At 31.1% G+C, this 72,089-nt stretch overlaps 6 protein-coding genes across 6 annotated transcripts; 4 read left to right on the top strand and 2 right to left on the bottom strand.

Annotated features, from left to right (window-relative positions):
• The first annotated feature begins 22,910 nt into the window (after positions 1-22,910).
• On the top strand, positions 22,911-28,089 carry LOC149499252 (Cyclophilin-like peptidyl-prolyl cis-trans isomerase family protein). Its single transcript, XM_089723824.1, has 7 exons — positions 22,911-23,253; positions 24,976-25,054; positions 25,251-25,298; positions 25,994-26,017; positions 26,136-26,318; positions 26,445-26,520; positions 27,783-28,089. Exons 1-7 carry the CDS (start codon positions 23,155-23,157, stop codon positions 27,943-27,945), a joined length of 672 nt encoding a protein of 223 aa, XP_089579950.1. The 5' UTR covers positions 22,911-23,154; the 3' UTR covers positions 27,946-28,089.
• Positions 28,090-29,104: 1,015 nt separating this feature from the next.
• LOC149499251 (Rhodanese/Cell cycle control phosphatase superfamily protein) lies at positions 29,105-31,169 on the bottom strand. Its single transcript, XM_089726620.1, has 6 exons — positions 31,045-31,169; positions 30,658-30,735; positions 30,321-30,394; positions 30,007-30,077; positions 29,567-29,620; positions 29,105-29,355 (listed from the first exon to the last, which is right to left on the bottom strand). The coding sequence occupies exons 1-6, from the start codon at positions 31,059-31,061 to the stop codon at positions 29,239-29,241; spliced, it is 411 nt and encodes a 136-aa protein (XP_089582746.1). The 5' UTR covers positions 31,062-31,169; the 3' UTR covers positions 29,105-29,238.
• A 3,543-nt stretch (positions 31,170-34,712) lies between these two features.
• Positions 34,713-39,462, top strand: LOC105641763 (Plasma-membrane choline transporter family protein). Its single transcript, XM_012226360.4, has 3 exons — positions 34,713-35,983; positions 37,522-37,867; positions 38,893-39,462. Exons 1-3 carry the CDS (start codon positions 34,896-34,898, stop codon positions 39,151-39,153), a joined length of 1,695 nt encoding a protein of 564 aa, XP_012081750.1. The 5' UTR covers positions 34,713-34,895; the 3' UTR covers positions 39,154-39,462.
• A 2,924-nt stretch (positions 39,463-42,386) lies between these two features.
• On the top strand, positions 42,387-47,925 carry LOC105641765 (26S proteasome non-ATPase regulatory subunit 4 homolog). Its single transcript, XM_012226361.4, has 10 exons — positions 42,387-42,519; positions 42,626-42,739; positions 42,849-42,954; positions 43,975-44,089; positions 44,176-44,385; positions 45,318-45,624; positions 45,791-45,917; positions 47,148-47,251; positions 47,345-47,413; positions 47,529-47,925. Exons 1-10 carry the CDS (start codon positions 42,508-42,510, stop codon positions 47,574-47,576), a joined length of 1,212 nt encoding a protein of 403 aa, XP_012081751.1. The 5' UTR covers positions 42,387-42,507; the 3' UTR covers positions 47,577-47,925.
• Positions 47,926-55,363: 7,438 nt separating this feature from the next.
• LOC105641766 (actin-depolymerizing factor 5) lies at positions 55,364-56,983 on the top strand. The gene is made up of 3 exons (XM_012226362.4): positions 55,364-55,519; positions 55,595-55,854; positions 56,748-56,983. The coding sequence occupies exons 1-3, from the start codon at positions 55,499-55,501 to the stop codon at positions 56,896-56,898; spliced, it is 432 nt and encodes a 143-aa protein (XP_012081752.1). The 5' UTR covers positions 55,364-55,498; the 3' UTR covers positions 56,899-56,983.
• Positions 56,984-61,316: 4,333 nt separating this feature from the next.
• On the bottom strand, positions 61,317-64,218 carry LOC149499250 (uncharacterized). The gene is made up of 3 exons (XM_089722448.1): positions 64,099-64,218; positions 62,339-62,999; positions 61,317-62,233 (listed from the first exon to the last, which is right to left on the bottom strand). The coding sequence occupies exons 1-3, from the start codon at positions 64,216-64,218 to the stop codon at positions 61,317-61,319; spliced, it is 1,698 nt and encodes a 565-aa protein (XP_089578574.1).
• Positions 64,219-72,089: the final 7,871 nt, after the last annotated feature.

The following is a 72,089-nucleotide window of genomic DNA, read 5'->3' as shown; positions in this document are numbered from 1 at the left end:
AAAACAAATATAGTAATACCTAAAATCATTCAATGGAAAGATATAACACTCCCAGACGAATGGATTTTGGAAGGAGTAGTGCCTCCTCCTGTCACAGATAAAGTAAAACCAAACATAAATTTACAAAAAATTGAACAATTTGAAGATGATAAAGTTATTTTAAAATTTAATAGAAGTCAAAGTATGAGGTATGCAGGATCATCTTCCTCTGTTACTACAGATGAAAATGATAAACCTACTTCATCTATACCTTCTGTTATTTATGCTAAGTATAAAGAAACTGAGCCTAAACCAATTATCCAAACATTAGTAAAACCGATGTATTCTACCTCAGATATTCCAAATTTAAATCAATCTCCTAAAATGAAAGGTGTTGATTATAGTAATTCTATTCCACAGGCAGTTTATAATCCTGTTGATAATTACTTAAACCAACAGTCAAATTTAGTAAATTCATCTCCAGAATCACCCACAGCTTCAGCTATAACTGAAAATGTTAGTGATATAAATAGAGAATTAAATGTTCTTAGTAAAGATGATATTGAAAAAAGTTTAATAAAAGAAATATCTAAAACAAAAATTTAATCAAAATGAAAAAGATATTAAAAACTTATACTTTTGAAGAATTAAAATATGAGTATTTAGATTATAAATTATGTAACCAAACTAAAATTAAATTCTTTGATTGGTATAAAGAAAATAAATCTAATAAAAGTGTAAATCCAATAACTATTCGAGATAAAAGACCAGAATGGATAGTAAATGAACAAACAATAAAAAGTGAATTTCCTCCTAAAACTATTAGTAAATTAAAATACCAAGACAATGAGATTGTATGTGCACCATATAAAATTGCTCAAGAAAATGATACAAATAAAAAAGTCATTGAACAAAATAATTTTAGTAATGCTAGTTTAATTTGCTTAAATACACAATTAAAAAGAATTGAAAATTTATTAGAAGATAAACCGATTGTAAATGAAAATGTAAAAGGTAAAGATAAGATTAAAACTCATATTTTTAAACCTTTTCAAATTTCTCAGACTAATCAAAAAGAATTTGTAAACAAATTAAAAGATCAGTTAAGTAAACTTGAGGTTCGTTCTGAGACTACTCAACAAGTAGCTCCTGATACTCCTCAAGCATCAAGAAATATAAACATTTTGGACGAAAACACTAATTCTGAGGCTAGTGAACCTGACTCAGAAGATGTTAAAAAACTTCGAAGTAAATCCCATAACACATAGAGAACTAGTAAATAGGGCACCAGACCTAGGAATAATTGATAAACCTAACACTATATCTCAATTTAAATATAATGCAACAACAATATATGAATGGAATATAGATGGACTTTCTGAATATAATATATTGAGTATTCTGCAACAAATGACAATGGCTGCTAATGCATATAAAACTCAATCCATTATTTCAGATCGAGCTATCGCAGAAATCATTATAGCAGGTTTTACAGGACAATTAAAAGGTTGGTGGGATTATCACTTAACTGACCAACAACATTTAGAAATATTAAATTCAATTCAGGTAAATGATGAAGGTGAACCTATATATGATGAGAATGGTGAAGTAATTCAGGATGCTGTGTCATCTTTAATTCTCACTATTTCCCTACATTTTATAGGTGATCCATCTCACTTAAAAGACAAAAATGCAGAGTTATTAAGTAATCTTAAATGTAAAAAATTAAGTGATTTTCAAAATTATAAAACAACTTTCCTCACTTGATTAATGTTAAGGGAAGATTCCAATCAAGGCTTTTGGAAAGAGAAGTTCTTAGCAGGACTTCCTTTTTTCTTGGGTGAAAAGGTTAGGAATTATATAAAACAACAATTTGGTAACCCAATACCTTATAGTAAATTAACATACGGGCAGTTAAATAGTATAATTCAAAAAGAAGGATTACAAATTTGTCATGACTTAAAACTTCAAAGAACTTTAAAATATGAGATGCATAAAACTAAACAAGAATTAGGATCATTTTGTAAATAGTTTGATTATGGCATGACATCTACTCAGCGATGTACAGGCCAGTGTTCTCTAAACCAACTCCACCTAAAAAACATTATAAAAATAAGTATTATAAAACACATTATAAATCTAAACCCAGCCAAGAGAAATACTATCAAAAAGACAGGTCAAAACCCTATAAAAAATATAAAAGAAAGCAACCATATAAATCTCCAAATAAAGCTTCTTATAAAGATTTAACTTGTTATAATTGTGGTAAAAAAAGGACATACGTCAAAATTTTGTAAATTCAATAAAAAATTAAATGAATTAAAGTTAGAAGAAGAAGTGTTAAATAAAATTCATGAACTATATCTCGATTCAGACACCACAGAATCAGAGATAATAGAAAGTGAAAATCAAGTTGATGAATTAGGTACAACAACTAGTTCTTCAGAAAAATCTCTCAATATCTTACTAAAGATCAAAGTACACTTTTAGAAGTAGTAAACAATATAACTGATAATGAAACTAAAGCTCAACTTCTTAAAAAATTAATAAAAAGTTTTGAAGAAGAAAAGGAAGTAAAAGAGATAACTCCTAAACTCCAGCCTAATACTTATGATTTAACCACTATATTAAATAAACATAAACATAAAAATATAGACGTAGAAATCTCCAATAAAGAATTACAAAAAGAAATTAAAACTCTGAAGCATGAAGTAAATGAATTAAAAACACAATCTCAATAACATGCTAAGAAAATAAAATTATTAGAATCTCAGTTCATATCTAGTTCTTCTTCTGAAGACCCAGATAATGATATAAACGATGAAATAAATCAATTAGAAGAAGATGAAGAAGTAAATAGTAATTTTCTAAATTTATTACAAGAAATCACTTCAAGAAAATATTTAGTAAAAATAAACATTAAGATAAATGATTTTCGTATAGATGCAATTGCACTGTTTGATACAGGTGCAGATTTAAACTGTATAAAATCCGATATAATACCTAAAAGATATTGGTTAAAAACTAATGAAAAGCTAAGTACAGCAAATAAATCTAAATTAGAAATTATATGTAAAACAGATGCATTAATAGTAAATCAAGGTTTAGAAATAAACACAGTATTCTTACTGTCTCCTCAGATAAATTATATGGTAATATTAGGAACTCCTTTCATAAACCTAATAACACCATATTCAGTTAAAGAAGATTGTATTAAATTCCAAATAAGAAATAGTAAAGCTAGGTTAGAATTCACAGAAACACCTAAAAAGAAGCAATTAAATTTATTAAAAGCTCATTGAATTAAAATATTAGAAATTAATTCTTTGATAAAATCTAAAGAAGAAGATTTAAAAGATATAAAAAATAATGTGTGTCTAAATAGAATTAAAAAGCAATTAGAAACTGAATTTATACAAAATAAAATCAAAAATTTAAGAAAATATATGGAAAATAAACTTTGTGCTGTCAGATGAATCCTGAATTGATTGAATATTGTAAAAAAGAGATTAAAGACTTAGAAGATAAAAAATTAATTTGTAAATCTAGAAGCCCATGGTCTTGTGCTGCTTTTTATGTGAATAAAAATGCAGAAATAGAACGTGGCGTACCCAGATTAGTAATAAATTATAAACCATTAAATACAGCTTTAAAATGGATTAGGTATCTTATTCCAAATAAAAAAGACCTTTTAAAGAAACTGTATAATGCAAATATTTTTAGTAAATTTGATATGAAATCTAGCTATTGGCAAATTCAAATTGCCCCTAAAGACAGATATAAAACAGCATTCACAGTTCCATTTGGTCAATACGAATGGAATGTAATGCCATTTGGATTAAAAAATGCTCCTTCAGAATTCCAAAGAATAATGAATGACATTTTTAATCCATATTCAACATTTTGTATAGTTTATATTGATGATGTATTAATTTTTAGTCAAACGCTTGAAAACCATTTTAAACACTTAAAAACCTTTTGCATGGTTATTGAGAAAAATGGTTTAGCACTTAGTAAAACCAAAATGGATTTATTTAAAACTAAAATTAGATTTTTAGGTCATTATATTAAACAAGGTATAATTCAACCTATAGAAAGAACACTTGTTTTTGGAGAAAAATTTCCAGATGAAATTACTAATAAACTCCAATTACAGAGATTTCTTGGTTGTTTAAATTATGTAATTGATTTTTATCCAAATTTAAATTGCATGCTAAAACCATTACCTGATAGACTGCGTAAAAATGCTGGTCCTTGGACACATCAGCATACACAACTAGTAAAAAAGATTAAATCCTTAGTAAAAGAGATTCCCTATTTGTATATCCCTAATCCTAAAGCTTTTAAAATCGTTGAAACTGATGCTTCTAACATTGGTTATGGTGGTATTTTAAAACAGAAAATTAATGGTAAAGAACGTATAATCCAATACACTTCAGGACATTGGACTCCAACTCAATTAAATTATTCTACTATTAAAAAAGAAATTTTAAGTATAGTAATTTGTATCAATAAATTTCAAAGTGATTTATTAAATCAAAAGTTTTTGTTGAGAATTGATTGTAAATCTGCAAAAGACATTTTGCAGAAAGATGTTCAAAACCTTGCCTCTAAACAAATTTTTGCTAGATGACAAGCCTTTTAAGCATTTTTGAATTTGATATTTTATTCATAAAAGGAAACGATAATAATATTTCGGATTTTCTAACCCGAGAATTCTTACAGAACGATGGGAAGAAAGAAGGATAAAGGAAAGAACCCTATGCCCGATTCACCTAGTAAAAGCTCACCCACTAAAGCTCTTTCAGAGCATTCAGAAGACCTACCTAAAACCCTAAATACTAGTAAAGACCTTAAAAAATGGATTGAAGAACTTTCTCAATCCCCAGAAGTTCTTAAAGCATTGCAGAATATGGCCTCTTCTTCCACAGAAGAGTCAGGTATGGCTTCTAAATCTAAAGCGATCGTACCCGCTCATGGTACGACTACTCTGTCTCAAACGGTAGACAGTAAAGAGATATCAAATCCGTTGATGGCTGTGGATTTGCCAAAAATCCAATATACTAATACTAGTAATATACATAAATGGTTTGTAAAAAGTTTATATGATTTTGAAATTGAAGTTGAGGATGGGTATAACAATATCAATCCTTGGCAAATTATAAAACATTATTACCCTGAGAATTGGTATTTTGTTCCTTTTGATTTGTCAAAATCTCAGGAATATTATCATAATATATTAGTAGAAACAGGATCTGTAAAAATTAAACATACTTTTGATAAAAATAAAACTATTTCTTATTCTTCTTTACAAATAAAACGCGTCATCCACCCTAAGGATTGGCCCGTATCTTCTTTATTTACTCCAGTAAAATTTAAAACTTTGTATAAACACTATATGGTTTATAATTATTTTGATTATAAAGACGCGTGGGATAAAGTTTTTGGTATTCAAAATGTGACATCCTACTGAGTCGAGTCTTTTCATAGAGTCGAGTTGAGTCGGGCCGAACCAAACCCGGTTGGGGTAGAATGGGTTTATAAGTGGACTTACTTGAATGAGAGAAAAAGATCAAAGTATAAGGGTTAGGATTTACTTGCACTAAAAGATCAAGCTTGGGTATTAAGTTGTAACTTGTTGACAATTGAGGTACCATTTAGTAAGTTTTACATAAAATCCCTTGATATTTTGATGGCCTACCCGTGATAATCATTTCACTTTCCCATTTTCATCTTTATCTTCATCTTCTTCATCCCCTTCCTTTCCCTTTCTTTCTCCATCCATTTTCATGGTAGTTAAGCATTAAGGCAACCTCAATTTTTTTCCAAGTAAGTCAAATTTCTTGAAGCTTTATGTTATTCAACCTCTAATTGAGTTATATTGTAGATAATTTATAAGAATTCCGATGTGTATAGGAGAAGTGAGTTCAAAGATTGTAGAAAGAGGAAGCTAAAGAAGAGCTCAAGCTTTTTGGAGTGAAGGTTTGATATCTCTTGTCATTTACCATTTTCTTTGCATGAGAACTTGTGTGGTGTGTTGATAATGAGACAATATATTGCTTAATGTTGAGTGAGAGGACTGGAAATGGTGAGAAAGCATGGGATGAACTAAATAAATGAAGTAGATATTGAGTTATGCTGAAACAGGTTTTGCTGGAAAAAGAACCAGTGACTTCACCTTGATTTTGACCCTATTTAATGATGGAATTAGGAAGTGTCATAGAAGAGTTATTTGTTCCTCTATGTGTTAGCTTTACATGGGTTTTTGAATCACCCAAATCGGAGTTATATATTGAGAGATATGACCAAAAGAGTACAGACTGCGCAGGCTGGAAAACACGTCGCGCGCTCGCGAATTTCATTTACGTGCTCGCGACTTTCACCTGAAAACTCTCTGACTCTCATTTGGTGCTTTACGCGCTCGCGACTTTCATTGCGCGCTCGCGAATTTGGCCTGGGAACTCACTGACTCTCATTTTTGCATCTCGCGCTCGCGACTTTGCAAAGCGCGCTCGCGACTTGTGTTTTCATGCACTTTTGGACTTCATTTTCTATGCAATTGCATTCCTTTGCTCAACTTGTATGCCTCCAATCATTTTAAAACAAAAAGACAACATTAGAACATGTATCAAAACAACATGCAAGCATGCAAATGATATGAAATCAAATAAACATTATGATTTATGAAGTTATGAAACCATTAATATGATGTTGTGTTATACTATTGACATACCAATATTATGCTCCATTGAGGTTAGGTAGAAACCATGTAGATAAGGCTATGTCGCGACATAGGATAGCAGATCTGCACTCCATACAGTTTGGTACTCCGGCTACAGGCCGTTGAGTGGATATGATTATATATGGGCCATAGCAGCCAAGCATACAGTTTCATCCAGTTTCATACAGTTTTTCTTATCACTTCGGTTTCACTATAACCTTATGGAGCCATACAGATATCTTGACTTAACATTGCATGAATCATACAGTATTATAAACAGTAAGAAAGATAATCAAGGTATCATGAAAGTATCATGATGTGTGTGCTTATATGTGCCATATGTGTTTACATGGTTCTTTCTATACATGTATGTGCTTAATTGTTTCTTTCTATGTTGAGATATCCACTGAGCTTTATTTGCTCAGCGAGTTACCTATTTAACTTGCAGGTTTTGAGACTGGACCGTAGAGAGTCGGCTTACAACTGCTGCAGTTCATCTGTAGAAGACTCAGTCTTCAGGGTAGCTACTCATTTGGATGTGTATCTTTTGTTTATCCTTTTCATGGCATGTACAGGGCACACAGTGGGCCCATTCCATTTTGAAACTAGTACCATGTCTTTTAAATATTAAGTACATTATTAATGTAAACAACATCAGCATGATATTATATTCAATATACATTATGATTTCAGCATGACAGGCCATAAAGTCAACCAGTTTGTAGCGTCTCGGTTCGGTTCATTCGGGTTTACGGGTGGACCGGGAAGGGATGTTACACAAAATCCAACTACCACGCACTCATGGTTAATATATTTTGATCAAAGTATACGTATTGATTTAAAAATATCTAATTGGTTTAAAAGATGGTGGCAATTTAAAGGTATTTCTGAGGAAATCATTCCTCCAAATATCATTTCTCTATACCAATACTTTAAAGCCCATTATAAACCTAAACCTGAAGAAGTTCATATTCCTTCTCTTATGTACTATTGTATGTCCTTCTTCACTCCATGGGTATATCAATGGTATTTTGACTATCAGTATATTCCAGGAACCCAGATTCCTATGTTAGTAAAGAGACATAAAATCAAATGGTGGGGATCCTTTAAAAACTCCACTACTGAATTAAAAATCCGTCAATGGATTCTAAATAAATTGTCCAGCCCATCTAAACCAGCTTTAACGTATGCAAACACATTAGCCATTCAGGATAATCCTCAATTTGGAATCCAGAAGGCCCAATGTCAAGCCCGTTTAGCTGCTGCTAAAATGCCTGAAGAATATAAATTGATCTGTCAAGAGATGTTTGAACAACTCTCTACCAGTTCAAACCAGCCCATAAACCCATCTAGTAAAGCCCACAGTGCATCCTCTAGTAAATCTTCCACAACTACACGCCACAAAGGTAAAAGTAAAATGGTATTATCATCATCATCATCCCAATCTTCATCCTTCTCAGAAGATAGTGATAGTAATGATGATATTCCTTCTCCCATTAAAATCAAAAGTAAAGCAAGTCAAAAAGCTAAAGTAAAGAAAGAAAAAATAAAGAGAGAAAAAAGAAAAGAGAAGATAAAAAGAAAAGAAAAGAAAAAGAAGGACACTTCATCGTCCTCATCTTATTCTGAGTCCTTGTAAATAGGCAGAAGGAACCTTATTCCTTTAACTTTTCAGTAAAACGCCAAGATATTATCTCCAACTACTATTCAGCTACAGTAAAGGCCAAGCTACTATTCCAATAGTAAAAGCAGGGTTACTATGCTCAACAGTAAAAGTCAAGATTCGGTGGCCGACATGTCACTGTTCATGAATAGTAAAAGCAAATAGTAAAGATTCCAAGAAATTATTATTTAAAGGGAGCCTTTCCTCTTGTGAAGGCATAAGCTTAGATTAGAGATAAAACATAGACATCTCCCCTTTCCTTTCAACGTCTCTTGTAAGGATTCAAGGTTAGAGATTCTTGGTAAGTATAAACTAGTTTGAGCTTATCATTTAAATTTTAAATTTTGTATATGTATTTAAATCTTGTAAATTAAATTTAAAGTTTGAATTTTATAAATCTTATATCCTGCTACTATTCTAAGCCCGTGTTAACGGCATCTTTCTTCTTCTCCCTCCACACTCTGACTTAATTCTGGGGATCCCAGGTTAAGGTTGCAGGAACCCTAAACCTTTGTGATAAATATATTCATAAAATTGGTTGAGTTAATTGATAAATATTAAATTAGTAAATTGATTATAAGTATGCTCTGTGGATGCAGCTTAGTCTGATCTTCCACATCAGAAATTTTGTGCCATATTTAAAATAAACTTGCATATTAAATGAGTTATATTTATATATTTATAGATCCCATTGATCATAGCATATGGATGCCCTACTTTTTAAAAATTATCGTATCCGTACGTTTCCATATCTCATGTCCTGTGTCTGTGCAACCTAGCTCCTACTATATGAGACTACTCCTTACACTAAAATAATCAACCAAGGTTTTTTTTTTTTTGTATTACCAATAAAAATATAGTATTTTTTTTTAAATTTGCTTTTGCGTCATTAAAATAAGAAATTAAGTATTTTTTATTTTATGTTTATGATTTATTATAAATGATTGTTTATTTATTTGAAATATTAACATATTACTTATTTAATGTACTATGTCTTAAACGTGTGGATGTCTTACCTTTTTTAAAAATTACCGTATCCCGTTTGCATGCAACATAGCTCCTGATATATGAGATTACTCTATACACCAAGTTAATCAACCAAGATTTTTTTATTATCAATAAAAAATGAAGTATTTTTTGACTTGTTTTTGTGTCATTGAAATAAAAAATTATTTTTTTATTTTGTGTTTATAATTTATTATAATTTATTATTTATTTATTTGAACATTAATGTATTACTTATTTAGTGTGTTGTGTCCTAAACGTGTGGATGTTCTACCTTTTTTAAAAATTATCGTATCTCGTGTCCTGTGTTTATGCAACTTAACTCTTGGTATATGAGATTACTCCATACACCAAGCTAATCAACTAAGATTTTTTTTTTATTACCAATAAAAATGATTTTTTCTTTTTTAATTTGCTTTTGTGTGTGTGTGTGTGTGTTTTTTTTTTTTTTTTTTTTTATGTTTACTATAAATGATTGTTTATTTATTTGAAATATTAATATATTATTTATTTAGTGTAGTGTGATTTAAACGAGTGAATGTTCTACCTTTTTTAAAAATTACCGTATCTCGTACGTTCTGTAACTCGTGTCCCGTTTCTGTACAACTCAACTCCTAGTATATGAGACTACTCTATACATCAAGTTAATCAACAATGGTTTTTTTTATTTACTACCAATAAAAATGAAGTGTTTTTAAATTTTTTTTTAAATGTTTTTGTATCATTGAATAAAAAATTAAGTTTTTTTTTTATATTTATAATTTATTATAAATTGTTGTTTATTTATTTAAAATATTAATATATTACTTATTTAGTTTAGTGTGTCCTAAACGTGTGGATATCCTACTTTTTTAAAAATTGTCATATCCCTTATGTTCCAATTTATATTTTTTAAATGTATTGTTTATTCACACTCTTTTTAAACATGTAGATTACTCATTAATTGTTTTGTAAGAAAAAATAAAGTTCTATTAATATATAAAATGTTAGAGATAATCTTTTTTATAGATATCTTGATCGAGGGATTATCTGAAAATATAAAACAACTGATCTTTTTACAATTCTTACAATTGTGCTAAATTGTGTGAATTCTAACATTCGTCATTCTATAATCCAAAATAATGTCAAGTGGCAAACTGTGCCACTTACATTTAGCTTCCATATAAAGCAAATTACCTTGCTTTTATATATTATATAAATACATATGCTTTTATATATATATATATATATATATATATATATATATATATATATATATATATATATATATATATATATATATATATATATATATTTCAATACTGATAATAATTTTAAGAATTTAACTAATTATATAGAAATAAAAAATAAGTATTTTTATTTTATGTTTATTATTTATTTATTATCATATCTTCTATGTTCCCGTATCTCTTGTCTCATATTTATGCAATCTAACTTCTGGTATATAAAACTACGTCAATGTAATTATTAAAATAAAAAATTAAATATTTTTGTATTTTTATAGTTTGTATTATATGTATTTTAATTTAATTTTAATTTAAACTAATTATATTAAAATAAAACATTAAGTATTTTTTATTTTTTATTTTTTATAAATGATTGTTTAATTATTATCATATATCTCGTTACGTTCTGTATCTCATATCCCGTGTTCGTACAACCTAGCTCTTGATATATAAGACTACCTCATACACCAAGGTAATCATTAATATAATAAATTAAGTATTTCTTATTTTATGGCTTAAGTTATTTATATTTTAATTTAATTTAATATATTATCTTGATGAGATATAATTAATAGATATTATCATAATAAAGATATTATCTAAAAATATAAAACAACCGCTGAATAATTATTCTACTTTTCATTTTTTGCAATTTCAAAAATTTACCCTTAAATTCCATATAATAAGAGAATTATATCACTTTTTCAGATAATTCTAAAAAGACACAATTGCTTTTTCATTAAGTAAATGCAAGTTAATATATAATAAAAATGTCAACTCATTTTAATTTGAAAGGACGTTATGCGAGAAATATCACTGGTAGGGTAATAGTTGGATATCTTTTCTATTTATATTTAAATTTTTATTTTTTTATTGTCAATATTTAAAATTATTTTTTTGGATAGATAATTAAAAATAGAAATAATAATTTGACCAAAATAAAAACACTAAATCCCTATATAAATTGTAATTTAATGATTAAACATATTTAACGTATATGATTGTTCTTATGAGACTGTTATAACATGAGAATGGATGAGATGGCTATACATAATATAATCCTCAACTTTGACACTTACATATAGAAGTGTTGCAATGGTTTAAATAGATGCAAAGGCTTTTTTTTTTTTTTTTTTTTTTTTTTTTTTTTTTTTAAATTTTTTAAGGAATATAGTTATTACATTTATTTAAATGTTTCTAAGGACCAGTTTGATTCAACTTTTCATATAAGTTAATAGCCAATAGCGATTACTGATAGTTAGTAGCTGATGGCTAATAGCGGTTAAGTGATGATTATTCGTCTTTAATAAAATATTGATATAATTGCCGTTGAAATATAAAATGATCATTTAAGTTATATTATATATATATATATAATATTATTTTTTATTTCAATGGATTATATAAATAAAAATATTAATAAGTAAATTTTAGATAACATTTAATAAAAAATTTATTTTTAAATAATTATAAATAAAATGATTATAAAAATATTAATTAAAAAAATAATTTTATTAGCAATTATTTCTATGAGATTAATAAAGTCTAAATATAATATAAATATAAATTAACTATCAGTTGATATGAAAAAGCTATATGAAAAAGCTCCAAAACATAATCTATAGAAACAATAGCTGATTGCAACTACCTTCTAAATATATATCGGTAATTTAGATTATAAATTTACACCTGACACTAGTACTTAGATGAATTTAAGGTCCATGTATATAGAATGCCTTGGGCCCAAATCCCATACCATTGTAGGTAATACGTATATAAACTTGCATGTAGATTTCTATTTGCTTTACAATTACAATTCACATTAAATACAATTGCAGAACTCTACTAAATTACTCACTCCATCCCCACTTGAGAAACATATTTTCTTTTTTCATTCATCCCAGATTATAGCTCACTTATCATTTTAATAAATTAGTTAACATGTTAAATCTCTATTATACCCATACTTAATATTAGTTGTTAAAAATAATTTTCTTATTTTTATCCATTACTCTTCATTATTTATTGATAGTCACTCTCAAAATTGAAAATGTAAGTTTTACTATTTTAGCCATTTCCATTGTATATTAACCAATTTTACATAATTAATTAATCTTGATAGACGCAAAAGTCAATAATAGATAATATTAAAGTAAAATTATAATAGAAAAATAAATGCAAATTTACATTTCTAACTAAATTAACTAATTTTTCTTAATTCTTGTGAAATACAAAGTATGCATATCAATTGAAGATGGAGGGAGTGCATTCTTACTTTATTACATATATATCACTAAACAATAATTACACATATATATAATACAGTATCAACCCATTGTCCATTTAGTAGTCTTCTACAAGATTTCTAAATTCACTGTAATTTGGAAAGATGTTTCTCTATAGCCTTCTCTAACTTAAGCATAAGAATATTTGTATGTATCTACTTCCACCAGGACGCCCCAGTTTATCGTTTTGCTTTCATTCGTTGTCGCAATCCATTGCACATATCTAGCTACAAATTTGTACCTCACTAAGTATAAAAAATGACTTTTTTTTTTTTTTTTTTTTTTTTTGAAAAACTGAAAAATATATGACGAATATCTATAAAATGAATTTAAAGATCCCAAATATTATCAATATGGAAAATGTTCAACTTATCATGAGAAGGAAAATAAAACTTATACTTAGATAATTTACTAAAAAGTAAAAATCATAACCAAACAAACCAAAAGAGAAAAAAAAAATAGAAGAAGACTACTTATCATCTTATCTTCTTATTTCTAAACTGCATGAGACCAAACTTGAAAATTGATTGGCCGAGAGATGGAAGTTTTACCATTTCATTGGAGGAAATTCTCTCGTGGGTTTCTTTGGTATATGACAAAAGTGACAATCTAAAAAATGAACTACAATCAACTCATCCCCTAATGAAAAGGGATTTTTCATATTTTAATATCAATTTCATATTGTAGTGACGACCATTAAATTTAGAAAATTAAGTTTCAAACATTTAAGGAAGGTGAAAATTTATAATAATGATTAAATTTAAATTTGAAATTTTAAAGGAAAATAGAAAGGTCAACAACAAGTTATTAGAAGGGAATAATTAAATTACAAGTAAAAATATTAAAAGGAAAATAATTAAATTCAAAGGTTTAAAAGTAAAACGTTGTCAAGTAAGAAAAAAATGAAATGCTGAAATTTCAAAGAGTTTCTCTTCAAATAATGCTCCAAGTTAACAGCCAAGAAAAAAAAAATCCATGACTCTATTTTATAATATATGTATAACAAGTAATTAGAAGGGAATAATTAAATTGCAAGTAAAAATATTAAAAGAAAATAATTAAATTCACAGGTTTAAAAGGAAAAACTTTCTCAATTAAGAAAAAATGAAATGCTGAAATTTAAGAGAGTTTCTCTTCAAATAATGCTCCACGTTAGCAACCAAGAAAAAAATCCATGACTCTATTTTATAATATATGTATATAATATAATGATTTATAATTGACTTTCGCATGGGAAAGGAGTAATAAGATAAAATGTTTAATTTATGGAAAAATTTATCCCTCTATTTGACAAAAATAACTAGCTTACTTTCGTATTTTCAAAAATACAATATTTTCTCTCATTGTTTTATTTCCGTCAAATTTTTATACCCTTCAGTCTAAATTTTATATTTTTTCGTTAAATATCTTATAAAAGATGGAAATATATCCTTATTGTAAGAGGGGTCATCCATCTCCCTCTCTCTTGGTTCTGCCAAAGCCCTAATTTCCGTCTTCTTTTTCTTTCCTCACCGCCTCATTACTATGCCCAGGACTATGTTCTCCATGAATGATATCGTTTTTGAGCCTCATGACATTGAGTTTGGAAATTTGGTGATTAGTCTATCTTGGTGTGTCTTCCTAGCTTGTACTCTTCGCCAGAATTATATCCGGTCTTCCTAGCTTCTCTAGGCCTCGTTGAGCTCGAAATTCCGCAGAGAAGCGGCTCCTTCACTGAGAAGAAGCAAGTTGGTCCCTATAAATCAATCCTTTTTACACTGTTTCTCATTGGCTCTCCCTGCTGTTGGTCAATTTTGATTTTTCTTTCTTTTTTTTTTTTTTTGAATTGTATTTGGTTAACGAAAATCTTTTATTGATGGAATGTTTGAAGTTAATTAATTTGTTGAGCTATATTTTGGTTCTTCTGCATGCAGCTGTTATAATACGGCTTAATTATAGATTTAGTATCTGAACTTTCAAAAAATTTCTATTTCAGTGTCTTAAAGGAAAACGTTTGTAATCAAGTATTAGAATCGATTATAGAGAAATATATGAGGCAAGAAGAGAAGTTGCATATATCATTAGCTGTACAGCCGAATATATAGTGAAGAATTTGTATCTAACCTAACTATATTTAGGTACATCAATTCCTATCTTATAGGAGTTCAAACTAATAGATAAACTTATTTATTTACTGTTAGCTTATCATCCATAAATTTTTTTCATTCAAGTGTCTCCATCCTATATGACTTGCCAGAACACGTGGGACCCATTACTTGTTAAAAATAATACTGTGTAGGATGCCAAATAGCTTGACACGTCAGATCTGACCTGTCAAGCAGTGTATCAAAGGAGTACTGCTTAATTAATACGAACTGAACTAAACATCATCTACAATCCTCTTCATTCTTCTTCCGTCAAGCGATCTTTGATCGCTCTTCATTCGCCATGAACCCCAGCCTGCTCCAGGTTACTAGCGCCACCATCACCAGCCAAGCAATAGGCTACCACCACCTCCAGTCACTTTTCGTGACCCAAAAGTGAAAATGAAGTACATCATAAGGATTCTCCTCAAATAGTTCTCTTTAATGATACAAAAGACTGCAGTGATATTACTGGTCTGAAGATATTATAAATTGAAAGAAGAAGAGATTACCAAGAGAGAAAAGAGTGAGGGGATCTAAGAAATGAGTGATTTTATTTTTGACGTTTAGCCCTCTTTCGGCATCGAAGGGGAGCGAAATGGCGTGGGACATTCCACCGGAGTTTATGAAATCTCTCCGGTCATTATCATTGTTGCCAGAAGCCAAATCTTGGCCATTGAGAAAAGTGATATTGGAATGGATGGTTGGATTCGATGGCGCGATCCAAAACTGATTGCAAAGATTGGTATAAGAGGAAGGGTAAGGCCGTCCTTGACTCACCTAGTGCACTAAAACTCCCCGGAAGGGGCGTTGGTGGCTGGAGTCGCGAATTGCCCTCCTCTTGCTTGTCCTTTCGTGCAATAGAGGTTCAAAGGAAGAATCACTTTTGGGTCACGAAAAGTGACCGAAGGTGGTAGTCCCTTATTGCTTGGCCGGTGATGGTGGCTCTAGTAATCGGGAGTGGGCTGGTGTTCATGGAGAATGAAGAGTGATCAGAGATCGCTTGAAGGAAGAAGAACGAAGAAGATTGTAGATGATTTTTGGTTCGGTTCGTATTAATTAAGCAATATCGGTTTGATACACAGCTTGACATGTCAGATCCGACTTGTCAAGCTATTGGCGTTCAACGCAGCGTTATTTTTAACGATTAATAAATTTCATGCGTCCTATTTATATTTTTAACAAGACGCGTAGGACAGAGACATCTAATTAAAAAAAATTTATTACTTCCAACACTTGATTGCAAACGTTTTCTATTGAGACATTGAAATAGAAATTTTTCGACGGAGTTTATTACTTCTTTGTAATGCTTGTGCAACGGAGGTAGCTAAATAATAATAATAATAATAATAATAATTATTATTATTATTATTATTATTATTATTGTTAAAAATGAAAAATTAACATGTGATTAAGGGTAATTTTAGTATAAAAACTCTATCTCATACATTTGACTCTCATTTTGATGATGGGAAAGCGTTGAACAATGAACGGAAGGGTCTAAGTGTTTGATGAAAGCAAAACACACGGAAAAAATAGTGTATTTTTAGCAAAATAAAGGGATAGAATCGTAATATTTCTCGAACTTATTGCCTTTTATGTACTCATGTGATGCACCATAACCCCTCCAAATTCAAGGAAAGTTTCCTTGGGGGCATATGATGGAATTCCTGATGAAATTGGACTCCTTTATCCTTTGTTTGGATGAGTTTTTTTTTTTTTTTTTTTTTTTTTTTTTTTTTTTTTTTTGAAGAAAGGAAAATAAATAATTATGGAAAATATCTAAAGAAATTTATTTTTCCTTGCATGGAAAAAGGAGGAAAATATAAGAGAAAGTAATATTTCACTTATTTTTACTTGGATCTACATGTTTTGAACCTCTCCAATTTAAACAGAAAATAATGAAGGAAAATGATTATTTCACTCATTTTTATTAAATTATTCAAATATCCCAAATTTATATATCTATCTAACTGTGTTCTCATCCTTGTGTTTTAAATCTATATATCGAACAAAGTGCACTTTCCAGAGATCAAACTTGTCTTCTCATCTTTATAGAGATTGGAGTCGCTAACCACTCTAACTAACCCCTTGTTGGTCTAAATTTTTTTATTCAATTTAGATATCATTAATTATAATTAGATTACAAATTTTCAAGTTAGCTGCTGAGTGAAAAGTTTTTAAACAAAACTTTATAAAGAAACCAAAGCAAATTCTATAATTTGAAAATTTTTAGGGCTTTAAATTTTACAAATTGCACTTAATAAAAAAAATATATGTTTTGACACGTAGGATTTTAAAGAAGTGACACATGTAATGTTTATAATTATTTGGCTTTATTTTATTTAAACTTAATAGTAATAATATGTGCTCTAATTGTTTGTCTGTGTATTTATTTGAAAATAAATTGAGTTTATAATTATTTATTGATTGAATTAAATTATACTAAATATAATTAATTAGTATATAAGGTTAGAAAATTAATAACATATCTAAGTAACAATTTATATGTAAATATAAATAAATTACTTAATTTGTAGATTTTAATGGTAAGGGAGATATTTTTTATATTAATAATAAATCAAATTAATTAATTCTCCTTTTAGTTTATTTTATTTATTTATCTTTTTAAAATCCACCATTCTTAACCCATACTTTTCAATACATGTGTATCTATTAATTCTTATTCTCATAATAAAAAAAATCATAATTGAATTTTTTTTATTATTCATCTACTTTTTATATCTTTTAATAATATAATATCAAATATTATATTCGAGAATCTATCAACAAACTATATAAATTATATTTCTGAATGGCATGCACTCACATATTGGAAAATAAATAATTTTATTTTCATAATTAAATATTCTGGTTTCGCTTGTGCAAACCTTAAAATATATATATATATATATATATATATATATATATATATATATATATATATATATATATATATCCCCTTCTAATTTATCAGCTATTATATATAAATATATATAATAGCTGATAAATTAGAAGGGGACAATAACATGTTCCCAAAAAATTATAATATGCTGGATGCTTCCAAGAAGAAGCATTACACTTGCCTTCCCGGAAGCACACAAATGTATGTGTTGTATGGAAGGGTCAACTTGCGCATAATATACCCCGCCGCGTCTTGACAAGCTACTAGACTCCACGAAATGCTATGCAAAAGGACATCAATCCTCCACCAACCAACACTAATAATCCACTTTCAAATTCATGAGGCAGCCACCCAAATGATAATATTACTATTTCAGCCAAAACTTTTATGGATTTGTATTAAAGGAAACAATCTGATAGACTATATATACACACTCACACACCAATATTAATCAACTAACCGCACTGACCGGTATAAACTGCTCAACAGTACAAGCCTTAAAAAGCTCCAAATACCTACAATCTAATTATTAAATACAAATGAACTATCATCTACACGAATCAAACCCTTTTTAATATCTAGTATTTGTCCCACAGTAGAAGTAGATTTTTTTTTTCTGAAATAGTAAAGCATAGTTTAATGCTGAGTACTGACATATTCAATGAGAATACAAATATCATCATAAAGAAATATAAAATAGTCAAATATATAAAGTTAACGCCTGAACTGTGATTAAAAAATTTTTGTAGCACCTCAAACTTCACCTTTTGTAATAATCTTAGACTAAAAATAATAATTTTTAAGATTTTCAACTTTTATCTGTAGAATATTGGTTTGATACTTGAATAATACAAACTTTTCAAATAATGATTTTTACATTTTCTTTAACTATCTAATAAATATTTAATTGATCCAATAAGACAGTATCTTGTTCTTCCACCCCCTAATCTCTTCGCACTTTTTCCACAGTATAGGAGAAAACATCAATCTTATTTCTCTCTATTATGGACGACAAGCGCAAATATTTTGCACTAGCAGCTGCTCTTCTAACTCTTAACAACCTGCAAATGTTATTTTGTTCATAAACACCTATATTAGCACTAAAATAAACATTTGATTTGTGAAAATTCATGACTTTCCCTGAGCCCTGCTGACATAGTATCAAACAATGCATTATAAGATAAGCTTGATATCACTATTCTAAAGAAATAGAAAGCATCACCAACGAAGAATAAATGTGTAACCTATGGAGCTGACCTTGCAACCTTAACTCCATTAATCTGACCAGCAACTTGAAACTTTTTGAGCGAAGCCGAAAGAGCCTTAGCCATAATGATAAAAAAGATAGGAGAAAGTGGATCACCCTGTCTCAAACCTCTTCTTGGAAAAATTGAACCATAGTTATGGCCTTTATGCAAGATAAAATATTTTACTGTTGTGATCAGGGACATAATTTTAGAAATCCATACCCCACCAAAACCCAACTTTAACAACATCTGCCGCTAAAAGATCCACTCTGAACGGTTATAAGCTGTCCGCATATCAATCTTCAAAGCTATAAAATCATCTTTCTCTTAAGTCTTTCTTTTTTGGCCAGTGCATGATCTCATAAACTATCTCACATTGTCCATTATAGCTCTAATCTGAACGAAAGCACTCTGGCATTCAGAAATCACATCAGATAATACATGCTTCATTCTATTCGTCGTAGCCTTAATAACAATTTTGTTAATTACATTATATAAAAAGATGGGTCTTATATAAGATATTACCTTTAGAGAATGCTTTTCTGGAATCAAGATAATATTCGTCTAGTTTTTACTTGAAAGAGATTGATGGTTACTCACAAATGCAAGACATGTGTAATAACATCCTTTCCAATGATGTGCCAAAAGAGAGTATAGAAACCCAGATTCAACCCATCCGGCTCAGGTGCCTTATCCGAATGCATACCATCAATATCTTCTTCAATCTCAGTCTCAGTAAAAGGTTGATGTAACTCCTCATTCTGCTTATTTAGCACTTTTTCCTCCATAAAATCAAGCATTGTATCATACTGCCTTTATTTCGATTCAAACAACTGTGTCAAATACTACAATAACATCTTCAAATCTCGATCCCCATATCAACCATTGCCCTGAATCGTATTTAACCTGTTGAATATCATTCCATTTTCTTTTTTATATGGCCATTGTATGGAAATAACGTGTATTTGCATCTCCTTCCTGCAACTGGTTTTACTTAGCTCGCTGTTTTTAATAAATTTCTTATTGCTGAAGTATTTGTTCATAAGCAGCTTTGGCCGCCCGGAAAATCTCAACCAAAACAACATCACTTTTGTATCGAAAATGAGCCATTTGCAGCTTGCAAATCTTAAGCTTCTCTTTGAACTGTTCTTTCTTCTCGAGGTCCCACTTCGACAAACATTCTCCAAATTTAGCAATCTGTTCACCCATTTCCAACCCTAACCCTGTCATCCAGCATCATGCACTTCTATTGGACATCAGTCTCACGAAGGCAGGAGTTTTCGAAATGAAAACATCATTTTATATATTTTATAATTGTAACGCCAAAATTCATATAAATGGGAGCATGTTCACTGTAAACAGCTTCAAGAATATACAATTTCGCCTCAGGAATAAACGGCATCCATCCATGTTAATAAGAGCTCAATCAAGCCTTCATGAACAAAATCATCAGAATCACGCCCTCTTTCCTAAATAAAAATACTATCGACATAAGCATCATCAAATAAGCTGCATCGATAAAAACCACAAATAAGTTAAGTTAGATGATTTACACGACCTGCCTTTCCATTGAGGAACATGATGTCATTAAAATCTCTTGCCACAACCTAAGTCAAGTCTGACTTATTCAACGACTTTAAGAGTTGCCATGACTACCTTTTTTGATTTCTATTAGCAAAGCTGTAAAAACCAATGAAACGATAAGGATTTAAGACGTCAGTCAATACGTTGACATCCACATGATTACGACTGTAGCCAATAAGTGAGCAACTAGGCTTGTCTTTCCAAAAAAGAGCTAGTCCACTCCCATGTCTTACAAGAGGTACAACAAAGATACCTTGATAACCCAACGTCCGCCTTACTTGATACACTCTATCCCAACCCACCATAGTTTCCAGAAAAAATACAACATTAGGCCGCTTTAAAGATATAAGGTCCTTTAATTCGATAAATCAGAGCCCACGACATGTTTAGCTAATGAAACTCACTGGGTTACGTGGGCCTAGGAACCAGTACCCGCCTCTAAGGGGTTATTTTGTACATCTTGGGTTGGTGAAATTATAAGGTTCTCATCAACCCTGCCGACATTGTTTAGTTCTAGTAACCCCACGATATCCTCCTCTATTAAATCTTCAGATATTCCTTTCATTCAAGCCATATCAATCACGTAATCTAATGCCTTATTCTTCTCCATTAATATCGCCTTATCTCTACCAGCAGATACGGACAATTTAGGATTTATCTTTGCTAAAAATCTCGCCTTATTGGTAAATTAAAATTTTGAATTTGCTAAATCTTTTAAAATTGTCGGTCCACCAGCCGCGAACTCCTATTCCGATTGTAACCACCGCTTCGTTATTGCCAAAGGTTTTCTAGTTCCACCTTCATTCATGGACCAAAAGCAAACTATTCCTTTTTAGTTCCAGGATATTGAAGTAGCTTGGCATATAAATGATAGTAAATGTCTAAGAAGGCCATAAAAGAAACATAACGTAGCGAGTTATTCATATTTGAGATTCACCCAAGACTATGCACCACCATCCTTCTTCATTTGCGTACATCTCTCAAGGGTTTTTAGATATCTCTTCGAACTTCAATCTCATGTACTCCCTCCAAACCACTAATGTAGTTTCTTGGATCTGATTCGAGGAAATGACCAATATATAATTCCCAATATCCCAAGCTATTCTCTCTGGTATAAAAGTGGTTAGCAAATCATATACACGAACCCAGAAATTCACGGACATTAACTCAACTTATTTTCTCTCCAGATTTTAAAGGCTTCATGATCAGAAGATGTTATGAAAACCTCCAAGGACCACCTTGTATCACCCTATCATGATCAATTTGATGAAAAAATTGGACTAAGAAGGCATTATTTCCCAACTCCTTTATGATCACACCTTTTATCGGCCGCCAGATAGACGTTATTGTTTGCTTAAAAGCTGAAAAGTTAATGGGTAATCCGACATATATAACTCTACCCGCAATGCAATTTTACCAATCTTCTAGTTCAGGAACTTTATTGTCAGGATTATTTGGGACTACAACTCCTAGCATTTCTCTCTTCCAATGCAAGTCCACCATATATCTCCTCATGCATCCGATCAACCTCTCCGCGTTCAACACTTTCTCCACCATTAATACCCTCAGAATTACTGGACTCCATTACGTAAATTAAATCTCTGAGAAAACAATAAATGAAATAAGACTCGAGAACAAAACTTTTCAAAAGGCTATAGGAGCAACACTTGTCGTAAGAGACAAGACAATTATTTTAAAGAAGGGTAGATGTTAAATCTTATGTGATAAACGTATGACCGAACTTTAACTGATAAGTAATAACAATCCAACGTACCTGAATGTGTACAAATAATTTTATAATTATGTTAAAAAGAATTGTAAAATGTAACACATTCTGTTAAATTGTTAAGCATAGATTTAATTTCGGTATCTACTCAAAAAAATTTCAATCTCGGTATATGAAAACAATAGTTCAAGATCTACTTGTAAAATAAAAATAAATAAATAAACAAACTAAATCTAACTAATGAAGCATTCATAATTTTACAGTTAATTGCTCTCTTTATTTTATTTTTGTTTAATATACATAGATTATTATAATGATAGGTTTAAATAATATTAATTTTCTTCTTCTAAATTTGATGGTACTTATTCATTCTTTTTTTAAAAAAATACCAGACCTAATAATTTTGTAATAATGGACAGAAAAACATTGAGCCCATAGTTCAAGACTTTAAGCCCACCTCAAAAAAACTCTCTGGCGCAGCCTCCGGTCCACGCAGCGCCTCGAGAGGCGATGACCTTCTCTGCATTTACACTCTCTGGGACAAACAGAGCTACTGATAGTGTGTTCTCTTCTCTCTGAAATCATAAGAGAGGGAAAATCTAATTTTTAGCGTTTTTTAACGGTATCTATGGAGGAGAATCACGAATGTAGAGATATATAGAGTAGAATTACTAACTACCCATCACACCCATGCGTAGAGAGATGCCAGTTTGGGTTCATCCTAAGTGTCTCCTCCTCTTAATTATCCTGGCCATTGTACTAATTTACACTTTTATTACCCCTGAAAAGGTACGGTTTTTTCTGAACTACTTGTTTTGCTTTTTGTATATCCATTGCACTTGTGTAATTTGGATCTGGTTGGTGGGTTTTGTTTGATTTCGGTAATGATGATCTGGGTTTTTGTTATTTCGTTTCGAGCTTTTGATAATTAATTTTTGCAAGGTGGTTTTAATTGATTATCCTTTGCGAGAGAATTATCAGTTTTCCTAACTTTATTTGTAACTTTGCCTTATCTGTTTATGTTTTTTTTTTATAATTGCTTAGTTGACTTTACATATTCTGAGTTGCCTGTGTATTTGGTATTATATATTGGTGAACTACATAGTCTTCATAGTATTGTCATTTGGCTTCCTGTGTGCTTTAATATATAATATGATTTTTTTCTCTGAAAATTTTTAAATGGCTGGCATCACTTGAAATGATTTGGCTTTGTGATACCTTTGTGAACATTTGTTTAGTGTGGATCAAGACAGGTAAGCAGAAATTTTTAGTTATTGATAGATAGTAAATGTAGCTTGAAGTCAGTGTGCTTAGCGAGATAAATCTTTAGAGGCTAAATTAGTAGTTACCGATTCTTGATGTTACTACTTACTAGTGGATAAGTTTATGGTATTGTTGCAAATTTCAGAAGGGAATTCTGATTATGGTGGTTAAGCTTATGTGTAAATCTAAATGATTGTGTTTCGGCATGCGTGTGGAGGTGTTAAATTGCTAAGGGATCCAGTGCTATCATATTCCTGATCAAGATGAATTAATTATCACCTGTATTTATTCTTAAATGTGATATAGGAAAAATGTCATAGCATCCAAAGTGGGGAAGGATGTGCGTTTTGGTTTCCTTTTTCAGCCTGGTGGTTATTTGAGATGGTTTTGAAGCTCCAGTATTCATAGATTGGCACGAAGAAATGGGATTCTCCACTTTTTAGAAAATTAAACGAACTTCATCTATACTTTTGCCTAACCATATCTATGGATCTGTTGTGTGGAGTATGGCTTGTGTGGTTATTACATACATGAAAAAATATGGAGAGTTTCAATTATTTTATATGATCAGAAGTTATTTTATTTAATGGATTTATTTTTTATTCTATTTTTCTTTTTGACCCTTTTGGTGATCCAGGGTCATTTATGTATTAGGACCTTAGGTTAGTAAGAAAGAACTGAGTTCTTTCAAAGTTCTAAAAAGGAGTGGACATCTCCAATGTATTTATTATCCCTGCTGCATGTAAAAAGAGAGATCTGCCTGCATGCTTTCAAATGTAATGTAAGATTGATTTGTTGATAAATCGCAATGCATAACTATACATGCCTTAGAGATAAAATTGCTTATGAGGAAATGGAAAATGTTGTTCATCCCAACCTTTTTTTATTTCATGAATTCTTTGTTCCACTTGATTTGGTATCAGTTGATTGGTCTGGCACTCATCCTACCAATCATAATGCTTAGTGTAATACTTGCTTACCAAAATGAATGACAATTTGCCATGCCAATGAGATAGAAAGATTGTAAAAAACTATGCCTTTTTAGTTGTTTATATTGCTATGGTGGAAAATGAAAACCAGATGTTCTATAGTAAAATATGTTCCTTCTGCTTGATATTTTTTTTCCCTTTTCCAAGTTCAGTGCAGGTGGATTTTTGAGCAATAATATTTTCACTCTCAACAATATATATTATCTTTTTATGCTATATCAATGAAATATTAATGTAGTCCTCCTAAATTGGTGAATAGGTTGAAGAGAAGGTAGAAGACGTGTATGAGATCACTCATAGAGTATATTTGGATGTTGATATTGAAGAACAACGTTTAGGTACTGCTCTTGCTACAAGAATTAACATTTTGTTATGTGTTACTTTTGCTCCCTCTCTTTCTTCTTAAAAATCAGAAGAAGATACTAACTGTCTGAAATATTATTCTTTGCTGGCAGTTCTACCCTGCGATGTTACGTAACCTTTTTCTCTTTTTCGTCTCTTCTTAACTTGAATGCTACGCCTCAATTTGTGCAGGTAGAATTGTTATTGGATTATATGGCCAGGTTGTCCCAAAAACTGTAGGTATGTTCTTAGTGTTCTCTTTGAATTTTCAATAGTAGGATCCTATATATCTTCTTTGACTGGCTTTTTTTGGACATGGATTATGAACAATCTACCATGAAGTTTACAGGTCAAAGTTTGGAGACTGTTAACATCTCTATTGTAAACTTTAAGTGTGGTAAATGTACATGATTAATTGAGGTGACTGCAGTTCAAGGCTTCATGCTTTTAAACGCGGAGGACAACACTTTGAAAAGATTTAACTGCCTTTGCTTTATGAAAATTTTGACTCAATTACTGGTTCCTAGAGATGTTCAATCCAAATCCCATAACCTGGTTTGGATTTCGAGAGAAGTTCTATTTACAGTAAAATAACTGATAGATTGCTGAGTTAGATTAATAAAAGGATAAGGTAGATAATAAAATGGAAGATGTCAGGTTGTTTCAGGTTGATGTTGAGCAGCCCTACTAGTTTCTAACCAAACCTCCATGTATATATCACAAAAACAACATGCTTGATTTTACTATATAGTAGTACCTTCTGACTTGCTCGTTTTGCATTCTGCATTTGATAGTTAGTTTGCTTGGTGTAACTTACTCTTTCTCACCTGTAAGTTCAAGTGAAGCTAAAATAAAAGCATATTAAAAGTGCGTGTGATTTCTTGGGATTAACTACATGTTACTTAGTGGCCTAATGCTTGTGTTCTATTTTGCAGAAAATTTCAGGGCTTTGTGCACAGGTATTGTAGATCTTAATTTTTAATAATTTCTACTATTGTACATCCTGTTTATTCTATGCTTTAGGGATGGAGGCCATTTTTCTTATTGATCCTCTTAACATTGCTTTTTCTTTTGAAGGGGAGAAGGGAAAAGGTAAAAGTGGGAAAAATCTCCACTATAAGGGAACGCCATTTCACCGTATAGTATCTGGGTTTGTTATTCAAGGTGGTGACATCGTACGCGGTGATGGGAAGGGAAGTGATTCTATATATGGTGGCACTTTTTCTGATGAGAATTTTAAGATAAAGCATTCACATGCAGGTTCTTTTTGATCGATTTCTAACTGTTCAACTTATAATTTTCAAGTTAGTTGAGGCCAAAACTTGTTCTTGAGTTTTAAGAGTTATTCTCTAATTTCATCAGTATTTCCTCTGAAACTTTTTGTAGGTGTTGTATCCATGGCGAATTCAGGACCAGATTCCAATGGCTCACAGTTCTTTATCACCACTGTCAAGGCCAGCTGGTAAGCCTATTCTAGTGGTCTTAACAATAGAAACATTGCCAATCATGTAAAAACAAATGTAGAAAATCCAGTTATCATTGATGGCCATTATATTACAAATGTTATGTTCTAACCTTTAAGCTAAGCAGGTTCACATGTTGTAAATTGTATGTGCTTAGGAATTTAGTGAACTAATCGAATCTTATTAACTTTTTGTTCTTTTAATTTTTAGTTTTTTTTGTTCTTTGTTATTGAGAAACAATACGAATATGAGAAAAAAGAAAAAGAACCGATTATTCATGTATTCAAAATTGCTCAAGCAAAATATGAGATTAAGAAAATTAAAGATATATTAAATTTGGGTATATATATACATCTATAATGAATTGTGGATACAGTGATAGAATCCTTCATGATGAGCATATTAAGCAGCTGACCTATACTAGATTTTTGGGTGGAAACACAGATCTGTGTTGCCTTCAAAGTTAACCTTTAAGGTTTTTCTGAGTTGTATAGTATATCAAACTATTGATCATTGAACAAAGCCAGTTTCTTCGTCAATTTCCACTATGAGTTGATTTAGTATGATTTAGCTAGTCCCATTGAGGGTCTGCTGTTGGATAAACTATTATGAATGAATTTGGGTTGTTCACATAATACACCACAATGTCAGAGAACTTTTCGCATGGCACCAGGGACAAGAGGAGTTTGAATTAATTGTAAACTAGCAAGTATTATCTATAAATGTGGTTTAATATTGAAGACTTTTCTTTTGGGAAACACAATCTTTTATTATTTAAACCTTAAAGGAAACTATATATTCAGATTTTTGTTGGACAAAAAACTGAATAAATCAAGTTTAACGTCATCGTTTCATGTCACAATAGGCAAATTATGCATGTGTACAATAGGCAAATGATGCATATGTCCTAATTGTTTTATTATTGTTTTTTAGGAATGGATTGTAATAGAAATTGTTAACCTGCTCCTGGCTTTATGAATCCTGATTACTGGATATGTTGTGGAACAATATTTGACCATTTCATGGCAGCCATTTCATTTGTGTGAATTTTTCTTCTCTGATATAAAACAAAGTCAAATATTCTAACAATCATACAATAAAGGGAACATGTAGAGTTGACTTGGTAGAGAACATAAACTTAGCAATTGACAACTTCTATCATCTCATGATTTGGTTAGATAGCCTCCATTGCATGTGGCTCTTCAAATTGTTCCTGATACTTTTTGTGAATTAACATGTTATACATTTATTTATTGTTTAGGTTGGATGGGGAGCATGTTGTCTTTGGCAAGGTTATTCAGGGCATGGATACTGTTTATGCAATTGAAGGTGGAGCAGGGACCTACAGTGGAAAACCACGAAAGAAAGTAGTTATTGCAGACTCTGGGGAGATACCGAAGGATAAATGGGATGAGGAAAAATGAAATTATATTAAGTTAACAATAGCAAGTTTTCTATTTTGAGTTTTCTAATTTAATTCATACATAAATTATTTCTGTTATCTCTGTATAATGACATGAATTCTTACAGCTCCTGATTTAGATTCAAGTCCTAAGCTTTTCCTAAAATGTCCTCGTTTTTTTTTTTTTTTCATTTTTTGGGTGTTTGGAAAATGTTGCTAATGCTAAGTTGTTAATGATTTAACAATGAATATTTGTTTCTTTGTATCCTCTTTAACAAAGACCGAGTCTGAGAAGGCTGAAACTGAAGTCTTTTTCCAGAAATGCACAAATATGTATCTAAAGCTTCATCTGGGGAGCCAAAGATAATTTTATTTACATCAGTCAACAAAATTGACAGAATGATTCGAGGCGTCTATTTCAATAAATGGCGATTCTGGATGAATGGTTTTTCGAATTTTGATATATAATATTTTACTGTAAATGATTCTTCAATTGAAGTACAGATCTAAAACAAACATGAAACATCTATCCACTTTACTCCATCTAATATAATATGTCATCTATGTACTATATAATATTAAGACCTTAAAACTAAGATAATTGTTCTCTCCTGTTGTTGCCACTTGCTAAATTAAAATTAAATTTAATATTTCATGCTTTGATTAATGCCCACTTGAATAAATTAGTTAATAAATTCTTTAAATAAATACTTTAATTTAGTACTAGTGGATGTATTTAATGATTGTACAGTGGTGCATGTATAACCTGCCAATTGATACAAGTTCCAAATATATATATACTTAATGGTTAATTAATAATTAATTTAAGAAGAATACACATTGTTATAATGGAAGATTCATTTTGAGAGTATTAATTAATTTTTTACAATTTTGCCCTTATTCTATTAAATATAATACTCTATCCGTCCCAAATGTTTACACGGTTTATAAATTTATATACTTAAACAGTTATTTTTTTCATGATAGTCTTTGTGATCGTCCATTAAATGAAAAACTTTTGTTAATATCTTAATGAGTTAAGGATAAAAAATGGCAAAATGATTTTTGTTGATTAAATTTTTAATATACGTGTTTTGTCAAATTATGTAAATAAAATGGAACGAAGAGAATAATTATTTTTTATAATTACTTAAATAACAGATAAAAGTGGACAGAGGAAATAATATTATGTCAATAATGAAAAATGCCACAAAAACTATTATTGCAAGCTTAGTGTATGTATGTTTCAATTGAGCAATAGATACAGGTCCAGATTTGAGTGTTTCATTTAATACAAATAAAAGAATGCAAGTAATTAAGGGCGGAACTTGCAAGAAGTTTTGAGCTGTTCAGGTTGCTTATCTTCTCCTGCAAACCCACTGTCAACCCAGGCAGAATATCCTCCTTCCATATTTCTCACATGCTCAAAACCCTGTCAATAACCAAAATACAATCTAAGCCTCCTTTAGTGTCGTGATATTCGACTCTACTTTCGGCGATTATTTTTGTATTTTATCGATAAATATAGTTATTATTGAAATATAAAAATACAGAATCATAATTGGACATGCAAAATTCAAGAGGATATAAAGATAATCGGTAAAAATTTAGATTTTGCATTAGGCCAACAAAAGTAAGCTTACTGCATTTAGAAGATCAACGCAGGCACGAAGGGACCTACCTCCGCTGTTACAACCCTTGAAAAAGTTCGAAAAAAAGCTTCGCAAGTTAGACCAAAGCTATAAGATTATATCAAATCAATTTAATGAAACATAATGAAATAAGTAATTGTCCAAAAAAATTTTAGGATCATTACAAAATAACCTTTCAGGTTTGCCTTAATAGACTTCAAAATTTGTAATATTTCACCACATTTTTAATATCTGATTTATTAAATTAGATTGCCCTTTAGTACCTAAATTTTTAATATTGATTACAGTTAGGCTCTAAATTCTTAAATTTTAAAACACTTTAATCCTTAAAACTTAAATTCTTGAATAGCGTGGGGTCTAAAGTTGTACTATTTCCATTAAATTAACCGAAAACGGAAAAAAAAAAAAGAAAAAGAAAAAAGGAAAATTACCAGGACCAGATAATCATGCTTCTTGCAAATTGAGGCCACTAGGCTCAGAAATTGAGGATTGTTCACTCTTCCTGCTTGTTGACAGAAAGATAAAGGGATTAGCATATTAACGAAAATTGCTATTTTTTTTTATTTTTTCCTTTTTTAAATCTTGAATTAAAACAATATATATTTTCGGTTATTATTCACTTAAATTCAGTGCAATAGCAGATAATCTCCAGGCCAAACGGTTAAGGGTGATGCTGTGAGACCAATGTGTTGTAAAATACAACTGTAAAATTAAAATAAAATTGAAAATCAACAAAGATTCATACCTTGCTGTGTCTTGAACATGTAAGGAACATTCAAGGCATTCTCAATATGGCTCTTGTTAAACTCTTCAGTTGTCCTAGTAATCAAATAATCTTTAAATGCCACATAAATCCAATATACATGTAATCCAATTCCCATAGCTCATGTAAAAGACAATTTCTAATTTTATTTTTAAAATCATACAAAAAAAGGGTGTTGAGAGCTCAAGACTCTTTTACTATGTGAATATAAAAATTAAGAAACGATTTATTGATTATTTTAATTGACGTTCCATGCACAAAAATCCCTGCTGCATGACCGTGAAAATAGTGTATTGAAATTTGAGTTTAAAGATCATACCTGACATCCAAATAATAGTAACCAGAGGAGAGGAGATCTTTAGCAGCTTGCACATCAACAGTAACAACATCTTCAGGCCTACACAAAAGGGAAGGAAAAAAAAAATTGAGAAGAAGGGATATAAAAAATTTTATATAAGTAATTCACCAAAGAGTTCATTCCAAAAGAGAGGGAGTTATTATTTTATTTTTATTTATAATATTGGGAAAGATGGACTCAGTTTTGTAATCTTGCCTGATAAAAATTTTTCAAAATTTTGTTAGCTTTTATGATTTTTCAGAAAATGTTAATCAAAACATAAATCCAGTAAGCAGAAATAGGGTCTAAATTTTGTAACCAAAACAACAAATCAAGAAATATTTGATTAAAATCAAAGTGAGATTTAACCTTTTGGTTGCATCCATGGAAGTCTGAAATGAAGAACTGATTTCTCTTCACCTTGGTCAACGCTTTTGGATACACTTGCACCCAAAGAAGGTTAGACTTTGTAAAAATATGCAGTCAACTCTTACTCCATCACATATATAATCAAGCTTGCAAATGAATATATATATATATATATATATATATATATATACTGAATTTATAGATGCAGACAGTATACCAAATTAGCTGTGAAATTATAATATCTGCTTTTCTAATGTCTCATCTTTCAATTGAGATTTGGTCATTAATTGTGGTTTAGTACATATTAAAACTTAATATTTCAGTTAAAAGGGCTTAAATTATAAATATTGTGTGGGGACGGAAAGAACGAAAGTTACCTTCATTTGAATTATAAGCTATCATAGGAAATTCATGCAAGTTTTGTTTTAAAACCTTCTTAATTTTGATGTTTTGTTCTGAATTGAAATGTATTCGCACACTCATAAGTATTATTCTCAAATATAGTCACTTTATATGGATTAAAATTATTATAAATATAATTTTCTTTTAGTTTTTAGTAAAATAAAAATATTACTGTTATGCAAAAGTCAATTCTTATGCATCGAATGACACATTAAAATATAGACTATTAGTAATGATATTTGACCCGACAATAAAATTGAGTTTGAATCCCTCTCCTCAGTACTAAAAAAAAAACTATGGAATGACAAATATTTAAAATACTCCAAGTATTTTATTCTAGTATGAGCTATTAAAATTAAAGAAATTTTGTCATCATAAGTTTAATAAAATTTTAAATATTTATGTGTACAAAGCAAAAGTATGATACAATTTATCTATTAAATAACAGCCGAATACATAAATTGCTTTCTGAACTTTGACAAATTAACCCTACAACACCCTCAATTTTATGGGGAATCAATTATGCACCCAAAGTAAAAAATTTTGCACTAATTAAACACATTTTCACACTGACAACCACGTGTGTATTACATGGGGAAAACTTTGCCTAGACTCGGTCTATGGCCACTCATGGACTGAGCAAATGAAATTCAGGATTTTCTAAAAAATATTTTGATTTTTCTTTTTCAAGTGTATGATAAAAAATACCGTCATTTCAATAAGAATACTGAATTTCATTAGTTTAATCTATAGGTAGGACATGGATCAGATCTAAATAAGTTTTCCCATTACGTGAAAGCTGAGTAGAATAAATAAATGAAAATGGAACCCAATTTTATTTACACATCGGGCAACTTTAAAAATAAAAAAATAAAGTTGGTTTTGTTGTTTTCTTCTCCTTTACAAAGCTTTATCTCTCTAATGCATAGAAAAACAGAGCAAAAGTTAGAAACATACGAGGACTCCAATTCTTAAAGAAAGAAAGAGATGAAGACATCATCTCTTTATTTTGTAAGAGAAAAGTAATTCTTGAGATACCATACAATAAAAAGGATAGAAAAGAAAAAAGAAATCCAGAAAAACTAGAAACCTCTATTTTTAATTACACACACATATATATAGAGGGGGAGGGTAGGGGAGAAAAATATTAAAATTAAAAAAAGATCATTATCATTCAGGGTGTTGTTATAGATTCTCCCAGTCACCATAATTGCTCTCTAGACGTATGCAAAGGAGTAGCTCAAAAGTAATAAGCAATGGAGTTGCCAAAACATTATGAGATGGTGCCTACTGTAAAGAACAAGAATGTTATAATAGATCAAAAATCCAAATTCAGATTTCTGAAGAACAATATCATAAATTATCAACATAAGAAAGATGATATCTATAAAACCAATACGGCGATCATTAGGCATTGATAGAGCAGGTAAAGAAAATCAACCACGTGCTCTCATTGCGTGAAATAGCCACATAGGCGAAAAAAGGAACCTGCATGATCAAACAAGACCACCAAACTAAATTGTGTTTTGCTGCTGAGAATTGAAAAGATCGTGATTTTGCTGCTGAGAATGAAAATTATGGATTTTTTGCAGAAAATTTTAGCTCCGAGTGGCGAACATTTAAAGAAAAGAAAATTGAAGAGTTCAAGTCAATAGATGAAGAATAGAGGAAATCTCTGTACACAAGCAAAGAGTTGTAGAGGAAAAGAACAAAACGGAACAACAAAAATAAGAGTTTACTCTCCAAGAACATCTTCAAGAACCGAAATCTGCAAAATAAAAGCTTTAGAAGATATGAAGATGGCAAAGTTGAAAATAAAAAATATCTCCCTCAAAAAATTTACGAAGAAGAAGTCCAAAACAATTTTCCTTGCACTAAAGTCGTTGACACACAGAGGGAGAGACGGATTGCAAGCTGTTTTGCTGCAAGTAAAACTCTAATTTAGGTAGAGGCGAATAGGAAAAGTAGTTGCGAAATGGAAGAAAACTTTCCACTAAGAGCCAAGATGGACAAGGTTTTTCTATGTTGGCCTTCATAAAATGATTGTATAATGAGGATTCTGTCAGCATAGAGAAGTGCAAGAGATGAAAAATTGGACTTGAGATGCATAATTGGTCCCTGTAAAGTTATGGGTTTTTTTTTTTTTTTTTTTTTTTTTTTTTTTTTTTTTTTAAATACTTGGGCAAATATATGTATTTGGTTATTAAATAACATTTCAATTGAGAACAAATACTGAAGGTTGTTTACATGTAAAAAACTGATGTAGTTTTCTTGAAAATAGTTTTACGTGCGAATCCGTCAATTTTTTATTTAGAAAACTGGAAAATAAATTCAAATTTTTTAAAATTTAGCTACAATTTTCTTTCATAAAAAAAAGTTATTTTTCATTGTGGGTCTGCATATATGAATTCATTATATATAACTCATTTTTTTTACTTAAACATATTATCAAGTCGTATATACACTTATCACTATATTATTTATTGATTTACATTTTTATATAACTCAAATTACACCATAATTGATTATCAAATCTCATTACTATTATATTATAAAATTAAAATTAATGAGACATTTAGCAAAGTCAGATTTTATAGTCTCGTATTGTCTGCATCTATGAATTCATGTTATATTATACATATTTATTTATTTGTAAGGCGGCTCTTGAAGGTGATATTTGTCTCCATCTATCAATTTATTTTATATAACTCAAATCTAAGTCACAAAAGCAATTGGGACTTGTACACTAACGTATATCTTAGTGATAAGTATATATACGCCTGATAATAGATTTAAGTTCGAATTATTTTTCTCATTACTTAAAAAGCGATCTGGACTTTTAGGTGGCTCTTCTTAAGGTCCTGCTTCAATAACTAATTGTAAAATTATTCTATATATATGCAAAGAAGTTAAATGAAAACTGACTATAAAATTACCGTAAAATATATCTTTTATGCCTACATAACTCGTATTGTGACAAATTAAAATTCACTTGTATGTTAAAAGATATATTTTAAGTTAAATTTAGAAGACTTCTTAAAAATACAAGGCTTTCAAACTAATTTTCTCAAATCATTTTTTTTAACAGCTCCCTAAATTTAAAAATTAAAAAGTGATCAAGAAACTAAATTCAAAATGTAATGATCTAGCCAATAATTGACAGAGATGAGTTACGTTTATTTTGGAATTGTATTTATTAAAAAAATTAAAAGAAACCAAAAAAAAAAAAAAAATGTAATAAATAAGTCGATAGCCAACGAAGCGCTTGGCCTCATCATCACTCATCTCCAAAGTCATATTCGTGTCCACATTATAAAAATTCAATCGACCAACGTACCAGCTCCGGCGCCAGTCAACCACACCAAATATGCTCTCATCCCTATCACCACCATAAACCAGCACTCTAATTTATCCCTCTCTCTCTCTCTCTCTCTCTCTCTCTCTCTGATATGGGCAGTACTGAAGAACCAAATAAAGCCGGTTCTCTGTATGACTACTCTTCCCCGTCAGAGCCTCTCCTCTCCAAACCACCCTTCTTTCCTCCTCCTCCTCCGCCTCCACCTCCGCCTCCTCTAATCGAAGAATCCACCTCGCCCAGTCCAGATGAATCCGACCCCACCCAATACCTCCAGATCTCTTACAACTACGGTCCTAGACCTTTCAAAGACATTGCCTTTCTCATTCTCTTTGTTCTCTTTGTTCTTTGCACTTTCGGTTTTGGAATTTTCTCTATCTTTCATAGAAATCCGAATTACTCTACTCTTTCCTCTTATACATATGATTCCAATTTAACTTCTTGTGTTAAGGACTCGTTGTCTTTATCCAATGATGGATTACTCAGAATCAATTTTTATTATTACTTCTTGAGTTCGTCAAGTTCGAGTTTTGGGAAGGCTTTGATATGGAGTCTTGTAATTACTTTAGTTTTGAGTGCACCTATTTGCTTTCTCTTGCTTTTGTTGCTCAAGCATTACACCAAACAGATTGTGTACATCTCACTTCCTTTCTTTGTTGTTATTCCCATCTTTTTTAATATCTATTGGTTTGTTGCCTGCACTGTTAGTTCTTCTTGTAGCGATGGATTTCCTTTGATTTATAGGATTTTGGTCATGGTTTTTGTATTCTTAGGTATTGGAATCATTGTGTGGATTTTTGTAGCTAATAGGCATCGAATTGAGTTGACTTTGAGGATAATTGCAGTTGCTTCTGATGCACTTTCTAGTAATTTGGGGTTATTTGTTGCATTGCCATTATTGGCAATTGGTTTAATGGTTTATTATATTCCAATCGTGGTGTTTTTAGTTTTTGCTAGGCTGAACGGGAAAATTGTGCCTAAGGAATCAAGTGGAGAATACACTTGTATTTGGAAGCAGGATAGTTGGGTTCCTGCTTACAATGTATTGGCAATCCTTACAATGCTTTGGTCTTTGACTTCGATGGTAGAAGCTCAGGTTTATGTGATCAGTGGAACTATTGCTCAGTGGTACTTTACAAAGGAGGATTCAACTCCTGAAAGGAGCATTAGAAGTTCTTTGAGGTGATTTCCAGCTTCCACTTCTTTGTATGGTGTAAAGTATGCATATTTAGGTAGTGTTTTTGGTTATATGGTTGCATTAAACTCTCTGTGTATTACTTTACTGGATTTTGATTTGGACAATTTGGAGTGTGCACTTGTTATCTGAATTCTGTATTGGGATGGTATTACACTAGTAATAGTCATGAATTATGATCCCAAACGATTCTTTCCAGAGTGACCTAGTGTCGTAAATTACCTTGAGTTATTTCTCATGGATATCAGTTTCATTCCTCCAAAATGATATAAAATATATTTATGCATTTTTTATTTTTTGTACTAGTTAGTTCAAAACCTTTGCCTTCTGAACCCCCAACTTAAAGTGTTGCTTGGTGCAAAATAAACCTACACGGTTGCATGTGAGAATCAGCCAATAGTTGACATTTAGAAGTTGATTTGTAAATTTGGCCTTTCATATAACACCATCTCCTTAATGGATTTTCAAAATTATTTACCTTTGTATCTAATCTTGCTTAGCATAGACCATCTAATGATTTCTTTACAAGCGAAGTTCTTGTAGACTGTAGTTTCTTTGATTTCAGTGAATATCCTAAGAAAATTTGAAGTTTTTGGATGGATAGCTGGAGTTGAGATTGCAACCCCCAAAATATGTTTCACAATGCGGTTGCTCCTAGAATCATGACCTCAACATTTCCACTATCTTGTCCATTTTCAAATGCATAATGAATTTTCCATTTTCCATTCACTTTTTCTGCAATGCTAATTGGTGTTTGTGGCTCCAAAGACGTTATGCTTTGGTCTATGTTTAAATTCCTTTATACTATGTAGTATTTTTATGGCACTATGGATGTTCAACGTCCTCCATTTTGTTTAGCGATCCCTATCTTCTCTCTTTTTTTTTTTTTTATCCTCCTTTATGCGTGTGTCTATTTATTTAAAATGAGAAATAATGAAATCTAGTTTGTGGATTTCCATAAAACTGTGGTTTGATTATATTTTTATATTGCTGATTACAAAAAGTTTTCATGATAGTCCGTTCTTTTTCTGTTAGATGATAACCAACTTATTTTCATTAAGTTTCTGTGTCAATATTGAATGTTATGTAAGGGACCACTTATTGGGTGAAGAATTTTAGATATTTTAAGCACTTTCAAACGACCTTGTTATATTGATATTTACCTTCTCATACTAATTTCGTTGCCATTCCAACTGGGTATATATATATATAGGCTGCTGTAAGGAGTATATAGATGCTTTAAATATGTGCATGCACTAGCTCCCCAAACCCAAAGAACATTAATTTGTATTTCCATCCGAAGAGGTGCTTATTAGGATTTTGTTCAGCATTTTCATCTTCCTGAAGTTTTATTGTAAGTACAAACCTATCACATACCTTTCCGTGTCCATTAATTGTGGACATTTTGGTATCCTTGCTACCAGTATTTCTATAGCTTATAACTATGCTTCTCAGAGGATTACAAACATAAACTTCACCTCTTTTTTTTTTTTTTTTTTTTGTATTGTGTTTTAAACACTTGCAGAAATGCATTTGGCCCCTCCTCTGGCACTGTATGTTTATCCGGACTACTTATTTGCATTGTCCGTATGGTGCGTGCTGCTGTTGATAGTGCTAGACAAGACAATGCCCGTGGCATGATGAACCTTGTATTGCGGTGTTGTGTTGATGTATTAGTGTCAGCGGTGGATTTTCTTAACAAGTTCACAATCAACTTTGCAGCAATAACTGGTGAAGCCTACTGTACCTGTGCAAGGATGACATATGAACTCCTAAGACGCAATCTTCTCTCTGCAGCTTTTGTAGAGACTGTCTCGTCTCGTTTGTTGGCTGGCGTTATATTTGTCCTCTCAGCAATTTATGCAATTGTGGTGAGTACCTATTTTAATACTTGTTTATTTATTTTATCTCTATGAGTTGCAGGTTTATGATGAAAACTGATAACTTTTTGACATTTTCCTAGTGGATTAGGAAAATTGATTGTGTTTCAAGTATATTCCTAGGTCCTAACTCCTAAGTCCATAGCTGAGAGAAGGAGTGGTATTTCCTAATATTTGTTATTTATAAAGAGAGAGAGAGAGAGAGAGAGAGAGAGAGAGAGAGAGGGAGTAGGATTCCCTAATATTTGTTATTTATAAGGCCCAGTCATCTTAAACCCCAAAATATAGCATGGGTTTTTCAATATATGCTTTGAATTTCATCAATTTGGTTCAGAATTTATTGATTTTGTTCAATTGTATCGTATGGGTTTTGGCCATATGGCTGCACACGAATGGTCAATAATTGCCAACTCAAATTATGTGGGCTCCTGTGATATCGTAAAAGCCATCATAATGGCATTTTGTGAAGTATGGATCTAAAGGCATTTTAAGCAACTTTATAATGTGGGAAAATTTCACAAAATGCCATGTTTTGGTGGCTCTTAGGCCTCAGTGGCTCAATTCATTCAGGCTGGCAAGTAAGGCTCATATTTTGTTCTCACTGCAACACCATGTTACATCCACATGGGCATGCATCCTAGACGACCCATCGGGTACAATTAGAACAAAACTGGTAATTTATGCACCAAATTGATGATGTGTGAAATATAATGGAAAAGAAATGCATAAATTTGAGCGTTTTCTTTTTTTAAATCATTACCCTGCTTGCAATTATTTCTAGTTCGAATACAACTATTTTTATGATTAAATGATTAACCCTTGTCATGTGAGTAGAGTGGCAGACATCTGAAAAAAAAAAAGCCCATGCTTTTGTTTTCTTTCTTTATTGCCATAGTTACTTGTAGCTTGCATGCTGCTGTTTTTGTTTATAAGTTACTTTCAATTACGATGAGAAAACGGTTTATAAGTTATTTTCTAAGGACAATATGTTCCTGATTCTGTTTTTGTTTAAATAGGTTTGTGCCATCTTGAAAGGTGTGAGCAAACTTGGGGTTGATTCGTACTACGTAGCTCTTCTTACATGGGCACTATTAATAGTGATCCTGAGCTTCTTTGTCCATGTTCTGGACAATGTGATTGACACAGTTTATGTATGCTATGCTATAGACAGAGATAGAGGGGAGGTTTTTAAACAAGAGGTTCATGATGTTTATGTTCATCTACCCATCAGCCGAAATCATAGATCACCTATTATTGCCAAAACTCACGATGTATGATAAAAAATCCTGGACCTCTCATGTGTTGCTGTTGCTCTGTCATTTGTTCTTTTCATGTAACTACCAGTTGACTAGTTGTGCATACCTTCAATTGATTGAGAATTTTGAGGCTTGTTCAATAAAGAGCTTAATGTTTAGGCAACTTTCTGCGATAAGATGTTAATATCATCGGCCACTGCATGATCCAAGTTCAACTGAATCTGGTTATTTCTGAATTCTGCAGGTTTTTTTTTTTTTTGATACTTTCTGATCTTGTATTTTCTGATTGTAGCTCTAATGTTAAAAAGAAACGCTTGTTTCCGTGGGTTATTATTTTTCTTGTTTGTTGTTATTTTTGAGCCAAGGTTTTGGATATCCTGGTTTTCTGATGATTATAGCTCTCTTCCCTGTTTCCTCTGAAAATTGGAAGACCCAAAGTAGTCCAACTTAAAATTTCTGATTTCAGTGCACTCACAGTGGTCACCCCACAACAGATAAAAATTGTTGGACTTCAATGAGTTTGAACTGGTTCACAAGGATATTGAAATTGAATTAACTAATATTATTGGTTAACTATATTTTTATCTATAAATTTTTTTTAATTTAGAAAATATTAGAAATATACAACTGTAAGTTTATTGAATTAAAATGTTCAATCAAATGTAATTGAGTTTTTGTTTGTGTTCGAGTTCCTAATGTGTATGAATTTGAATTGATCAATGTTTGTTTTTTTTTTTTTTTTTTTTTTTTTGGAAAATAATTGACCAATGAGTTTAATAAAACATTTTAACGAGTTGCACTTAGGAATGGCAACGACTACTATTTTACAAATTATTATTACTTACAATATAGCTAAAATAATATAAGGGACACGTGACAATAATCTGGGGGCAGATGAAAAAGAAAAGTAAGACAAATAATAGGACCGAGGGAGTATATTGGAGTTTAAAACCTATTGTCTAATTATGCCATTGAGTATTTTTAAATGTTTTTGCTTGTATTTATTATTATTAGGTAAAATAATTATTTCGTGTCTGAAGTTTGCTATAATTATTTAAGTAGTTTCTGACATTTATACAAATATTTATAACGTTCTTGAGGATCACTTCCGTCTTATTAATTGGTCATTCTATTTAAAAATTACACTTTTTTCGTTAATTTTGAGAGGAAAAGACGAAATTATCTTTTGAAAAAATAATTATTTCAACAGGTTTGCCATAATTATTTAAGTAATTCCTGACATTTATACAAATATTTATAATGTACTTAAAGTTCACTTTTGTCATATTAATTGGTCTCTCTGTACAAAAAAATACAATTTTTTCATTAATTTTGAGAGGAAAAGACGAAATTATCCTTTATAAGTTTTCATCGACATTATTGTCAATCCCTTCCTCTAAAATACCTAAAATTCAAATTTTCACCATTTTCCTCAATCCAATACAGTCTTCATTGCCACCATTGTCTCTTTGTCAACTATCATCTCCATAACCAGATCACCACCAAAACTAAAAGGGAAAATAATTATTTCGTCCCTGAGGTTTGTTATAATTATTTAAGTAGTCCCTGATGTTTATATAAATATTTATAACTTCCATGAGGTTCACTTTCGTCGTATTACTTGGTCCTTCCGTCCAAAAAATACACTTTTTACTGTTAATTTTTAATAGAATGACCAAACTATCCTAAATCCTTTAATCAAGGAGAGAGAAATAAATCGATGAAGGGTAATGATGGCTTGATTGAGTTTGGATGTCAGGTTTTAGTTTTGGTGGTAATCTGGTTATGAAGATGATGGTTGACAGAGACACAATGGTAGCAATGAAGACCGTGTTGGGTTGAAGAAAATAGTGAAAATTTGAGTTTTTGGTATTTTAGAGGAAAGGGATTGACAAAAATGTCAATGAAAACTTATAAAGGATAATTTTGTCTTTTCCTCTCAAAATTAACGAAAAAGTGTATTTTTTTTACGGGAGTACCAATTCATATGACGGAAGTAAATCTCATGAATATTATAAATATTTGTATAAATATCGGGAACTATTTAAATAATTATAGCAAAGTTCAGGGATGAAATAATTATTTTTCCAAAGGATAATTTCGTCTTTTTCTCTCAAAATTAACGAAAAAAGTGTAATTTTTGGACGGAATAACCAATTAATAAGACGGAAGTGAACCTCAGGGACGTTATAAATATTTGTATAAATGTCGGAGACTACTTAAATAATTATGGCAAACCTCAGAGACGAAATAATTATTTTCCCTTATTATTATTGTTAAGAAACTTATTTTGAAATGTTATTATTAAAATATATTTGTGGTTTGCTTGTATTTATTATTATTATTGTTAAGAAACTTATTTTGAAATGTTATTATTTAAATATATTGTGGTTTGTGAAAATTATTGTATGATTATATTTCCAAGTATATTTAATTTTGTTGATTGTTCCTTTTAAATTTTCTCCATTATTTATTATTTATTTGATCCATAAATTTACATCTGTATATAACTCAATCCGTTAATAATTCATGGATTCACATATTTGATAGGCTGTATTAGATTTAAAAAAATAAAATAAAACATACAGATTGTATACTTTAAATCAATATTTGAATTGAAAGGATTAAAAACTGTTGAATCTTGGCTTAAGTGATTAAGATGAGATACTATGATTAGGAGTGAGCATTATGTTCAATTTTTTCCTAAGTTGATTAATTTATTTGGTTTTTCTATGTCATCAGTTTGGTTCGATTTAGTTAACAATTGAAATTTATTTGGTTTAATCGGTTTTAATTTGAGCAATTTCAATCATATGTAAGTCTAAAAACAAAATGTTATGTTTTGAAAATTAAGTAAGTCTAAATTTATAATAACATTGCTAACTTATAATAAATAGCTAAATCTACTAGGCAGAACTTTGTTTCACCTTACTTACTTGATGAATAATTATTGTTGTGTGAGAAATTAAAGTATAATTTTTAATTTATTTCTATAACAATTAGATAATTACATTTTTGATTGATTAGATATTTTTTTATCTATTACCAAAAAGCAAAAAGTATACTATAAAATTTGATTTTTTCTTTGTTTCGATTCGGTTTCAATTATTGAAAATCCGATTTATAATTTATTTGGTTTTTAATTTGTTCGGTTAGTTTTAATCGATTAGGTTTAACAAGTGAACCGAAAGCTCACCCGGTAAAAAAAAAAAAAAAAAAAACAAAAGGGATTATTAGAAAGGAAATTGCGGAAAAAACTTTTTGAAAATGCCAACATTATATATGTACGTGTAGCTACTAATCTTATCAGGCAAGAAAAGCTTCCATTTTGAGTCTGCAGAGTTTTCTTCTTCTTTAAGCTCGCTCCCTGCAACAATGGTTCTAGAGGTCTGTGATCGCTAACCTTCCTAATTAACTTGCAGCTTTTTAGATTAATTTGCGTGTTTAGTTTCTTCTTTTATCACCGGTTGTCATTAATTTTGATTATTAATAGGCGACTATGATATGCATCGATAATTCGGAATGGATGCGAAACGGCGATTACTCTCCCTCTCGTTTTCAAGCTCAAGCCGATGCTGTCAGCCTTATCTGTGGCGCCAAAACACAAGTAATTTGTTTCACATCGACAGTGGCTTTTCTTTTTTACCTTCAATTAGGGTTTTTTTTTTTTTTTTTTTTTTTTCTATAAATTGACAACTCCTCTGTTAAAATGGCAGTCCAATCCAGAGAATACAGTGGGAATTTTGGCCATGGCAGGGAAAGGAGTTCGTGTTTTAACAACTCCTACTGCCGATCTTGGCAAAATTTTGGCTTGTATGCACGGTACGCTCGATGGGATTCTTATTTTTTATTTTATTTTTTTGTCAGTAGACAATAATGTGTATTGCGATGTAACATCATACTATTATTGTTATTTGGTTTTGAATTCTAAGTGCATTTGGTGTTATTTTTAGTAACTTATGGCCATTGGCAATTATTTGTGTAATTGCAACCTTATGCATTGTGAATGAAATTTGGGTTTTAGTACTGGAGATTATTATTGGACTTCAAGTGTCCACTAAAGCAGTCTTCTTTGCATGCGAGGGAATGGTAGCACATTTTCTCTGCAATGCTAGAGGTCTTGGGCACTAGGACACATTATTTCGAACAATAGCTCATTTGTGCCTTTATAGCTGTGAAGTTCATGTTTAATCTGATCTTTAAGAAGGGGGAGCATGTGCGAGGGAAACAGAAAGGCAGAAGCATGCACATATTAGCTATTCAGAAAAAAAAAAGAAAAAAAAGAAATAGCCATAATCAACTTTAATGAGAATTTGATGCTAATTTTCTGCTTCAATTCAGTATCTTTATGAAGAAGGTTCATCTTGGTAGATGTGGAACTCTTCCTAGATTGCATGGAAACCGAAATGACGAATTATGGAAACAAGGAAACAATACGAGGAAATGACATCTAACATATAATTTTACACGGGGGAAAATGGTATTTTATACATGAAAATGGATACGTGGAAACATTTCCGCCATGAAGAAGCGTCCATGGCTAGGGGTTTCCGTACATCTTAGAACTCTTCTGTTAATGATTGGATGTTACAACAATGTCGGTGAAGCTTGCACTTGTTTACTGTTTGAAATTTATAAACCTGGGGTGGAACTCATTATAATAAAATTGTGTAAATAGATTGTATTCACAGCAGCTCCACCCCTTGTTTTCTTTTTCCTCCTTTTTCTTGGCATCCCCCATACTGTTTACCAGCTCAAATTAATAAGTATTTTCCCCAATTGTTTGATATTAGAGTGCAACTCCCGGCCATGGTTTTAAAAAAGAAAAAAACAATTGTGCAGGCATTGAAATGGGGGGTGAGATGAATATGGCAGCTGGAATCCAGATTGCTCAACTAGCTCTTAAGCATCGCCAAAACAAAAATCAGCAGCAAAGAATAATAGTTTTTGCTGGAAGGTAGTCCGCCTATTGATATCAGATTTGTTCTTTTATATTTGTGTGGACGCTAAGTTTTTTTTTTTTTCTTTTTTTGCATGTTTCAGTCCTGTCAAATATGACAAAAAGGTACTAGAGATCATAGGGAAGAAATTGAAAAAGAACAGCGTATCTCTAGATATTGTAAATTTTGGTGAAGAAGATGATGGAAAGCCACAGAAGTTGGAGGCCCTCCTTTCTTCTGTCAACAATAATGACAGCAGCCATATTGTTCATATTCCTCCAGGTCCAGATGCACTCTCTGATGTGCTTATCAGGTGTGATGTCTTATTTTCTTTTAGTTTATGGTACAGACATACAGTTACCAATTTGTGAATTGATATGTTGATATTAGTTGTTGACAAGAAATTTGGAAGAACATTCTCAAGAGCATGCCTAAAAAAGGTCAATAGAGTAGTGTGAAATCTGGGGGGCACTTATTAGAATAGAGGTTATATTTATTGTTATTGAGTAGTTGATTATGCTGATCTGGAGTTCTTCCAAGGTTGTCAAAATTACTTTTTCACTTGGGATTGGCAGAGGGTCCATAAGATCAGATCAAGTTATTGTAAGATTTTACAGGCCACATAAGATCAGATAAAGTTATTGTAAGATTTTACAGGCCACATAAGATCAGATCATAATATAGTCAAATTTAATTGTGCTTTATAAATATGGAATTCACCTAATACTATCTTGGTGGTTGCTAAAATCCTTAATATGAAAAAGAAGAATGATTGAATCTATTTTTCCCACATACAAATTAGATTTAACATTTGACAAAATAGCTTTTTATTTGTTGGAGTGTTGTAGAAGGGGAATGACAATAAGTGTGAGTTTTCGCCGCTAAAATAGCAATTGAAACTGCAATTTTAATGATTTTGGCTATGCAGGAAGCAATTTCAGTCCAATCTCTCAGGGCTGTGATTTTCTACACATTTTATTTGTTTAGGCATAATTGAACTATGAACTTGTTTGATTTTATGTGTTAAATCACAATTTCGATAACCATGAGTATTTCAAAGTTAATTGAAGATTTGTTTACCTTATATCCTTGTGATAAGCATATGAAGAACATACAATAAGACATGCATCTTTAATAAAGTGAATGTATGATAATACTCTTTGGAAGACGCTAATGATGTTTCACAATATTTTACCTCATTTAAAACACATTTTGTGAGATCATAGTTCTTTATTCCTTTGACAGCACACCTGTATTCAATGGCGATGGAGGAAGTGGCTTTCCTGCAGCAGCTGCAGCAGCAGCAGCTGCAGGTGGGAGTGACTTTGATTTTGGTGTTGATCCTAATCTAGATCCTGAGCTGGCTCTTGCGCTTAGAGTTTCCATGGAAGAGGAGAGGGCAAGGCAAGAAGCTGCTGCCAAGAGGGCTGCAGAAGAAGCTAGTAGACAAGAAAAGGTAGAGGAACCATCATCTACTTCACAGGATGCAACTGTGGTTGAAAAAACTAATGATAGCGCTGTTGAAGCAACTGGGAATAGTACAGATCCAATGGTTGGTATCATTTTAACTTATGCATTGACTGCCTGGGTTTGAGTTTGTATGTGTGGTTTGTCTATTTCTCAAAGCATGGTCATGCTTACTTAATTCAAGGTCTTTGTTCTTTTTAATGCATCTTTTGATCGTTTGAGAACTTTTTTGACAAATAATATCATGGTAGGATGAAGTGAACGCGTTGTTACAGCAGGCTATTGCACTGTCAATGCAAACTCCTGGATCAGATGATTCCTCTGCACGTGATGTTGATATGTCAGAAGCAACTATTGAAGATCAGGATTTGGCAATCGGTAGGTTTCTTCCATATTATTATAAATCTCATGGACACACTATTAGGAACTCGGATCTTATTTTTGAACTTCAATTCTCTAGGGAATCTACTGTGTATATGAAGATATCACCAATCTATTATTTAGGTTTTTTATACTGCCATTCAACTTCGGTGCAATTAAGAAAGAAGGGGAATATGTTTTCAGAGGCTGATAAATATATATATATATATATATATATATATAGCAAGCATATTTTTCCTAGAGAGTGCCAAGTAGGATTGTTAAAATTTGGTAGTGTCATGTAGGATTGGAATAGTTAGATTATGCTACATAGGATTCCAAGTATTCCAAAATGCTTTAAAATTTTGTAAGCTTAGTGTATTAGTTGTTTTGTTTTAATTTCCTGTTAATTGAATTTAATTTGTGAATAAATGCAAAACGTATATGTCAAGACATACTAATCAATAATATAAGAAATAATAATCATTTGACTAAATAAATGATTAAATAAATAATTAGCACAATAAAAATTTCTGCATTAAATGAAATGGCCATTTCAAAATCATAGGTTTTTATTTGACTATATAAATAAATAAAATTAAATAGAATATTTTATTTTAGAACATTATTGTCTTATATTTTTTAAAAAATGGTTTAATATCGTAATTACAATTTACAAAATATTTAACTATATTTGTTAAATTTAATTTAAACGTTGCAAATTTCAAAATTATTTATCTACAAATCGATTAGATAAATAAATAATGAAAAATATTTTAATAAAAAGTTAGATTAAATTATTTGTGCACAGCACAAGCATGTAGCTATTTATTACTTAATGACATGCAATTCAATGTGAAACATCAATCCAGTTTTCCAGGATCAATTTTGATGTTTCATTCTAAGACGGTGTAGTGGATTTTCTTGATACTTTCCTGTCATTCCAAAATATTCTCAGTACTTCCAATTATTGCTGTAGTGAATGCTAGTCATAGAGCATAGCTGCTTCCGTATCCTGTGCATTCAACATTTTTCTTGCACTTTCTTCCGCTCAACAGGTGATTGATTATGTTTTTCTTGCTCAATTGCCAGCTAAACTAATTGTATCTCCAGCCAAGTTATGGTGGAATTGAAATTAAAATTTTAGACCTGTTGTGCACAAAACTTGGAAAGATTGGTGAATCTTGTTCTGGTTTTATATATTTAGTGAACCTGCATTTTTTGATTGCTTGTGTCTGTTGCATGCAGCTCTTCAAATGTCCATGCCAGACAATGCAAAAGACTTGTCAGGTGAATCAGATATGAGCAAGGTGATGGAGGATCAATCATTTGTGTCATCTGTCCTTGCATCAGTATGTATTATCGAGTCTCTGCTAATGAACTCCATAATTGATATGATCTGGTAGATATTATTAATGCTCAGACCTTTTTTATTCCTCCCACAGCTTCCAGGAGTCGACCCTAATGATCCATCAGTCAAAGACCTACTCGCGTCCTTGCAAGGCCAATCTGAGGTTGATATATGAACTACAGCCTGCATGATCATATGAGTTATGCTTTTGCGCGTTATGTCAAATATATTCATTCTATATATTTATTGATGTTTTTTTATCTTCCAATCTTTACCAGTCTGAACAAAAGAGGAATGAAGACAAGCTGCCAAATGATGAGAAGTGAAGTTTTTCATGGCAAAAGCTTCTATATCAATGACAATCTGCATCTTAGCATGGATGATACCTCAACAGTAGGGCAACTGAGCAAGGCTCCTCTATTCATCTTGGCCACCGTATCTGAGAACAGATGGATAATGAGATGTGTGTAGAAAAGATATTAAATTTAGGGTGCCTTAAAGAGAGGGAGAAAAAAGAAAAAGAAAAGTTCTAGTGCTTTTCATCTTACGCTTTTTAACATGGAATGGGAAAATGGAACTTATTGAAGTCTAGCATGAAAATTGGAATTGCTGTATTGAAAAAAGTATGAATTTAGATGAAAAAGCAATCTGCAAGTACTATTTAGTTGTCCTTAACTTGTTCTGATTAGGAATATGTGAAAATGTAGTTTAAAAACAAAATTTAGTGCCCCTTAAATCAATATTTTCAATGGTGCTTTTTTCTTATAATAACAATGGCAAGTAGGAAAGACTTAAAGGCTTAATGTTTGTCAATTTTATTTATCGAGCAACTAAATAAAATATGTGCGCGTAATGGCATCTGATAGATTTCAGAATCCGAGCAAAAATTACAATATTAATATAAGTAAGGGAAAACAAGAGATTTCAATTTTATATATTAATTTATTAATTCAAACTTGAAATCAGTTAATAGGGTACAAAATTTATTTAAAATCCACGTGTTGATTTTCATTTAATGAGAGTAGAGTTGGAGTCTGCCTCCCACATGAAAAGATGTCGTCTATAATGCACAAGCTTTACATTATAGGGATTCGTTGAGTCGAGATGTTATGCATGTGTGAGGTGCTACCACCATACACTATCAACACAACTGTAAGCAGAGCACCTTCTCTTGGTGTGTAACTCAATTAAAAATAAAATAAAATAATTATTTAGTCCTTCAGATTTGATCAAAATTATAACTTCATCCATTTTATATAGTAAATAAACTAATTAGTCTCTGAAATTTAGCTTCATTAAACTATTTAGTCTTCTTTTTTATCTAAAAAGTATTATTTTTACCCTTAAATGAGAGATTTAATGGTAACTTAATAGTAAAATAAGCGATTAAATATCGTGAATGATTAACTATCAAATATGATATAATATTCACCGATTGGTCTACTCGATCTTCTCTTATAGAACATGTGGAAAGTGAAAGGTCGTGAGTTCATTTCTTTCCACCATAAAAATTATAATCAATTGGTGAATATTATTTAAAGAGGAGGACTAGTCCCTATTGTGCAGTCCATGTGTTCTCCTTCACCCGGTCGATAGAGCCTCCTATGTATATAAATATATTAGAGTATTGAACCCTTAAAATAATACTTTTAAAACATAAGCAACTAAATATATTAATGCTGCTAAATTTCGGAGATTAATTAATATATATTAAATAATAGCAATAAAATTATATAATTATAATAACTAAAATCAAACAAACAAACTAGTTATTTAAGAAAAAGATGTTGGTTTCAATCTAAAACTTTTTAAGCCAAAGCACCAATAAAGAAGCTAGAGCCTAGTGGTATAGATCCCTATGCATTTGGTATGAAATGGTTAAATTCAAGTTGTTGCAAAAACAATTATTCCATATTATTGCCTGATTCTGGTCCCCCTCATAATACACACTAACAGACAGCACATGCTAATCTCTTCTCCCCATTTTTTCCCCCAAGACTTTCAATTATCAACGCTGAAGTTCACTATGATAGCAAAATTCCAATTTATGGAATCAAATCTTAATTTGTAATAATTTAGTCAATGAACTACTTAATCACAATGGGATTTGAGAAACAATTTTACTAAAATTTTTTACCATTATGGTTAATCATTTTTTACTAGTCTCACCATCAACCACTGACCATCCAAACGAACTTCCATGTCAACTAAGGTCCAAGTTTAAAATGAGACTCTGTGATTCTGCTTCTTCCTTCTTGTCCAAAAGTGACTCGCTACTTGCTAGGCCATAATGTCTTTTCAGGAGTGGCTACAAATTACACACAGCCCCCATATATGAAATTTGCATATTTTCCCAACTGCTTTATGAGGATTAAACTGCACCACCAAATGTATTAGTAGCTACTAGCTAGCTAGTAGTTCCATTAGCAAGAAGACATGGACTAAATTAAAAGGAATTGAAGGGTTGAACTATACAAAACCCTAATCCATGTATAGGACTAAACAAACAAAAAGATGGCTACAGAGAATTATTGAATCAACCTGGTGCACTCAAAAATATTGTATTCTGCACTCATAAATACATGAGAGTCACATGAATTTTAGTAAGGATGATCCCATATTTAACCAAGTAAAGTTAAATATGTTCATGTTAGCCGCGCATTTAGGGTGGCGCAACGGGGACATCTACCTCACTAGTCTTTTACATTTTAGTTCAGAATTTTTGACATTTTAATCTATAACTTGCATTTATTTGAATTTATTTCACTAAAGTTTACTTTTTGTGATCTTTATATATTGGCCCCACTAATTAGACTTTCTGAATCCATTTCATGAATCATGAGCCAAGCTTGAGCTTATAGAAAATATGAAAATTTTCAAAGTCTTAGCTTACCTGAGTTATAATTTTCTTTTCCCAAAATTAGAACTTGTGGCTTAGCAGACAAACAAATTTAATAAAAACGCATGGTACCGGCAAAATTCAATATTTAATATATAAAATTATTAGGATGAAACATATTTAGGTATAATTTAACAATAAATGCATGTACGACTTACAATAAATTTAGGTTCCAATTTAACATCAACCAATGCTTTAAAAAAAAAAAAAAAGAACAGAACTGTTTAGGATGAAATCAAATAAGAGTCATGTTTGAGATTAGAAGTTGTGGGCCTGAAAATTAGTGTCTAACATTTTCCACAAGAGAGGGCCACCGCAAACGTGAGGGACATGTCTCCTATTGCAAACTTCCATTTCTTGCGGTTTCTGATGGATTTTAGCGTTTGGATAAAGATATGCAACAATTTGTTTATGGGATGATAATATATTGGGATGTTGCTCATTTCTACCATACTTTGTTAGACAAACTTGTTGAAAAACTCAAGCTTGGGATTATCAAATCTTGAACTTGCATGCACAAATCACTTATAATAATAATACCAAGAGAAATAAGAGAAGAAACAAATAAAAAATCTGAACATATTATCTTTTATTGGTGTTAAGTGCAATGTTTCATTTACATGACCAAGAAAGCTTCTTCTTTCTTGTGTTATTTTCATTTTCTTATGGTTTTTAACAGTCTTTCTCCCTTTACCTTCTCCACCCTTTTTTACTTCTTTGCTTTTACGCAAAGACTTGTTTGAATTGAGGAACACAAAGAAGAGAAAGATGGAAGAGTGCGATCCATCCTAGATGGGGCCACTGTATTGTCTACGTACATATGTTTTCTATGTTTTATTCCTTTTATATCTAAAATATATATTGCTGAACAAAGCACATTGACATGTTTCTAACAACATTGCATTCTTCAAATTCTTGTTAAATCAAATTAGGATTTAAAAATTAAAAATGATTAAATCGTATTACCCAAAACTTCATGTTTTCCACTTTCTTAATTGATGATTTATTGACAAATAAAGTTCATCATTATATTTATTATCATTGAAAATATGAAATTATATTTATTCTTCAAATTTTATTTAATTTGCCGAAATTAAATAAAATTTAATTAAAAAAAATGGAGGAAAGCGGGAACGAATTTCTTGTGCAACCTTCAAGAGTTGCTACGTAACAAACCAATGTATAAAATTTTATTGAAATGATGGTATTTTTGACTATTTATTAGAAAAAAATAATAATAAAGTAGGAATAATTTTTTAAAATATTTCTATTTTTATTAATTTAATCCATAAATAGAGAAACTATGAACCTAATCTAGGCAAATATTTTCCTTTTTTATTAACCGTGGATTTCATACTCTCATTAAACTTTCTTTTATTGATTTCAAATTTATTTTCAATAAAAGATCTAAAAGATGTATTTAAATAATAATATTATTATGTATAAAATATAATTAGGTGCTTGTCTGATTGATCTTTTCACTTATGTGAAGAGTGGGAGGTTTTGAGTTCAAATCCTTTCGATCATAATTATTTTTATCAATTTAACGAGTACTCCCACTATTGTATAGTCTATAGTGTTATTTCGGCCTACAAAAGCCTCCAATAAATTAAAAAAATATTTTATATTGTTTACACTCACCCAATCAGCTGGTTTTAGGTCTAGTTTTTGAATTGAGGATGTTTTGGCCCAAAGCTATCCATTAATAAATTCAATGTATTTAGACCTAATTAACAATTATATTTCCTATTTAAATTTACTTGTAAATCAGGAAGATAATTATTATAAATATTCAGTTACATCACAACTTTTTGTATACAAAGATCCTAATTTTGGTAGGCACAAATCTCTATTACCTTCTTCTTTATTTTTTTTAGCCTGTTTGTCCACATTTGCTAAAAGAGTTTTCTTCTGAAATTAATTGACTCTACCTTATGATTTTTGAATTGATGGTTCTCTTCGAAACTGACTATTAGAACCCTATTTCTTTTTATTGATCCTTCATCTGGAGTTTAAGATGAACATATATGCTAATTTTTACAAATAGTTAAGACTGATTCATAAAATTATAATAAGAAAATCAATTTTTAATATAAATACTATGGGATTCTAAAAGTTTATTTTATTAAATATTTAAAATTTTAAATTTGTGTCAGCAACTAAGGATGAGGATAGGATATTATAATTCTTAGACTCAGTTTATTTTCAAAGAAAATGATATATATGAAAAATATAGTGTAATGTTTGGGTGCTTAACATTTTGTTTGGATGAATGGAGGGAGGAATCGTTAAAATAAGGTATAGTAAAGTATGGTACGAAAAAGTACGATAAATGTTTTTTTTATGTTTGTGGAAAGGTATGGTAAATAAAGGTTTAATAACATTGTTTTATTTGGTTTGATGGTAGAAAAAATATAATGTTAAATATAAATATTATGAAAATACTCTTATCATGGAAGATTTATAAATATAGTTATAGATAATTTTAAAAATTAATTTTTTAATTATGCTTACACCCTAATCTTCAAATCTCAATTTGGGGTATTAAAGATTGGAGTGTTTAGATTAGTTTTTAACCTTTCAAATAACTTTTAAAAAACCATACTTTTCCTCAGACTCTCTTCCCAAACGACTAAATAACTCTTTCTACCTTATTTTACTTTCCCAACCAATCAAATAATCTCAATCCAAACAATCCCTAAGAAAATCAATTAATAGAATGGAATTGATTTCTCTCTCCTCACCTTTAAGACAAAAATATTTTCCGACAACAAAAGAAAAAAAACTTTAAGTACATATTATTTTTAGTAATTCACTAACAATCTATAGTCACAATTACTGGCCACTAGTAACTGAATATCATAGACTAATACTGCCACCTGTCACCACCAATCACTAAGAACTGCCACAATTTGTTATTTTATATATATTCAATTTGTAATAATTTGAAAAATTAGTGTTGGTGAAAATATTGTTCTAAGAAAAATTGCAAAGTTTGGAAGGGCAAATTTGTATAAGTTTGCTGAGACTTGAACAAATTAAGGTCAATCCACCTGTTTTTGTACATATGGGAATGTAATTTACTATACTTATTTAATATTATAGGTTTTGTAAAGATAAAATGTAAATATTAGTTACAGCTAAGACAATTATTATTATTGTTATCTTTGTATATAAACACATTACTTTGTCATTAATGAAATTAAAGAAATATTTATTCAATATCACTTTCGGTATGGTATCAGAGCATACAGTTTTGCTCTCTTAACTTTTTGGTTTTCTCTTTTATTTAAGAAAGCAACCTTTGTATTTTCTCTTGTTCCCTTTGTATTTCTCTTCATTTCCTTAATTTCCTTAAATTTCAGTAGTGTTTTTGATGAAATCTTAGGATTAATCTTTGGAAAATTGAAGTTTTAAAGAGATTTTTTTGTATTTTTAGTGAGTTTATTGAGGTTAAAGAAAAATTAATTGAGTTCTCTAAAATGACTGTTCTTAGATTTCTCGATCTTTATTGCTTCCGCAGATATTTAGTTTGTTTTTTATTTCTTCCGATTCTTCTAATCAAAAGGGATATTTTAATTTATAGAGTCAAGTTTATGCATCTCTAAATCAAAAGGGATATTTCTAAGAACATTAAGAAATTAGAAAACAAAATCCTTCAATTGTGCATCCATGACAGACCTTGGTAGTCTATAAATCAAGTTTATGCATCTCTTTCAACTGAGAATTTGGACACATCTTCGTCTGAAACAATATTGTTATTAACTGAGGACAATCCCTTGCTTAATTTATCTAAAACTGAAATTCAAAGACTTATCGATATTCTTGATGATCATACTGAACCTTCATCATCGATCTGTTATTCCCCATATTACTAATATGGCAAATATAATTATGTAGGTTCATTAATATGATACTCTGGAAGCAGAATATATCAGAATTAACTACTAAATTGCATATTTGTTTATTAAGGTAAGGCATTGTATTTAGAGAGAAATTCTTAAATAGATTCAGTCTACCACGTCAGCTATAGACTCACCCAATTAAATAAATGTATATTAATAATTTGTTTGTTGTGATGGGAAGCTTTTGCAATTTTCACCTCCCACTAAGCAACACTAGAGAAAAAGAGTGGAAAAAGAAAAAGTAATGCAACCACAAACATCATTGAAGATTTGAAGTGGACCCAAACAATTTTACAAAAGATTAATATTTTTTCATTATTTATTGAGAGAAACAAAAGATTAGTGATTGGATAAACCTAGAAATTGATATTTAATTGTCCAAGGTTATTGTAGGAAAGAGCTCGGTTGTAAAAATTTCTAAATACCGCTAATAGTCTTTGTCAATAATCCCATAACACTTACTTTGGTCATTATATATTTATCTTTTTTTTGTTTTAGAAGAATATTTATCTATTTGTTATCGCGAAATGTAGTATTTGGAATAGATACTTAATTCAATTACTCAATAAAAATAGGTAACCTGCTTGAAAAGAAAGAAAATCAATTAAATGATTTTTCTTACTATGTATTTTTCATGGCATTGATAGCTACAAATAGATCAAACTAAATTCCTATTAAAATCAATTTAAGAGTTAGATTTTGGTAAGTTGTATATTGGAAACAAATCCCAGAGCATTATTCTATAATTTTTAAAAGGAAACTCTTTGTCAATGTGAGCTTTACTTATAAATCTGGAAGTTTCAAATTAAGAATGACAATCCTTATTATTCAGAGAAATTTCCATGAATATAACTCCGATGTGAAATTATTTGCAAACAAAAAAAGAAAACTCCATTTGGAAATTAATATAGAGCTATTTTTGAAATTATATATATATAAATTTTTCAAAATTATTTTTAAAAGACAACTTTTTTTTTTTAAAACCAAACTACATAATTTTTAAAAATTAAAAAGTTCATTTCTATTGTAAATGCGATATGCATCACAAAGTCAAATAAGCAATTAATAGTTTTTTTCCTTGCAATGAAATATAGAAAAGAAGTATATTTATAGATTTTGAGTTTAAGCGTTGTGTATGGAGATTTTTTGAAAATACAAAAAAGAGCGCTTTGTCTTTTTTTATAGATTTATCCGATATGAATTTAATGTAAATAGATTTTAAATACGGGATGATTAACATAAAAAATAAATATGTAGCTTATAAAAAAGGGTATACCTAGAACTACACAGGGACCAAGTTGTTATATTAACGAAACTTGAAGGGCAATTGCGTACCTAAAGTTTTATATAAAGAACAAGTGCCACGCCACTAAGCGCATACCGCCTTCTATCAGCTCATTTCAGATAAACAAACAAACAGGAACACCTTTCAACTTCAACAAAAATGGCGATGGCTTTCAAGATGGTAAGCAATTTATTTTCTTTTTTCTCTTACGTATTTAGTTTTTTCTTTAATTTTTTTTCATTAATTAATGTACAGGCAACGACTGGAATGTGGGTAACTGATGAATGCAAGAACTCGTTCATGGAGATGAAGTGGAAAAAGGTCCACAGATTTATAGTTTTCAAGATCGACGAGAAATCAAGACTGGTCACCGTGGATAAGGTCGGTGGCCCCGGGGAAGGCTACGATGAGCTTGCCGCATCACTGCCGGACGATGATTGCAGATATGCTGTTTACGATTTCGACTTTGTCACCGTGGATAATTGCCGGAAAAGCAAGATCTTCTTCATTGCATGGTCCGTCCTTTTATTTATTTCTTTTAGTTAATTTATAAATATTATTCTCTAATCAGACTATACTTTTCAATTTTTTTTTTTTTTTTTTTTTTTTTTGTGAATTTTCTTTCATAGTGATTTAAGATTTTAATCATGATTGCTAAGTTCTCCCTTAAAATCAAGTGATTCTATAGTTAATTGTTAAAGTAACTAAAAATCAAGTTGTTATATATCTCAAATAGTGGTGAGTTCGTGGTATATAGTCCATTGGGAACTTGGATAAATAAATATTAATTAAGGGAAAATGACAACTTGATTAATTAGTTTAATTAATAGTTATTTTGGAATATTTCATTGTCTCTAGATGATCAAAGTCCCTACAATATGCTTTTTAGGTACACATGTAATATCTCTAATTAGGTCCAGTGTCATGGATCCTTGATTTTCACATGCGAACCAAAAAAAAAAAAAAAAAAGAACATATAATGATACCAAACATAACTAATAGCTCCCGCCTGAGAGGAATTAATTTTTCATCTAGTGACTAACCTTTAACCGGAAGGTGAAAGGAAACGACTGGTAATAAAAACTATGTAGTAATATTTTTATAAATAAGTGTCAAAGTTCAAATTTTAATACCCAACGGAGCTAACGCAGTTGATAAAATGAGACTTTTCTTTCTTTATCACAATTTTACTTTGTTGGGAAACACATTTTTAATAATATTCCTAATTAAGTAAATTGAGTCATAAAAAATTATATCTTTAAAATAATTTAGAAATGAGACACAGTAACTTAGCCATTGAAATGTTTGCAATTATTGATGTTTTTTTTTTTTTTTAAATTTTTATTTTGCAATTATTGGTGTAGTAGTTAGATCTAATAGTGGTAATAATTAATAATGTTAATTTCAGGTCTCCAACAGCATCAAGAATTAGAGCAAAAATGTTATATGCAACCTCCAAAGATGGATTGCGGAGAGTGCTTGAAGGGATTCACTATGAAGTCCAAGCAACTGACCCAACTGAAATGGGATTTGATGTTATAAAAGATAGAGCTAAATGAATCTAATTAATTAGCATAATTATTATATTATTAGCTAAATTACATATAATAATAATAATAATAACAACTGTGTTCTACCATTTAATATATGATCTTACTTTCTATTTAAAAAAAATTCCAAGTAGATGTGCTTTTTATCTTCTTGAATTTTGGCACTAATGTCAGTTCATCTTCTAATCTGTAATAATAATAATAATAATAATAATAATAATAATAATAATATCTGTCCTCTATGTGTGCTAATTGGACCACAAAGAACCTTTAATTTGATTTTGATTCTCACTCTTTTAACATGAAAAAAGGCAAATGTTGTGACCACAAAAGATTAAAAGTGCTTTTGGCTTTTTTACTTTTTCTTAAACAAGTTGTTAATTAATTGTTTAGGATTAACTGTGTTCAAATAGGATTTAATGATTTAATTATAGTGTATTCTAAACAAGAATTATTTGAATGGCATAAAACAAGTTAGCATGAAGACACATATGATATGCTTCCTGCTACCTTAAGCCCTTAATTATAATCTCATAATATAATTCACTATAATTTAAAAATGTGATGAAAAGAATAAGAAATTTGTAAATAATAAAAAAAAAAATCTCAATCAGATTAGAAATTAAATTAATAAAAAAATTTGTATCAATACGGTAAAAATTATAAAATAGGGAGGATCACTTTGTATTTTTCCATGGTATAACTCATAATTTAAAATCTACTTACTTAAATTAATAATAATAAAGCTTTTTATTTTTAATAATGGTGGAAATTTCGAGCACTTCAACTTTGCTCCATTTCCTTTTGTAAGCATCATGTATTTATGTACCTAAATAATGGATATAAGAAGAAAATCTGTTACTAGATTAGGTTTGAATTCTTATTTGGCAATTGACTCTTGGATTCTAGCATGAGTTTGGCATCTCTGGTCAGTCAGGTGAATTTGATTGAGATCTTTAATTAACAACATGGACCTTGCATTAGTTTGCATGAGTTTAGATTCATCATCCGGTAGTAGTGTAAAATATCGAGTTCGAGTCCTCTCGACCATAAAAGTTTTATCAATTTGGTGAGTCAAGAGAGAATTACTAATATTGTGTAACCCTTCATGTTATTTCGTCACATTGCACCTCTTAATGAATCAAATAATTGATTATAAATTGAAATAGAGGTTTGAACCCATAAATATAAAGTTTAATATGAGCTTCATTCGATCTGGATAAAGTGTGAAATGTGTGTTAGAAATTTATTTATTTGGACTTATTGATTGTATTTTATTTGGTTTTATAAAATATTTGAGTTAAGCATTATAATCCAAAATGTCTAATTTAAAACCAATTATTAAAGAGTGATCATTAAAAGTATATTGATGGGCCAGTTAAATATGTTTGGTTTAAGTGTGGTTAAATCCTAATTTGAGTTAGGATTGTATATTCTATTAGAGTTATGATGAGAAATCCTAATAGTTTCCCATATATAGGCTATATCCTCTCTCTCTAGTCTATGCCGTCAAAACTTGAAAAATTATTCTCTATCCATTGAGAGTTTGTAGACATAGAGAGAAAATATCTACTCATTCCACGAGCAATTGTGCATGACTGTTTCTATTTAGTTCAACCTAGCATTTGAAATTAAAATATGGTGTCAATGGAAGCAGATAAGATGACACGTAAGTTATTCTATTTTCTGTAATTTCAATTTATATATGAATATTTTGGGCTTTTAAATTCAAACAATGCAAACTTACTTGAATTTGAGCAAATCAATGTTAGAAGGTTATTACTAGCTAATTTCTCACTATTTTTTTATGCTCTTTATGAATGTGATATTTAATAATATGGAATTCTTAAACATGTTGATTTGATTTGCACGTGTAATTAGTAAATCTACATTAAACCCTAATATTGCAAACCAACAACATGTGTCCTAGATTGTAATGGATTTTATAGGTGATTAGTACTCCTGATTTAACATGGAGAGTAATAATCACATTTGAAGGTGCCAAATGAATAAGGCAAAACTTAAAATTATTGATATAGATAGAGCCATGCTGATGATAATAACTAAAGAAATTAAAACATCATTAGTATTACAATGAAAAGCATAAATAAAAAGCAAAATATATAAAAGCTGTTCCTGACTAGGATTATGGCTTATCCATTAGAATTGACATCACTACCTCCACAATATTCCATAAGGAGAAAAAAAAAAGTAAAAACTTGATTATTTTCTTATTTTTCTTTTTGGAAATTTTTGAAATAAAGGTTAGTTTAACCTCTAAATTTATTTAACGGGATTAAAAAGATAAGATTTGACATCTAAATTTATTTAAAATGATTAAAAAGATTAGATTTAATATTTTAGGTCAATTACTTATGATTTTTCATTGTACTTATAATATGAGAATTCTTATACAAATATTTATTTAAATTATAGTTGGGATCAAGCTATATAATTTATTAAAAAATAATTAAATATTGAATAGAGGAAAATGACACGCGAAGTATATTATATTTCTCTTTTATCTTATGATTTTGAATTCATAAATATGTACTAATTATAAATATTTTTAAACTCATCTTTATTATTGGATCATTGCATATGAAATTCATGGATTTATCATATTGAACTTATTAAAGTTATATTAATATTGAAAACATTTTATCTGGGTATTCCTGTTAAATTGAATCAATTTATTAATTTGTAAAAATCAAAATAAGTTCAAGGTTAAATTAACTTAAAAATAAAATTTGATATTTTCAATCGTTTTAGACAAGTTCAAAGATTAAATCTATGGATATATAAAAGTGGGAATGGGTGAAAAAGAACATTGGGATGGTAAAATGTCTCTACTAAGTTTATATATAGAATATAAAGGCTAATATGGCCCCTGAACTTATTTAACAGGATAAAAAAAAATGTTAGATTTGACCTTTTAAACCAATTTAGCTCATTAACTTGTTCAAAATGATTAAAAATATCATATTGACCTTTTAGGCCAATTTAACCACAGAATTTATTTTGATTTTTACAAATTAATTGATTCAATTTAAAAGAAACACCTAGATTAAACTTTTTTCAATTCTTTTGCATAGAAGTTTAAAATCTATAAAATATCATTTCTCCTAACACAACAAATTTACAAAACATGTAGTATAAATTTTAATCTATTTAATATGAGAAATATATGGATTTCACATGTAATAATCTGGTAATAAAGATTAGCTTTAAAATGTTCAAATTAATACATAAAACTCATAATCGTCAGTCAAGATAAAGAGGAATATAATATACTTCATGTATAATTTCTCTATTCCTTATTTAATTAATCTTTAAATGAATTAATCTCGATTTCAATTATAATTTTAATAAATATCTATACAAGTATTCTCACATTATAAGTATAGTGAAGAATCGGGGACTAAATTATTATAAAATATCAAATATGACCTTTTAATCATTTTAAACAAGTTTAGAGATTAAATTGCCATAAAAGGTAAAAAATCTGACATTTTAATTCCACTAAACAAGTTCAGGGTCCAATGAGAGTTTATTATTTATAGATTGACAAAAATATCATTAAGAATTTTAATTTCGTTGGCTGAAAAAATAAAGTTAATTTAATTTTGATTGGTCATATTAATTTTCTATTTAAATCTAGATTTTATTAAATAAAATAAAAAATTATATTATATACTATATAAATTATTTGTTAAATATGGTAAGAGTATAATATCTTTAAGGATTTTTAATTTTATTGATTGAAATAATAAAAATAATTTAATTCTTTTTCAATTTAAACGTAATTTAATTTTGATTGGTATATCAATTTCCTATTTAAATCTAAATTTATTGGATAAACTAAGAAAATACATTATATACTAAATAAAGTATATGTTAAATACGGTGAGAATATAATATCTTTAAAGATTTTAATTTTATTGTTTGAAAAAAGAGATAATTTAATTTTGATTATAATATTATATTATATAAGGTACATATTAAATATAGTAAGATTATAATATGATTAATTATTATTTTGAATAAATCTTAAATTTGATTGGTTATAATTATTTCCTACAAGTAACTGTTCTATAAAAAATAAATGTAATTTATTATTATTATTATTTGAAGAATAGAAGAGAAACTTTATTAAGCAACTACTAAATCAGCAATAGCAAAACTAAGTGAGGAGGAAAACTCCACATCTTCAGGCTAGTAAATGAACAAGTTACCTGTGCCATAGCATGGGCAGCTCTATTAACTTGCCTTTTCACTCAACAAACATCAATAATGTTAGCAGTAATACTCAAAGCCTTACAATCATCAATTAACAACCCAAATTCAGAAATATCGGCTGCAAAAGAACTAAAGGCATCACAAATTTCTTTTTTTTTTTTTTTTTGATAATAAAGGAGATCATAATATTATAATAAATCAGAAGCAATAAGATTTTCAATACAGTGGGGAATCATGTCCCATGAATGGAAACAAGGATGTAAACATGCCACACGAGCAAGAGCACGTGCAGGCTTGTTGACTTGCCCCCTAGCCCAAAGCAATTCACAAGATGGATTTTGAGAAAGCAATTGTTTAATTTCTTCTAATACTGGTGCCCAATCTGAAAAAGGTTCAAAACCAGCTGTGACAGCTTGAAACAGTCGCAAGCAATCTGTTTCCAGTAGAACCCTACCAAATGATCTCGCGAGCAACCAAGACAATACTTCCCTCAGACCAATGGCCTCTGCGATGTGTGGTTTTAGCACCCCGGCAAAATGACCTGTGCAAGCCACCAAAAACTGCGTAGCTTCACTCCGAATAAGGCCAGCATATGATGATCGACCCTCAATCGTATGGACAGCTGCATCAAAGTTGCACTTCACAACTCTAGTCGGAGGGGGAACCCATGTCAGAACTGAAGCCGACGGAGAAGAGGAAGTGCTTCGACTAATCTGCGCATTCTTCCATTCTCTAAGAAAGCTAGTGGCTGCCATGACAATGTTGTACGGATCAACATCAGTTTGCTGCCAGATTCGACGATTTCTATCAAACCAGATAAAGTAGCACAACACACCAAATAACAAGCAGTGCTCATCACTACGCCGATCAATAAACCCTAACAATAGATCAATAAACCCAATGGCAGATCCATCCAACAAAATCCGGGCTAGAGTCCAACACAGCCGAGCTTTCTCATAAAAGAATAGCATGTGCATTATTGTCTCTGTTTCATCGCAAAATGGGCAATGGTCATCCTCTGTGATTCGCTTGCCAAAAAGTACAGATTTTGTTGGCAAAATATTACAACATGCCCTCCATATCCAATGCTTAACCTTCGGAGGGGCTGCTAATTGCCATAATTTAGCCCAAACTGGCGAAGTTATGTTTACTTCAGGCGCCACAAAATGAGGTAAGACAAGTTTGTATCCTTATTTAACAAGGTATTTACCTGAACTATAGAAGTTCCATATTAGTTTATCTGCCTGGGTAGCTCTAGTAAAAGGGATGGAGAGGACCTGAGATACCTCTTCTGAACTAAACAGTCTGGCAATGAAATCCACATTCCAACCGTTAAGCAGCCTGAGGTCTCCAACTGACGTATTCTCAAAACCAGGAACAACAGGGCTATGCGGATAAAAATCAATATCGTTTGGTAGCCACGGCTCATGCCAGATATTGACGTTTGAACCGTTACCAATTCTCCACCTATACCCTCTTCTTAGAAATGACTTAGCTGAGACCATGCTCCTCCATATAAGGCTGGAATTATGCCCTAAGGGCGCATCCAATACATTCCCCTTGGGAAAATATTTTGCATCAACTTCAAGCACAGTTGGGCCCAGTCTTTGGTCTTTTAACCAAGATAGAACCTCCGTTATGCCAACCAACTCAACCATCCTAGGAGAACGAGGGCCATAGCAGGTGTCTAAAATACCAACTACAAAGCTTCCATTGTTATCCCGCAAAACTGCCCCAAAACTAGTAGACCTCAGATCAACAAAAACAGAGGAATCCATATTGCATTTCAAGGCAGCAGCTTTAGGAGGCTGCCATCTACCACTTGCAGAAACAACAGCACCAATAGGCACAACAAGCGCTCTCGCTGCCCTCTAATCATCTAAGAAATACTGGGATTTAAAACAAATAATTTCTGGAGGCAAATTAGTGCCCTTAAATAAAAACTCATTTCGCTGGAACCAAATAAATCATATGACACAAATTTCAACAACTTTTTCAAAATCCATAGTTCTCATGACAAATTGTAACTAGGAAATAAAATGAGTACCTATTGTCAAGTGTAGTGCCAAGCCATATAATTTCAAACATCGTGTTCATTTAAAGGATAACACAAGTGAATGGAAGGAAGACTCCCTAGCACCACAAAAATCACAGGCATTGAAAACAGCCACTCCTCTTTGGTTTGACCTATCTTTAGAGGCGAGAATATCTCTAACAGGATGTCAAATAAAATTAATGACCTTTGGAGGCAACTTGAGTTTCCAAAGCTTATTTTATAAACCTTGATTGCCAACAAAATGATTCTGCAGCAACTCGTCAGTAATAACATGATAACCGGATTTAACTTCATAAAACCCTTTTCTATTCCAATGCCAACTGGCCTCAATTGGATCAAATAAGCCATTAAATCAAAGGAGCATTCCAACACCTACGATCCTCGCAAATCAAATCAGAAACTCTAAGATCCTCAAAACCATTAACCATTGGAGACGAAACAACAAAACTAGAATCAGACAACAGCCAAGGATCTGACTAGACCCAAATAAGCTCACCCCCACCAACACGCCATCTCATGCCCTTCCTCAACACTCCTTTGGCCTCAACCAAACCTCTCTAAACAAAACTAGGATTCGACCCAAGATCAACCTCCACGTAATTCCGCTTTGGAAAATATTTTGCTTTGAAAACTCGATCTAAAAGAGATGTTTGTTGAGTAAGCAGTCTCCAACCCTGCTTTCCAAGGAGTGCCATATTAAAGCTATACAAGTGACAAAAACCTATACCACCATGAGTGTTGGGTGCACAAAACCGCTCCTAACTAAGCCAATGAATACTCTATTTACCATCTCTACCCACTCCCCACCAAAAAGAGTTCATTAAATTTTGAAGATCATCACACAAAGTCAAGGGCAACCAAAAAATGCTCATACAATAGGAGGGAATAGATTGAAAAATGGCCTTAATAAGAACCTCCTTCCCCGCTTGGGAAAGCATTTCATTCTTCCAACCTTGGATAGTCTTCCAGAGCTTATCGTAAACGTAGGACAACACTCCTCTCTTATCTCTTCCAATCATGGACAGAAGCCCCATAACAAAGAATGAACTCCAAGAATATCACAAATACCCGATCTCAACTCCTTTTTCACATTAGTGCTAAAAAAGATAGCATATTTTTGAAAATTGACCACTTGTCTCGAGGCGGCTTTATAAACATGGAGGATATTCTTCACTACGGTAGTCTCTTCGAGTGTGGCATTAAAAAATAAAAAGCTATCATCTATGAAAAGAAGATACGAGACACTAGGGGCTATTAATGACTCAGCAGCCATGTAAAAAACCACTTCTCTCTACCCTCTACAGCAACATAGACAAACCTTTAGAGCATAAAATAAAAAGATAAGGTGAAAGAGAGGTCACCTTGCCTCAACCCTCTTTCAGGGATAATCGGTCTGACCTCACTACCATTCAAGAAACTCGGTATTTAACTGAAGTGATACAAAGCATGATAAGATCGACCCACTCAGGATGGAAACTTAGCTTCAACTAAATCCCATTAAGATAACCCTAGTCAACCCAATCGTATGCTTTGTTAATATCAATTTTTAGTGCAACATTACCCCTCCACCCTCTGACTTTGCATTTCATCGAATGAATAAGCTTGAATGCTACCGACACATTTAATTAATCGTCCTGGAACAAACATCGATTGGGACTCATAAACTGATTGGCCAGAACTTTTGCCACAATCTTATAAAGAACGTTACACAATGAGATAGGGTGAAGGTCTTTAATAGCCTCAGGTGAGCTCACCTTAGCAATAAGAACAATGGTAGTGTCATTCAAGCCAATCGGAAACTCACCCTGATGAAGCCAACTGATACAAGTCTAATCACTACAAAAAAAACGCACAATTGCGACCGATTTTTGCGACCGACTTAATTTGGTCGCAATTTTGCGACCGCTTTGCGACTTATAAGCCATCGGTCGTAAATTTTAGCGCTGAAAATTCCCACGAGAATGGTTAATGATTTGCGACCTGTGTACTACGGATTTGCGACCGATTTTGCGACCAATGTGCGACTAAGTGTTCTTCTGTCGCAAAATTTCGCGCGTCAAAAATGGGGCAAAGTTCTGAGACCGATTAGAGACTACATTGCGACCGATATATTTAGTCGCAAATCGGTCGCAAATTTTGAGCCTAGTCAAACGACGTCGGCTCATTAAAAATTGCGACCGATAGTTATAAAATTTGAGACCGATGTGTCGGTCGCGAAAATTAGGGCTTTAAGCGTCGGGCCCTCTCTTTTTTCTTTCTTCTTCTTTCTCTCTTCTCCTTCTCCTCTCCTCTCCTCCGTCCACAGCGCCACTCCGGCCCCTCCTGACACCGTTCCAGCCCGCCTGACACCGCCAACCCCGCTCGCTTTGCACTCCGGTCAGCCTGTTTTGAAACAATCTGAGGTTAGTTTTATTTTGCGATTAATTTTTCCAATTTTTTTTTTCGATTTTATTTGTTTTTATTGTATTAAGTTATGGTTGATTTTGTATATAGAGTTGCGATTAGAATTTTTTTAGGGTACTGTTATTATTATTATTATTATTATTATTAGTATTATTGTTGTTGTTATTATTACTAATATTATTAATATTAATATTATTATTATTGTGATTGTCATTATTATTATTATTATTATTATTATTATTATTATTATTATTATTATTATTATTATTATTATTATTATTATTATTATTGTTATTATTATTATTATTATTACTACAGTTCTTATTATTATTATTATTATTATTATTATTATTAGTAGTATTAGTATTATTAGTATTATTGTTGTTGTTACTAATATTATTATTATTATTATTGTGATTGTTATTATTATTATTATTATTAGTATTATTGTTATTGTTATTGTTGTTGTTATTATTATTATTAGTATTATTATTATTATTATTATTATTGTTGTTGTTATTAATATTATTATTAATGTTATTATTATTATTATTGTGATTGTTATTATTATTATTATTATTAGTATTGTTGTTATAGTTATTGTTGTTGTTATTATTATGATTAGTATTATTATTATTAGTATTATTGTTGTTGTTATTAATATTATTATTAATGTTATTATTATTATTATTGTGATTGTTATTATTATTATTATTATTAGTATTATTGTTATTGTTATTGTTGTTGTTATTATTATTATTGGTATTATTGTTACTGTTGTTGTTGTTATTATTATTATTATTGTGAATGTACTTGTTATTATTATTATTAGTATTATTGTTAATGTTGTTGTTGTTATTTTTTTATTTTAATTTAACATATATATATATATGCAACTTAAATAAATTAAAAATAGAGAGTTTCAGTCAACAAAAAGCCGTAATTATATATTGTTATATATTTTATTTAAAAAACGAAAAAAAATTTAAAAATTGTTGCTATATATAAAATTAATAACCCTTAATATCCAAGCAAATAGATAAATATCATTTTATCATACAAATTTGAATAATTTGAATCGAATAAAAGAGAACGCGCCATTAATATTTAGGAAGAACGACATTTGGAGATACATTCGAGTGATATCGAGCGATAAAAATTTTAATTTTCAAATTACATTAATTTCTGCAATTTTACCGATGGATGATAATGAAATTTAGCAACAAAATTGAATGTGATTAGTGAGAACGCCAAATTTTTTTGCTTATTCAATCTCTATTTTTATTTATCTTTTCTAAAAAAACATTTTATTCATTAAAAATTGCATTTTCTTTTTGCTTTAAAGTTCTATTTTATTAATATAAAATCTAGTAATGAATACATATAAAACTATTGTAAATATATAGTAGAATGATTTTTACAGTTGTTATTAGGAGAGAAAAACAATATTTTAAAGGTTCTAAAAATATTGTGGTTGATTTATTATATATATTTTTTGTTAGGACTTTTAATGAAAAATGTGAAATTAACATTTAGTAGTTTTTCTTATTTCAACATTTATTTACTAAAAAAATTGTTGAATGTATAAAAAAATAAACTCATTTTATCCATCAAAATTTCTTAAATCTAATAAGTGATCTAATTTTTAATAACTTATAAAATACCTTTCACAAATTCATCAAAGTTTAAAATTGAACCGAAATAAATTATTAAAAAAATTTAATCAAACTTTGATAGCTACTTTAGTAGACCATTTCAAAGTCTGCAACCACTTCGGAAAAGTTTCAAAGCAAGTGTCATTTCAAATATACAGATTATAAATGTTATGGGATTGAAAATGAAAGCAATTTTCTTTTTATTATATAATATTTTATATTTTATTCAAGTTAATCGAAAAAGAAATATAAAAGAAATATGCAAATGCGATGTGTACTTAAGAGTTTTCAGTTTTCAATATATGCTCCAAACTACAAAAACTAATTGTAAATATCTTAAGATCAGCGTATACGTAGTTGATGCATAAAAACTAACTCTGTGAAAGTACTGAACAAAAATAATAACAAGTACAAAAACTAATTGCTCCATTTTTTTTTTTGAAGAATAATTGGAATTTATATAAATAATTTTTTGTGTGTTTAGGTTATTATATGTTCTTAATTATTGGCAACTCTTTCTTGAGAAGTTTTGGCTGTGTTTTTCTTTATTTTATATTATTGTCGTTATTTTTCTTAAATATGTTTTTGACTTAAATGAATGATGAGTTTGGATTGGAGGCCTAGTAGTGGCCATATTGCCTTTGGAGAATGTTGGTATGATATAGAAATGTTTATTGATTTGTTTTTGTATTTGAGATTTGATTGTATTGTGCCGAAATGTTGCAGAATTTTTTTCCCAAAAATTAAATATGTAGAATAGTACACTTACCTTTATTATAGTAGTCTTTGTATTCAATAAATGAACTTAGTGATTTTACATTTATATATAGTTACCCTTATTATAGAAATAACCTTAGTTACTTATAAGTGTTGTAAATTGAACATTACATTAGGTGCATGTTTTAAGGATGGTTTAGACTAATGCAATTACATGACACGAACCTTTATAAACACATTGTTAATTAGGTAAAAAAAATGCAAAATAATCGAGATTGGATGTACTTGAAGTTCGAGGTCAATGGGATATTAAGACGAGTTCCTGCAAGGATGGGAGGCGTTTATACAGTTTGCAGTTGGTAATCCCAGTTTTATGGATGGTAATAAGTTGAGGTGTCCATGTAATCACAAGAAGTGTCGAAATCGAGCCTTCTTAGACATCGATACAGTGAAACTTCATTTGTGCAAACATGAGTTCGTGGAAAATTATTACGAATGGATACATCATGGTGAAGCTCGAGTTGCCAGTGGGTCAGGCCACTCCATTCCGGTACCTCAGAAGACAAATATGAAGAAGAGGAAGCTGATGAAGAGGAGGAGGAAGCAGATGATATTCAAGACACTTAAAACTTAGAGCAATTTTACTGTTACAAATTGATAAATGTATATGTAATTAATATTATTAATGAAGAATTTCAATGGTATTCACTTTGTTTACTCATATTTACCACATGTTCTACAATTCATATAATTGTATAAATTCATTTTATCTAGGTTCTGATATCTGCAGTACAGATGGCTAGAGGCAGACCGTTTGATTCTGACGCGTCCGGCAGTGGTTCGCATGGAGGTCATGGCCCTGGACGCAGTGCCCGTGGACGAGGAGGGTCGATCCCTCGTCCTTCGTCAGGTACGTCTGGGGCTTCGTCATCTGCTCAGCGACCAGTACTGCCGCCATCACATCCTTCTTCAGGTACGTCTGGGGCTTCATCCTCTGCTCAGCGTCCAGTACTGCCGCCATCACAGCCTTCTGCTCCTTCCTCTTCTGGACCAGTACAGACTCCACCAGCTGCACAGTTACCTACTGTGCAAGGTAATCATAAATTTCATAACTATCATTTTAATTATATATTAATTATCTAAAAATTTATAACATTTGTCATTTCTTTTGCAGCTTCATCAGATCCACGTATCACCCTCAGCTTGGTAGCGGGACAGTAAGTACTTATTCAAATTTTCTACAGGCATATTTTGTAATTATATTTTGTACTTATTCATAACTGTGATGCTTTCGTGTAATTATATTTCACTTCTGTTTTTTTTTTCAGCATATATCCATCTTCTCGAGCAGCGAGGCAAATTTTGAAGATAATCAAGCTACAGCTGCATAAAGAAGGATACACATGGGATGCCGTACCACAAGAGGTGAGAGACTTTTATTGGGAGGAGTTCCAGGTACTCTTTGGTTTAAGTTATATCATCATTCAATGTTTACAATTCAAGATACATCCTTAGTGTTTAAACGCTATAAGTGATCTAATTTTTTTGCAGAAACATTTCATATGGGACGAGGCCATTACAGCTATGCTGAAAGTAGCCTGGGAGAAGATATGCGCCGATCGATACGCTGACTTCACCTATAGGATAAGAAGAAGCGGTAAGAAGCAGCAGTGCGTGTCTCAGGAGATATGGGAGAGCTGGCAAAAGGCTTGAGAGGATCCTGCATTGAAGAGAAAGCGAGAGATATTTGCACAAAACAGGCGCAGTGAGACTGGCGGTGATGGGGCAGGACCTTCGCGACACACAGGCGGATCTATATCTGCTATAGAGACAGCTCGATTATTAGTAAGTGAACTAGTCCCTTTACAAGAAACTGATGTTTAATGAAAGGACACTATATATATTAATATATCATGCATAAAAATTCATTACAGGCTAAAGAATTAGGTCGTGAGCCCACACCGATGGAGGTGTTTACATACACTCACATGAAGGGCCACGATCGTAATACCTTTGTCGGCAGACGTGCGCTGAGCGTCAATGTAAGTAACAATAAATAATATTTACATTTACCCTCTAATCATTGCGAAGATGTACAAAGTTGAATATAATAAAGCTTGCAATTGCATTGATTAATTAATTTTTTGTTTTCAGGAGAATTATACTACAGCTCGGGAGCGTATTGTTACTTCTCAGATCGATGAATCCGAACCTGAGTCAAGAATTGACGAGGTAGCGCTTTATCTCGAGGCTGTAGGGGGCGAGAAGAAGAGGAAGGTATACGGCATCGGGTCTCAGGCATCACAGTTTTACACTGGCTTAGCAGCTCAAGCTTCTACAGCCAGCGCAGCACGACAGCCGGAGCACACTGACTCGCACTATGATGATGATATACGGGCTCAGCTTGCTGATCAGCAGAGATAGATTGCAGAGCTTAGAGCGCATGTGATGCGGCTGTCCGGTGAGCACCGTGCTGGTACTTCTTCCTCTGATCCTGCGCCTGCTACATACCGACATGTTTCGACATCTCAGCAGCAGCCACTATCGGCTCCTGCTCCTGATCCCGATGCTGCAGACGATACCTTGGTCACCCCTCCTGGCGCTACATCACATCCAGCAGGTACTCCTCCCGGCGATCCGACATCGGGAGATCCGACATCAGATCCTGCAGATGAGCAGCAGTAAGTAGCTTCTTCATCTTCATCTTCCTCTGCATCTCTTTCATCTTTCTCTTCATCTCCTTCCTTTCTCCATCACTTTTCATGTAATTGACACACTAACTTCAACCTAGAACTCTATCCAAGTAAGTAGCTTTTCTTAAAGTTCATACTTTTGTGATCTTTTAGATGATTTATCAGAGTGATTATGTTTAGGAGAGGGAAGCTCAAAGTAGGAGAACAAGGAAGCTAAGAAGAAGTTTAAAGCTCTTTTGGTTGAAGGTTTGATATCTCTTTTTATTTATCTTTTTCTTTGCATGAGAATTTGTGTGGTGTGTTGCTAATGAGGCAAGATTGCTTCATGTTGAGTGGGAGGACTGGTAATGGTGAGAAAACAGGGGAGGAAGTGAATAAATGAAGTAAATAGTGAGTTTATGTTGAAACAGGTTTTTGCTGGAAATTTTACCAGTAACTTCATCTTGATTTTGACCCCATTTAATGATGGAATTAGGAAGTGTCATACAAGAGTTATTTGTTCTTCATTGTGTTAGCTTTACGTGGGTTTTTGAATCATCCAAATCGGAGTTGTATATTGAGAGATATAATCAAAAGAGTACAGACTGTGCAGGCTGGAAGACGCGACACGCGCGCGCGAATTGCATGACAAGTTCGCGATGCACTTCTCGCGCTCGCGAATTTGAACTACGCGCTGGCGACTTCCACCTGAAACTCTCTGTCTCTCATTTGACACATCTCGTGCTCGCGACTTTCAAGTGCACGCTCGCGACTTGTGCTCGCAACCTCTCTGACTCTCATTTGGCATTTCTCGCGCTCGCGATTTGCAAGTGCGCGCTCGCGTACTTGGCCCTTGGCCTGCAAGCGCTCGCGACCTTCATCGCGCGCTCGCGTATTTGGCCTGGGAACTCACTGTCTCTCATGTTGCACTCTACGCGCTCGCGACTTTCAAGTACGCGCTCGCGACTTGTGCCCGATAACTCATTGTCTCTCATTTTGCATTCTACGCGCTCGCGACTTTAAAGTACGCGCTCGCGACTTGTGTTTTCATGCACTTTGGACTTCTTTTTTAATGCAATTGTATTCCTTTGCTTCACTTATATGCCTCCAATCATTTTAACACCAAAATACAGCATTAAATCATGCATCAAAACAACATGCATGCATACAAATGATGTGATATCAAATGAACATTATGGATTATGAAGTTATGAACTATGAATATGATGTTGTGTTATATTATTGACATACCAACATTATGCTCCATTGAGGTTAGGTAGAAACCATGTAGATAAGACTATGTCGCGACATAGGATAGCAGATCTGCGCCCCATACAGTTTGGTACTCCGGCTACAGGCCGTTGAGTGGATATGATTATACAGGCCATAGCAGCCAAGCATACAGTATTCATCCAGTTTCATACAGTTTTTCTTATCACTTCGGTTTCACTATAACCT

This window comes from Jatropha curcas, chromosome 1 (assembly GCF_041381405.1).
Source record: "Jatropha curcas cultivar XTBG-Jc1 chromosome 1, XTBG_Jcur_1.0, whole genome shotgun sequence".
NCBI classification, from domain to species: domain Eukaryota; kingdom Viridiplantae; phylum Streptophyta; class Magnoliopsida; order Malpighiales; family Euphorbiaceae; genus Jatropha; species Jatropha curcas.
This window is presented reverse-complemented; position numbering and strand designations above follow the sequence as displayed.

What these genes read in the sequence shown, in the direction of transcription:
- LOC149499252 (XM_089723824.1), top strand. Translation starts at nt 23,155, where the DNA reads ATGCGTAGAGAGATGCCAGTTTGGGTTCATCCTAAGTGTCTCCTCCTC. An exon ending in TATTGAAGAACAACGTTTAG is followed by an intron (nt 25,055 to 25,250) that starts GTACTGCTCTTG and finishes CAATTTGTGCAG; the next exon opens with GTAGAATTGTTATTGGATTA. An exon ending in GATAAAGCATTCACATGCAG is followed by an intron (nt 26,319 to 26,444) that starts GTTCTTTTTGAT and finishes AACTTTTTGTAG; the next exon opens with GTGTTGTATCCATGGCGAAT.
- LOC149499251 (XM_089726620.1), bottom strand. An exon ending in TACTATTATTTGGATGTCAG is followed by an intron (nt 30,395 to 30,657) that starts GTATGATCTTTA and finishes TTTGATTACTAG; the next exon opens with GACAACTGAAGAGTTTAACA. An exon ending in CATGTTCAAGACACAGCAAG is followed by an intron (nt 30,078 to 30,320) that starts GTATGAATCTTT and finishes GTCAACAAGCAG; the next exon opens with GAAGAGTGAACAATCCTCAA.
- LOC105641763 (XM_012226360.4), top strand. Translation starts at nt 34,896, where the DNA reads ATGGGCAGTACTGAAGAACCAAATAAAGCCGGTTCTCTGTATGACTAC. An exon ending in AGCATTAGAAGTTCTTTGAG is followed by an intron (nt 35,984 to 37,521) that starts GTGATTTCCAGC and finishes AAACACTTGCAG; the next exon opens with AAATGCATTTGGCCCCTCCT. An exon ending in CAGCAATTTATGCAATTGTG is followed by an intron (nt 37,868 to 38,892) that starts GTGAGTACCTAT and finishes TTGTTTAAATAG; the next exon opens with GTTTGTGCCATCTTGAAAGG.
- LOC105641765 (XM_012226361.4), top strand. An exon ending in CTCTCTGATGTGCTTATCAG is followed by an intron (nt 44,386 to 45,317) that starts GTGTGATGTCTT and finishes TTCCTTTGACAG; the next exon opens with CACACCTGTATTCAATGGCG. An exon ending in GGAATAGTACAGATCCAATG is followed by an intron (nt 45,625 to 45,790) that starts GTTGGTATCATT and finishes ATATCATGGTAG; the next exon opens with GATGAAGTGAACGCGTTGTT.
- LOC105641766 (XM_012226362.4), top strand. Translation starts at nt 55,499, where the DNA reads ATGGCGATGGCTTTCAAGATG. An exon ending in TGGCGATGGCTTTCAAGATG is followed by an intron (nt 55,520 to 55,594) that starts GTAAGCAATTTA and finishes ATTAATGTACAG; the next exon opens with GCAACGACTGGAATGTGGGT. An exon ending in AAGATCTTCTTCATTGCATG is followed by an intron (nt 55,855 to 56,747) that starts GTCCGTCCTTTT and finishes TGTTAATTTCAG; the next exon opens with GTCTCCAACAGCATCAAGAA.
- LOC149499250 (XM_089722448.1), bottom strand. Translation starts at nt 64,218, where the DNA reads ATGGGGCTTCTGTCCATGATTGGAAGAGATAAGAGAGGAGTGTTGTCC. An exon ending in TTTCCCAAGCGGGGAAGGAG is followed by an intron (nt 63,000 to 64,098) that starts GTTCTTATTAAG and finishes TTAGATGATTAG; the next exon opens with AGGGCAGCGAGAGCGCTTGT. An exon ending in ATGGAACTTCTATAGTTCAG is followed by an intron (nt 62,234 to 62,338) that starts GTAAATACCTTG and finishes GGCAATTAGCAG; the next exon opens with CCCCTCCGAAGGTTAAGCAT.